This window comes from Camelus bactrianus, chromosome 20 (assembly GCF_048773025.1).
Source record: "Camelus bactrianus isolate YW-2024 breed Bactrian camel chromosome 20, ASM4877302v1, whole genome shotgun sequence".
NCBI lineage: Eukaryota > Metazoa > Chordata > Mammalia > Artiodactyla > Camelidae > Camelus > Camelus bactrianus.
In genome coordinates this window covers 31,362,476-31,434,564 of record NC_133558.1, presented here as the reverse complement: position 1 = coordinate 31,434,564, position 72,089 = coordinate 31,362,476, and the positions used below count along the sequence as shown (strand labels likewise).

Genomic DNA, 72,089 nt, shown 5'->3' with positions numbered 1-72,089 from the left:
TGGATGTGCTATGTATGTCTGCATTATATTTTAATCCTCGTTTCACTGATTACCTCTTTGTGGTGGATTGCTTCAGTGTGGGGCTGGATATTTTGCTGCATTTTAAAGAACTCAAGTGTGCGTAGTAATTCACTCCAGCTGTGACTGTCTCCTCCCTGTCCTGGGAAGTACTCTGCTCATAGTCTCAGATGGGTTTCTTCCTGGAATGGCCTCACCCTTTCTAATTATCCAGATCCTAACCACCCTTTAAAAATCACATCCAATCTTATCTCTCCCTGTGCTTTTCCCTGATGTCTTACTATACTTCACCTCTTACGCAATGAACTCCTATAGCGTTTATTGTGTGTCTAGGTCATTTCTGTCCCTAGCAGCTTCCTGCCACCACTGGCCCTGACCCAGTCCCTTTCAATATAGGTCGTGCTTACTGTTGGGTCTGTTCCCATCCTCTAGACTGCAAGCCTTTTTTAAGAATCGAGACTTATTTGCTGTTTCTCCAGGATCTCCTACAGTGCCTGGCACAGAGGAGATTCTTCACAGAAATTTGTTGATTGGATGGATGAATCAACAGGCTATTTCTTGTGTGTGTTTCCTGTTTTTCGTTTGGATGGTAAGGTCCGTAAGGATGGTAAAGACCTCGTTTTCAATTCCCTTTATGACCCTCATGTTTAGCAAATGGTAGGACCAGGGCAGAAACAAGTCATGGAACTGAACTGGAATTGTCTGTCCTGAGTGATTGGTCACACTGTGGTCTTGCTCTGGGAAGAGGACAGCTCTCTGTGGAAGGGAAGCCGTCCCACGTGAAACCTTACATGGAATGAGAGACATTTTTAATCTCCGAGTGGATTGCACGGCCGGCCCTGTGATGCTGTTTCCATAACTCTGCATGTGGCCGAATGTCCTTGCCTTGACCTGGTGAGAACACGTAAACCATGAGATTCCAGGAGGGATGTGTGTGGGAGAAGGGATCATGTGATGTGGAGCAAACTTTATTTGTAATCCCCTGACTCAGAAGTGACTTCTGGGAAGTGGCAGGAGGTGATTCCACAAAGAGCCTCGCTGGCCTCTTCAAAGACAAGATTTTTCACAGGGATGGCACCTTGCCAGCCCGACAGGAAGTGGGTCATGAAGGGACAGCTGACTCCAGGTCCCATGCTGACCAGGGCCTGCTTGGGTCAGGCTAGTTTGTAGTGTGAAGTGTCTCCTTCAGGATTGGAAAGCTGAGCTAAGGGGATACAGGTGTGTCCTTTGTATGGGAAGACCAAATTCACTTATTTCTGTACATAAAAATTCATTTTTATTTTTATTGAAGTATAGGAGATTTCAATGTTGTGTTATTTTCTGGTGTACAGTAAAATGATTCATATATATATATTATTCCTTTTCATATTCTTTTTCATTGTAGGCAATTACAAACTATTGACTATAGTTCTCTGTGCTGTACGGTAAGACATTGTTGTTTATTATTTTATATATAGCAGTTTGTATCTGCTGATCCCAAACTCCTAATTTATCCCTCCGCTCTCCCTTTCTCCTTTGGTAACCATAAGACTTTCTTCTATGTCAGTGAATCTGTTTCTGTTTTATAAATAAGTTTATCTGTGTCGTTTTCTTTAGATTCCACATGTAAATAATATCATCTGATACTTGTCTTTCTCTGACTTACTTCACTTAGTATGATAATCTCTAGGTCCATCCAGGTGGCTGCAAATGTCATTATTTCATTCTTTTTTTATGGCGGATTAGTATTCTATTGTATATATATACACCACAGCTTCTTTATCCATTCATCCAGTGATGGACATTTAGGTTGCTTCCATATCTTGGCTATTGTAAACAGTGCTATTATGAACATTGGCGTACATGATAACAATTAATTTTTAAAATGCATCAAAGAGCTTGTGATTCAATTACCCCAATGCACACTTCTTCAGCATGAGCTATCTGACCCTCCCTGCCTTTCAAGTTTATCTATTTTGCAAGGATACATGATCAATATTGGGGCTTTTCCAAAGAAATACATATTTATCTTCTAGGAAGAGGGAAAAAGCAGCCAACACGGGGGTTCATTGTGCTGTGGAGAACGTTTCAGCGTTGCTCTCAAAGCAGTCCCCAGACAGCTTCACGATCACCTCAAGGTCACTCTGTGGACAGCGCTGCTTTAAGCCAGAAAAGATGGGGGTTCCTTGGGTTGGAGTTGGGGTTGGGATAGGAGAAATTCTGGGCAGTCACAGATGTAAGAAGTGCTTGTTCCCTCTTAACTCTGTTTGCGTAAGAGGAGAAGAGAAGTCCACATGCCTGTTTGAAGCCTAGTGGGGCTGTTTTCACTCTGAACACATAGAGAAAGCCCATGATTGTTCCCGGAGTGCTGGTCTCACCGTTTATTGTCCTTGGATTTAATGCCTGTTTTGCATTTGGAATAAAGATTCATTCATTCCTGTGCCAAGAAATAAAGGATTCAATTGTTTTCCCAAATTGTTCCAAGACCGTCTTTTTTTTTTTTTCTTTCTGAGGCTGACAAGGCCAGATAGCATCTTTCTTGGCCCCATGATCTGGTCTCCAGAGGAGAGCTTGTGCTCTCTTTTGTCTGAGCTTTTCTGCGACAATGCTGTGACACAGAGCAGACCTGTCCCTGCAGTACCAGGAAACTCGCCCCCTCCACAAGGCTCCTTAACAACGTCTGCCGATTGCCAAGCATACTTACTGTAATTCTCCACCATAAGGACCACTGTGTCACCTGACTAGGAAGAGCCATGATGAGCCCTGGGCAGCTCCTAATTCAATCCACGGGGGGGTGGGGTGGGGAGGAGTGTAGCTGATTTGCATGCTGCGACATGGTCCATCCCAGGATATTCCCTGATTACGCACCAGAATAAAGGCCACTTTAATTAAAACGAACACAAAAGTGTGAAAAGAATAAAGGGCTGAAGAAGTTCCAAGTAAGCTGGTTATCTCTTCGGAGGAAAACCACCCCCAGGGGCTGCAGCCTGAACAGTTTCCAACAGAAGGTTCTGATTCATTTAGAAGGTTTCATTCCAAGCCTCACGACCACGGTCATGTTGTCTCTCCCACATCTGCCCTCCTAAACCTTCCTCACGCCCCTCAGGCCTCCTCTGCCAGTGGGCCTCCTGGCCTCCAGCCTCGGACAGAAGTCAGAGGCACCCCTCGACCCCACACTTGCTCTCTTCCTCCAGTTCCAGATGAAGGCAGCCTCTCTCCCGTCTCCTGCTGTCTCTCCTGCTGTGTTCTTCACCCAGATGTCTCCTCCAGAGCTTGTTCCAAGTCGTGTCTGCTCTGAATTGTCAAGTCCTTTCCTCAGCCAACTCCTCCCATTGCCGCCTCCTATAAAAACCCTCAGGTCTCTCTAATCTTCTGAAAACACCCTCTCTTGACCTGTGTCTCTCTCTCTCTGTCTCCCCTAGAACTTCCCTTTCTCTTCCCTTCCCAGAGAAGATCCTTCAAAGGATACTTTACATTTAATATCTCGACTTCTGTGCACACTCTGTGTGCTACAATTTTCATGAGTATGATTTGTTTTTTAAACCTTCAACCTCCCTGACATCAGCTTTCCCACTCCTGGCCTGCAGTGCCAAGACAATGGTTGGAATAGGACACTGAAGACCTAACTGTCGAAGGCAAAGGGCTCACTTTATCTTCAGCTAGTTTGACTTTTACTCTGGTCTCTATGATTCATCCTTTCTGCTTGAAATTCTACTCCTGGCCCTGGTGAGCCCCCCTGTGGTCTGACACTGGCCTTGGGTTGCTGGTCACTCTCACCAGGGACTTTCTGCAATATCTAAGGGAGATCTGGAGGCAGACAGGCCTGGCCTGGTTGCACACTGGCTCAGGACTCTTTGATCGCAAGTCTCTCCCTCTTTTCAAGCCAGAAGAAGTCTCCAGTCCCCTCTTCTGTCTGTCCCTTTCCTCCTTGAGATGAAGCACCAGGCCCGCATGAAAGAGAGTGGAGAAGCTGGCTGTCTCTCGCAGCACCCTTCCCACTTACCAGAAGTCTAAATGGCAGGTTCTGGCTGGTCCTTGCTGGTTATTTCCTTTGAGACAGCGGCCAGAGGAAGGGTGGGAGTCAAGGCAGGCCGGAAGAGAAATGCTGTTGAACCCTGCCCGGCTCAGCAAATGAAAGCCTGCAGGCCTTTGGCTGAAGATAGCACAGGAAGGGACTAGCAGAGCCCGACTTCAATCACTGCTCCTCCGTGTTTACATCAGCGAGCCCTGGGCACGGCCCTGCTGGCCGTCTGGGTGTTAGTAGCTGTTGGCTCATGGCCCGATTGGAGAGAGATTCCAGCTTTCGGAGGGAGTGGAGGGAAATAGGAACAATGTGTCCTGTTCACCCAGGGGGTGGGGGTGGGGGCTCCAGCTTGGCCAGATGTACAGGCCCCCCAGCTTCAGGGGGCTGTCCCTTCCCACACCCAGAGCCAAACGGGCCAGAAGAACCCCAGATGTGGAGGTGGACAAGCTCTTATGCTAGGATGTGGTTCAGCTCTCTGACATCAGCTAGGGAAAGTGGGATCCTATCCAGTTGATAGATAAAGCAATCACAACCTGGCCATACCTTAGGTCATACAGCTCAGAAATAGACGGAGGGGGAAGGATGGTCAGGTGGGAATGCAGTTGCAGGTCCCCTCTGTCCCCTTTAGGGGACACTCGTAACCTGGCCAGCCTGGACCAGCATGAGCAACCTTGCGGCAATAGTGCCCACCTGTCTGCCCCATACGCACCCCAACCCATCCGCGGGCCACTACCTCCTTTCCAGAAATTGCCAGAGCCTAACAGCCTAGTATCCAAGGCTTAAGTGTGTGGTCTTGGTTATTTGCGGGCAGCCATTCCCGTAGGAGCCGAAGCAGTCAGGGAGAAGCAGCTAGGGGGAAGAGAACTTGATTCAGGCTTTAACGTCTCCATAGGATTTGATGAAATGCAGAAAAGGGAAATGAGCTTCCCAGGAAGCTGACTTTTTCCTTTTTTAAAGCATTTATTATTTTATTATTAATTATTTATAGTCACTAGTGAAGCGCTCTACGTGCATCATCTCGTTTAACCTCCACAACAACCCTATGAGGCAGGCATCAACTATTCTAGGTTAATGGATGAGGCTTGGAGGTTGAGGGGGGCAAATGCTTCATTCGGCCTCATCAGCTGATTCATTGAAATTGGATTCAAACCCAGCACTTGTCCCTCTGTGCCCTTATTCTTAACCCCTGCTCTATCCTGCTTCTCACGGTGGAACGGGAGAGACAAGACAGTGTTCTGAGAAGGAATGGGGAGTGGAGATTGATTGGCAGAGCTGTGCAACTGACGTGCATTTTCTGTGGTCAGACATGGGTTCAGTGCTCGGTACTGTCTTGGGCATCTGCCGACCCAGCACTTAGCCATCATATCAATGCTGTAGAAAACCCTTCTGTAACAGTGTAAATGGCATCCTCCAAATTCTGTTTCACATGATGCAAAGTCAGTTCCTTGGGAAGCTAATGAAATGATCTGGCTGAATGTGCTCCTCAGCAGCCTTATTAGACCCAATTCTTATGATTAGAGATGATGTGGTTTCATTCTTACTGTCCATTTGTTCATGTCCTTTATTAATTTGTGTGATCCCTGAGGATGGAGATTGTTAGTATTTAGCTTAATTAAGTCCCTCAGTAATTGAAGGAACTCTCTCCAATTCCCTTGGTCCTCTCCATTGGCTCTCAAGTCAAATTAATTAAATCAGATTATTTAGTGGTAAACATTTCACAATATATACATATATCAAATCATCCCACTGTACACCTTAAACTTACACAACGCTCTGTGTCAACTATATCTCAATAAAGCTGGGGGGAAAAAGAAAATGCTTATTTTCAGCCATTCCATTTTGAGTAGACTTACAAAGAAGTTAGACTCAGAGCCTCCATTGCCTCCTTCTCAAATGGTTGAACAGTTTTTAAGAATTTACAGCAGCAATTTAAATTTATATTCTAGGACCCAAATAAAACCTCTGAAGTGGCATTTCTTCTAACCAGTAGGTCCAGAAACGTTTATGCATTGTGCATATTGGAGCGGAACTTCATCCTTTGAAATGTCTCAAGACTTCTTGTAAAGTTAGTTTTAAACCATGTACTTAAGGTCTTGTGACTCCTAAATTTGGACCGACAGGCACTAAGGCATGATTTCAAGGTCAGGGGTGAAAAGCTTAGGAACCTAAGGTGGACAAACCTGACTTCCAGAGTCAGCTTCTCCACGGATTGTGTGACCCTGGATGAGCTGGCTAAACTTTCCAAGCCTTGGTTTCATCACTGCACAATGGAATTAAAAATAGAACTCATCAGAGGTGGTTATTGGGAAATTTAATTGAGAAAATACATCCAAAGGCTTTCCTGGCACTAGGAAGTGTTCCCTAAGTGCGAAATTAGAAGGCGAAATAAATTAGTGGCACTGCCTCAGCTATTTTCATCCTAAAGGCTATTTGTGTATCCTGGGAAGGAGGAGGTGGCAAAGGAGGCCGGGAGGGTGGAGGAAGTGTTGTGGAGTGTTTATTGTGGGACAACAGTGTGGAAAACAGCTTCGACAGGTTGCGTGAGTCAGTGGGGAACTGCACAGGTGTTGTTATGCCTGAAGAAACTCACCACCACCATCCTCCCTGCCCCCATAAAGGGACATCCTCACCATTTTCTCTGAGGGGCAGTTCTCCGTTTCTCAGTACAGAAACCTGTTCTGCAAATCATTACACCCCTTTCCCAGAGACCACTCCAGAGAGTCTACCCTCAGCCAAAAGCTTCTTTACTTTTCCTTGGGTTTTCTTTCTTGTGTCTTGTATGGGAGCCAACACCTAAAAGGGTCCTACTGACAAGAAGAACTGATACTGGTACCTCTCAGTGTCGTCCCCATGTCCAAGTGGTCACTCTGGGAAGACACTGCCCTTGGAGACCTCTCGGGATGTTGGGTCGCGGTGAAGAGTGGTGATGCTTCTTGAGTGAGCCTGAAGGGTTAGAGTTCTTGGGGGCAGATGGACGTACTGTAGGGACCTTCTAGCATTGTGTGTGTTGGCATCTACCGACGTTGCTGGAGTCATCTGTGGGATCAGGGTGGCTAAGGGGACCAAAGTGAAGTGCCAGAAACTTTCTGTACCATTGACAAAGGTCAGCATCTTGCTCTATTGATGGCTTCTGTGTAACACCTATACCTCATTGATTTTTATCTATTTCTAGTTGGTTAAATAGATGGGTCTCAACAAGATATTATGACTTTAAAATTTTTAAAGAACATGGTGGAAATCTTGTGGAGCCCTGTAAGGGCAGCATGAAAAATCTAGAACCGTAGACTCTGAGCTAGATAGTCTATGGCTAGTTAGCTAGGTGTGATAGCTAACTTTTATGTGTGAAATCAAATGGGACACAGGGTCCCCAGATATTTGGTCAAACGTTATTCGAGGTGTGCTGGGGAGGGTGTTTTTGGATGGGGTTAATGCTTGAATTGGTGGCTGAACAAAGCAGATTGCCTTCTCTGACGTGATGTGTGGTTCTCCTCCAATCAACTGAAGACCTGAATAGAACAAAAAGGCTGACCTTCCTGTGACCAGAGGGAACGTCAATGCTGCCTGATTGATTGAGACGGGACATCGGTCTCTCCCAGCCTTCAGGCTTGGACTGAAACATCTGCTCTTCTTGGATCCCGAGACTGCCAGCTTTCAGGCCAGAACTGACACTGTTGGTTCTCCTCATTTAGTTCATACAAACTTTACTTGACCTTCGTGAAGCAGTCTCCGTTCGGGGAAGTACACAAGGAGGTGGAAGGCAGGGAGTTTTCACAGGGTAAAGAATAAGGAATAAGGAAGAAGAAAAACTGAAAATATCTGATCAGCTGGGACCGAGTAGTTTACTTTGTTTGGGGTGCGAAAGAACAGGGAAATAAATACAGAGCCCAGAGGTGGCTTGGTGTCTGGGGACTGGCTGACTGGCTAGGCTGTATTTCTGGTCAAGGGAAGCATTTACAGGGACACAAAAGGTCTCCAAGTTTCAGCTTGCTGATGTGACACCCCAGGCAGAAGTGGCTCCATCTTGGGCCCAGAAAGTTATTTCAGTGGGTGTAACTTTTTCTGACAGAAGTGTAAGAACAATTTACATACTCAAGAACAGGGTCACTTCTCCACTGAAACATTTTTCAAGTAATTATTTATATTTGAATGTTATCCATTGTAATTTTTGCCACGAAGAATTCCTGCCCCCTGTTGATGTATTCAAATATCAATTTTTTTTGTCATGGCTGAGTGATGGATTTACATTACAAAGGTTTCGCCATTAAATCAACAAATTAAAGGATGCAATTCTGTTTTCCCCTAGTGTCTTTATAATTTCATATTTTGTTTTTAAATTTTTCATCCAGGTGAAGTTGATTCCGGTGTAAGTCACGAGGGAGGATATGTATTTACACAATCTCTAAGTGGTGAGAGTGGGGGCTTTTGTAGATGATCTGTAGGCTGTGAAACAAGAACTGTAGGAGAATCATTTTTCAATGAACATACTTTTGTCATGTTGAGCTTTGTACCCTGTTCTTGTGAAATCTACCCAAAATTCATGGAAGTAGTAAATTCCTGGCTGTGATGAAAAAAGCAGCAAGAAGATGGACAACCTCCACTTGGCCCCCGGGAAACAGCACCAGGGCAGGACTATGGAAACAGTAGGGTCAGATCTGCCCATTTTTCAAAAGAAGCTGAAATCCGGATTTTCATGTGCAATCCTCTGATGTTTAAATGTTAGCAACTAATTCAGAGTCTTGAGAACATTGCACGGGCCAAGCAACACACATCTGCAAGCCAGATGGGGCCACGGGATGCCAGCTTGAGACCTGTAGTTTAGCCCTTTTTTCCCTCTTACCCTCAAAGATTCGTTTAAGTGCCTCTTCCATGGTCAGCCCTTATCATAGTGGATTTAACTGATGGTTGGTGGTGGAGTCTTCCTATTAAATTTGAGCTTTTCTACTAAGTTATAAAGGAATAAGTATAAATAGAGACTCTCCCCAGGGCCTAGCTCAGTGTCTTGTACCTCGCAGACATTTAGTATGAAGGTTTGTTGAATGACTAAGTAGATGGATGAATGAACTCCACTGCATGTAGAATCCCCGTGCCAAATATCTGGACGAAGTAGCTCCGGTTTTGAGAGGTTACCTGGTTTAAACCACCCCCACCTCCCCAGCTGCCCAAGTCCTGAGTGCACCCTCATGACAATCTGAAGAGTGGGACTGGATGGTAATTTTATAAACACTCAGCCTCTTCCAGGTCGTGAATCTCGGCCACTAGATGTCTCCCTTTGCTTAAAGGACATTCTGAGCTCTGGGGTCAACCTGTGGTTGGCTAAAAGGAAACAATACTTAAGTAAAAAAGAATGCTTTCATCTCAGGCTACATCTGCTACAGAAGTTTGTCCTCTTGAGGAGCTGAGGACAGCCACAAAGTCAAAGAAAAAGTGCCCAGGGTTGGAATCAGATGGTTTTGTTCTGGGAGAGCTTCTCATCCACAGGAACGCATCCGTGCGACACCGAGTGACAGTCTGTCGGGTTTTAGCCTCTAATCCAGCAGATTCAGAACTGTTCTTCTGCAGCCTCGTTTGTGTTATTTTTTTCTGTCCCTTCAGGGCTGGTGGTGAGATGCTTCTTACTGTTAAGGGTTGGGAATCTAGAACCCATGAGTCAAAGCTGAACTTCAGGACGAACTTCTCCACTGAGGCTGCCCGGACCCTATGTGAATTCCTGAGCATCATGAGAACACAGGGGCTATGTTTCGGTGCTGTGGGTGGGCCTTTCCTGTGACCCTACGGGGGTCTGGTGAGCTTGGAGAGGTGGGCTGCTTGGTGCCATATAATTCTCATTTTAAAGACAGGCAGGGTGAGGGTTCATTACTTTTATAGATTGTGGCTTTCTCTTCTCAGTGTTGTCTCTGACTTTCAAATGCAGCACGTTCTGAACTGATTAAAGTCACTGGATGGAAGATCACCTGGCTCTGTTAAATTCACCCTCTGAATTTAGTAACACTTGGAATTTACTTGTTGAGTTGTACGGAAGCTGCGGATTCTATGAGGCTTTGGCGGCTCTCCACTTTATTACAGAAGGGTCAGATGGTGAAAATGCCTGGTCTCGTTGGTACCTGTTCTTTGATTATTTCACAAGGGTTGGACCCTTCTCTTTGTATTTCTCATCTGTCTTTGAGAAACGGTAGAGTACAGGTTCAGAAAACAGAGTCAAGTCAGGCTGTGTTGGTGTCCTGGCCCATCGTTACCTTAACTGCTCTGTGGTTCAATTTCCGCATCTATAATATAATATAATAATATATATAATATAATACACCTGGATGATGGTGTAACTGCATCACGGGTTGCTGAGAGCAGAAAAGCACACAGAAAGTTCTCAGAGCAGTCCTCGGAACGCAGTTAGTGCTCAGCAGTAATGAAAACTGATACTAAATGCTGGTACCTCATCTCTTCCCATATTTGGTGCCCGTGTCTGTAGACTGCCGCTCCTGTCTCCGATATGGTTGGGAAGAGAGTCCCTACAGTTTTGTGAACTCTTCCTTTGTTTATTTGAATGTTCTTTATTTTAATGCTAAATGGCAATACAATTATTATACAATAATTATTATTATACAATTATTGGTATAGTAATTGTATATAATATAATGGTATAATAATTTTCTCATAAATCACACTGACCAATACAGTCCAATGACTCCCACCTACCTCTCTTTAAGTCCCAGTCCTGAGTGTTAAATGACCCCATCCATTTTGATTGTTTGACCATATTTGTAAGACTTACCATATGACTCACCATAATTTCCATTTTACACTCAACTCTTCCCCTCTTTACTCCTCCTTTCAGGTTTTTTCCCTAATTATACCTGATTTTTTTTAAAATTGCATTTAACTCTTTCACAATTATGGAATAAAGCCACCTGAAACAGTTCAGAATCTGTCCCTCCCTTGAATCAATGTATTTTCCAAGGTGGTCCTTTGGGTCTGCAGCCCCTGAATGTGAGCTTCTCAAAGACCAAGCTGGGAGAATGTCCGGTACTTCTGATGCTCGGGCATCCTGGGTGTGGGTTCACGTCTTTCCCAGGTCCACCTGCTGGTATAATTAGCTCTTGTCTCATGCCCACAGCAGTCACTCAGGGAAAGTTTGTTGACATCCTAAGAGTTAGATAACAAGTTCTGATAACAAGACTCTGTTTGCTACTTCCTTTCTCCCAGGCCTCAGTGTGTTGCTGCTTATTCGCAGGACACTGCTCTTTTGCTGGGAAACCAAGCCATCAGACGGCTCAGGCAACCAACGCAAACAAACAGATGGAGGTAGGAGGCTTGGAGCTTTTCCTCAGCCCCGGGTCTTCCTCCTTGTTCTTTGGCACTTCAAGGATGCTGGCCAAGGAAGCTCCGTGGCCAATAACACCAAAGAAAGGAATGTAAAGTAGACCAGATGGACCAAGGCACATTTGTTCAGCTGCCTGCTTACCCTCAGGTGGACCCCTTGTTCCTGCTTCGTAGTTACTGTGTGAGATTTTGTGGCAGAAGGAATGTTGCAGTCACATCAGAGAAGCAGCTCTGCCTTCACAGAAGGTGGCTCTTCTGGAGGTCTTAACAAAGGCATGTCACAACGCCACTCCCATGCTCAAACATGCTTCTTTCTCTTGCTTTCTGTCCTCTGCAGTGACAGGGGAGCCCCATAACCTAACCAGGAAATATAGAAAAATTCAGCATTGCATGCTTTAACAGATTATTAGGAGGAAGCTAGAAGAGATGATTAAATGGCTAATGGGTGAGTCATGGGTAATTAGAAGCACACCCTCCTCATGAAACAACCTCAATATTGGGCATACCATGATCTCCTTCTGTCATATACAGAATTAGCATTAAACACGTTCATTTCTTTATTCCTCAAAAAATTAAAAATAGACTTACCATATGATCCAGCAATCCTACTCCTGGGCACATACCTGGAGGGAACTCTAATTTGAAAGGATACATGCACCCCAATGTTCACAGCAGCACTATTTACAATAGCCAAGACATGAAACAACCTAAGGGTCCACTGACAGATGACTGAATAAAGAAGGTATGGTATACACACACACACACACACACACATATATATGGTATATATATATACATATGTATGGTATATATACACACATATGTATGGTATATATACAATGGAATATTACTCAGCCATAAAAAAGAATAAAAGAATGCCATTTGCAGCAACATGGATGGACCTGGAGATGGTCATTCTAAGTGAAGTAAGCCATAAAGGGAAAGAAAAATGCCATATGATTTCACTTATATATGGAATAAAAAAAATACATAAATGAACTTATTTACAAAACAGAGACAGACTCAAAGACATAGAAAACAAACTTATATTAACAGTGAGGGAAAGGGATGGTAAGGGATAAATTTGGAGTTCAAGATTTGCCGATATTAACTACTATGTGTAAAATAGATAAACAATACATTTATACTGTTTAGCACAAGGAACTATATTTACTATCTTGTAGTAACTTATAATGTAAAAGACTATGAAAAGGAATATATGTGTGTATATGTGTGAATGAAACATTATGCTGTACACCAGAAATTTACACAACATTGTAAATGGACTATACTTCAATTTTTAAACATGGGAAAAAAAAAAAAAAAAGCACGTTCATTTCTTTGGATTCAGAGTTTCACCAAAATCAATGTACTCACGAAATCACTGGTGTCTACTGGTTGCCTAATTTTCTAATACCTGCTAAATGTTCTTGGTCTGGTAAGAAACTGTAGGAATTGCTTTGGTTCTGTGGGCCACACACCAGCCCCTTGGAAGTTGCTGGGTTTCACGACACAATCTGGCTGGAGGTGAATAAAGAGTTTCCATTTCAGTTGCAAGCCCTCACCATGTTGAGCTCCACACTGACTGGCCATTTCTTCCTCCCTTCCACTGCCTCCTTACTCCTCCTCCTCACTGCCCACCCAATTCCATAGCTACTCTCTTCCTAAGTAATTAATAAATTGTATAAACACAGTCCCACTGAGATGTTGGTGGCCGACGTCTGCCTATAAGCACTTGCCTGTTAATACAGACAGCAGGAGAAGAGCATCCTAGAACTGAAAAGACGGCATCTAATCCCAGGACTTTAGACACTGGGTCAACAGAGACAGAGTATATATTTTCAGAAGTCCCAGACCCTTGTCTTGAATGGAAACTTGATCTCCACTAACAACTGGTGGATTCTGAAAATAGGCAGAACCCTTCAGAAAAGGCCCACGAGGAGAATGGAATTAACTTGACTAAACTATGAGATCGACACTAACCCACCCAGGCTGGGGGATGGGGGGGGGGTCACTGGAGCAATGGTTGATGCCCTTGAACAGTTGGGGGTTGTCAGGATGGCCTTGTTCTCTTGACATCTCTTCCACTAGACCAGGTCCAGGCCTGGGCATGACGGGTTAGGAATGTGGACCAAGAGGTCCAGCGGGTGTTGGACACAAGCGGGTCACGTTGAGTTCAGGACTGCTTGGCATGAAAGGACTTCGATGTGAAATTATGGGCTCTAACATTATTGGGAATACTGTTCAGTCTAAAAATACAGATTTCTCTTAGAATTTAGTGCACCAAAGACCATTTTCTTCTCCCTGAGAAAATGTGTGCTCCGTCTTTTCTAGTAACAACAACAAGATACCTGAATAGCTTCCTCTTTTCTTTGATAGGAACTCTGTCCCCAGAATTACATTTTAAATTTACAAAACTGAGTAGCTACCTCAGTTTTTATTTACATTCTCCTCTTAGTTGACTCTCTACTTTGATAGTTCCCCTTTTTTATCATGTGGTTTATATAGAAATGTTTTAGTTCATGTTTCTTTTGAAAAAAAAATTTTTTTTATTTAATGGAAGTACTGGGGATTGAACCCAGGACCTCGTGCGTGCTGAGCATGTGCTCTATCACTGACTTATACCCTCCCCCTAGTTCACGTTTCTTTGTGTCTATTCTAATGTAATTTTATTTTATGCATTTAGTATTGAAAGCCACCTCAAGTCATTTGGAAAAGATGGAGTGACTTAAAGCATAAGTCATCAGAAGTCATTTGTAAATGCGGAATGTTTGTTTTTCAAATCAGATGACTCCTTAGAAAGGAAAGAGACTTTAATGAAAGAAGTTAGTAAGGTTTAGCCCTAGGGTTTCTAAGGACAAAGAATACACTGGAAACATTCACTCTGGGCAGGCACACCCTTGCTCTCTCTTGACTCCCCAGCCCTATTCCGTACTATTCTACCCAGAAGTCAGAAGACTTTGGGAGATTAGCACGTTGATTCTGCAGCCTTGAGTGAGAAAGTTGGAAAAGGAAAAATGGGATCCACCACTCCCCACACACCCCCTGGAATGACCCCCCCACCACGTGAAATTAATGCATGAAGGGCTGCATTCCTTCCATTCTGTGGGGTGTGACCCCCGGTGTCCCGAGGCTGGACGGGAAAGCTGGACAGAGTGGCCTCGTGTAACAGACAAACCTAGGACAGATGTGCTCTGCCTTCTGCTGGAGCATTTTTCTTCCCTTTTCCTCCTGTGATTTCTGTCTGCTGGGCGAATCCTTAGGTCTTAGGCTCTGAACTCCTTCCTCTTACCAGGCCTGATAGGGACTCCAAGTGGGAGGGAGAGTCAACAGAAAGGTATTTCTTCCTTCTTGAAGGGGGTGTGTTCTGGGCTTGTCTGCCTACAGGGCAGCAACGCACAGCAGGAGTTGCTGGTGAAGCAGTGGCCCTGTACGCCTGCCAGCGAGTGACCGGCGGTGGCTCAGATATTCCAATTGTCTTTCCAAACAAAGCAGCAGCAGTACAGCGGAGGAAGGCTCCCCGGGCTGCAATGTGAAGAGAGGACTCTCAGGTGAGCCCCAAAGCTGTGGTTGGATTTGCTGTCATCATTACCACTTGTTAATCTGAGATTCCTTCCCCCTTCCCATGGGGAGAACTCTGATTTCAGTAACCCATTTCCTGGAGAAGATTAACTAAAGGAACAGAGAGTGGAAAAAGCATGAGTAGATACAACAGAGTTCAGTGTCTTGGTAACCATATAAATTGAGGTGATTTGCTGACTCTCACACTTGGCTCAAAGGATACCTTTCTCTCTGTCAGTTACAACCCCATACCCCTCTTCTTGGGGTGGGCCTGGGAGGTCGAGTGACTGGGACTAAAAATACCAGTCTCATGGCTCCCACACATATGTTAGCCCTAGCCATCTCTTGAAATAAAAATACGCTGGAGCACATCAAGTTTATTTTCACTTTAGGATGAATTGATTTAAGCTTTGACCTAATCCGTTCATGTTCCGGAAGTACTTCTCAATTTAATTCCTTCTCTAGACTCTGAAAAATCCAAAAATTGACCCTCCCAATCATTGCCTCTGCTCTCTCCCCCGAATAACTATAAAGCAATGCACTGTATTTTCTGACCGATGGGCCTTGAAAATTAGTCATTTTTTCTTTTCTCTTTTCTTCTTTTTCTTCAAGAATCCATTTATGCAAACCTGATATTCCTTGTAATCCACCCAGGCCAGAGACTAAACGGGGGGAAGTGACTGAAGGAGGGATGGAAAGAGGGTCCGGGTGGGAGAGGTGCGGCGAGGTGACGGCTTTGACATTGCCATGGAGAAATCCATTCACCCAAACCTGGGAATAACAGGCGTGGTCTGGAGATGACAGACAGAAGAGAAGTAACAAAAACAGATAAAACTGCATTCTATAATTTATCAGAGTATTAGCACAAGCCTTTTGTTATGTTCTGTTTTTCTATATAGAACCACTACTAATTATTCAACCATAACCCCAATTTAAAACCGTACCTTATATGGCCACGTACAGTACTTGATTCAAGTATTAACAGCTGGTATAACCTTGAGAAAATTACTTAGCTTTTTTTTTATTCTGGTTTCTTAATTTGGAAAATGGTAGCAAGGAGCATGGAGCGTTAAAATGGGAGTACACGTGTGCTGAGTCTTATAAGCTTGACTTGCAAACACGCCTACTTCGTGCACAACCACGAGCTGATGTAAATTGTTGCTGACATGCCTCGTGGGTGCATATGTCTTGCTTCTCTGAAAAGACAGTGTATGTCTTTATCTTTTTTAAAAGCAGGGACAGGGTTTCCATCACAGTGTTTATCTCTGGCTGTGCTGAGGGTTGGGGGGCACCCTACTTGGGCATCCGTGTGCCCTCTGCTGTCATTCATTCCACTATCAGAGGGACACAGATATCCTCCTAGGAAAAGTACATGAACATATCATTCAAATGAAGGTGTCAGTGACATTTTTTAGCACTTGGGCTGGGAGCAAGTGTAAAATGGAAGAAACAAGAGTGTACTGGGTGTGGAAGGGCCTGAACAGTGGCACGGTGGGTCCTCAGGTGCATGACTCAGAAAGTGGAGGGGTGGCATCTCCAGGACAATGTCACTGAATTCACAGTTTACCTTAAGGCCACACCTTATGAAACCACATTCCACCCAATCTAAACAAATGCCTTTGCAACGTGCAGAATATTTCCGCCACATTCTCTTTCTGAAGTTCTTTGGCAGGGAATACCCGTAGCTATAGAGAAGGGGAAACCCGCTCCCAAACACACAGATGGTGTTGGAGCTGAGAAGCGCTCATGGGATGTCAAGTGTCCACAGTTCTGGACTGAGCACATGGTCCTCATGGCTGTGGAAATAATGTAGACACCTGGAGGGGTGATGCAAGAGATCCCCAGCGCCATCCTCACTCCCTGCACAGCTGGTTGGAGCCTTGCTGAGCTCCGCCACCGCCACCGGGGTCCACAAAGCCAGGCGGGAGGGCCTCCCGCCGCAACTCCTCCCCCACAGACCATCTCACAGGGGCTCTGGTGCAACGGCAGATGGAAACCTGGGCTCTGGCAGGCTGAGAATGAAAAGCCGTAAGAATGAACAAGTGTGAAAGCGCCCTGGCATTGCCTAGAGTTAGAGTAAATTTCGCACGCGCAGTCAGTTGAATAAATAAAATGCAAAGAGTGAACAGCCTTAAAATGTGCACAATATAGTTCGATCCCGTTGAAGATGGCTACCTGGTCCTCACGGTGTCTCTGGGTCCTCAGTGCCATTGTCAGTTTTTAGTCTCCAGACTCCCACAAACTGTGGAAACTCTAGTTTTTGTTTTGTTTTGTCTGAAAGAAAGTGTTTTAAAGTAAAGACTTTAAATAAGGTCTTGAAGATCATTTCCTTATCATTTGCCTCTTTCTCATAAGATAAAATTTTTAAAAATCTGATCATGAGTTCCTTTATTATTTAGGGGTAAGCAGGCATTTACTATAAATTTGTGGTGTTAGGACAGCTTGTCACAGTGGAACAGGGTCACACCTGCAAAGTTTTGGGTAAAGAGACGCTGTATTAAGCAGCTTATATTTTCCAGGAAACCATTCACACTTGTATTTGCACTTTAACCCAGTTTTGCTGGAAGACATCCCTATGTTTCATCTCTTAAGAGAGTCAGGCAAATTTTTCTAAAATTTTGTTTTTATTAAAGTATAGTTGATTTACAATGTTCGTTTCAGGTGTACAGCAAAGCGATTCAGTTATACATATACGTACGTATATGTAGGCTAATTATTTCTAATAAGACACTTAATGACATATTTCTTAGGTAGGTAATACTCTTCTACATTGTTGACCAAGATGCCAATTAAGCAAGTAACGAGCAAAAGAAAAGACACAGATAGCAGCAATATTTAAAAAAATATTTAGGGTAGAATTTCATTATATGACAAGACGCACCTTTAAAATTGATAAAGAAGTCATTAAGGTGGTCTATGAGAAAGAATGGTTTAGTCAAGAAACATAATTGGGATAAAAGGTTACTCATTTGGAAGAAAATGAAAGTAAACCCTTATTTTATACCAAAACCTAAAATAACTCCAGAAGAATTGAAGATTTAAATGTATACAACAAACAAACTCACCTAAAGCAGTGTTAAAAGAAAATATAGGATAGTTTTACAATCTTTTTATAGAAAAAAAATTCTTAGCATGACCCCAAATTTAAAATCCATAATGGAAAAGGTTGACAGATGTGATTCCATGAATGTCTTAAACTCTTGTGCCAAACAGGACAACATAAAAAGTTAAAAGAGCGAAAAGACAAAATGATGAGCAAATGTTTATAACATGAGTGACAAAGAGCTGATACCTATGCAATGTGATGAGCTCCTTGGAGCAGTTCTCAAGAAAAAGGTGAATATTTCAATAGACTTAGGACAATGACTTAGTCAAGCCAGAAAATATATATATATATATGACCAATAAACATCTAAAAAATGCTTAATCATATTAATAATCAAAGGTATAAAATTAAACCAATTAGATAAAAACTTGCCTATCAGTTTGGCAAACATTAAAAAGATGTTGGGGACAGTGTGATGAAATGGCATTTCTACACCTTACCAGGGACTGTAAATGCATACAAATTAGGAGGGCAGTTTGGCCACATCTATCAAAACTCAAAACGCAATAACCTAGAATTAAGGATGCACAAGAAGGAACATTTGGGGGCAGATTGTAGTAGGCTAGACAGCTAATTTGCCAGGATAATGTGTTCGCTTTCATCTGCACATAATCTGAAGCCCGGAAGGTTTTGAGTATGGATTGGCATGATATTTGCAGAATGGGTGGAATGCCAGGCAACTGGTTCTATTTCTCAAAAGAATCATCTGGGGAATATGATTGAAAACCTTGCTTTTACTTACTAGGAAATTATAATGAAAATACTATTAATAGGCTTAGGGAAGCTTAAAAAATGAGTGGGTTGGTTTTTTTTTTTTTTTTGGTAGATTTGAAACAATTAAGGTTTCTCGGTATGAGCACTGAATGAAAGCCATTTGTTTTACTTAAAAATAGATGACGCAAGAAAAGTTTGTAACATCTTTCATCTGACCTTTCTCACGCGAAGACCCCACAGACCTCGTTCTGTGGGTTCGTCCCAGGAGGCCTGATGGATTGCGTTTTCACCCCTAAATAGCTGACTTTCCTTAGACACCGGTGACACGTTGTATATTCTTTTTCCTGGACAAAGAGTCCTTAATTGTCAGGAACTCAGATGGCGATCAAGTTAACAATGATGACTTTATTAAAATCATGGCCTAAGCCAGGCCCAGAGTCCAAGAGAAATATTAGACTCTTTGGGGAGAGAGAGTTAAGGAAATAGTTGATAAATTCTTTTAATCTGGAATTTAGGTTTACCCTTCTCATTTTACACAAGTGGAAGAACAAAATCATTCCCTTAATTGCTGAAATACTTGAATCACTATATACGAAAGCATTCTCCAAATGAGAAAAAACTATTCTTATTTCTTCTTATGTAAGTACCCCCTCCCTTGAGTGCTGTTCAGGTACTCTTTTCAAGCAAGCAATCCCAGAGGAAGCTCACATTCTCTGGGATTTACCAACTGTAAGTCAGCACAGTCGAGTGGGGAAGATGGAAGCTAATGACCTGGGGATTCCGGGAAGGCTGGGTCCCCACTGCTAAGCTGAAGTCTTGGCTGGAAGAAAGCTTGGCACTTCCTCTGGAGTGCCATTAATCATCCTTTAGGGGCTTGGTGGTAACTTCTGCTCTACTGCACCGTGAGTGACAGAAGAAAATCTTCTGTTATAGGGGGTTGGAACAGAGCCAACCCTTGAGTCTGACAGGCAGGCTTTTGATAGACAAACTGAGCTGGACTCGTCTGTGGGAAATGAAGACCCACACCCAAAGAAGTCCCGGGTGATGAGCTAAGAATGACAGATCATCCTGTATCCCTTCTAAGATGCAAAGCAAAGATGAATTAATTTTAAAAACCAGAATCCTTATGAGGAGGGGGCAGACAGCTGTGCTAGGCAGACAGCACCAGCAGCAGGAGAAATGCCAATTCATGGCAAAGGACACAGGGACTTGTAAAAAAATATATCTCTCAATTTTGGGATGGAAAAGGATCAGAAGAAAAGGTAGCATCACAATCTGGACTCTGACGGGAGATCCATTGAATGAAACATCGGAGGGTGTAAACAGGGACCTAGGAACAAAGAGAGCCCAGCAGCCCAGCAGGTGTTTTGGGTCTGATCACAGCTTTTGGAGTTTCTCCAAGTGGATGGAGCTATGATGCGTGAACACGCCCGTGTCATGAACAGCCCGAGCCTGGCACAGTGCCTGGGAACTGGAGGCTCTCGATGCACAGTGATCAGACAAGCTGAAGTTCGGTGGATTGGTAAACTGTCCCAGGGAAGGGACGATGGAGCGAAGGAATTCCTTTTGTCTCCTGCAGCCTTATAACTCCAGAGTTCTTAAAAGTCATACCACTGCTCTCAACCCGAGGACTTAACTCAGCGGGTTCTCAGCCCCTCTCAGAAGATGCTTAAGAATGAAATAACCAGTGGAAGGAGAAAGCAAGACCAGAGTTCAGTAAAGACTGTAATCTCTCCAGGCTCAGATTTGATGACTGACGGACACTGATGAAAAGACCAATTAAATAAATAATCTATGAATTAGAAACCGGGAAATGGGTGTGAAATGATTGAATCTGACACTGGCTCTGAGTGCACCTTATTTTATTGCCTACTGTATACAAGAGGAAATTGAATCCAGACAGTTTTGGGGTTTTTTTAACTTTTACAGATTCTAACAGATAAGGGACCAAACTGAGGTTAGGGTCTAATTCATCTAGGTCTTTTTCCACTTTTATTCGATGTTAACATACTAAAAACATGCTAAAATAGAAAATGTGTGTTAAAAATTTTATTGTGGACACATATTTATATATACATGCACTGATATTTTAAGTAACTTTAAGTTATAATTCTTCTAGAAGAAGTTGGTCTAGCTTGTAAAATTCACCAAACCACCACACATTTTTTCCAGATGTGAAATTGGTTATCTTTTCTGTCCCTACATGTCTTTCCACCTGTCTTCTCTGCCATATCTGCCATATCTGCTTCTCTGCCATGTCATACACAGTGAAACTCTCCTCAAAGGCCAGTGGCCCAAAGATCCCTATACAAAGGCAGATCCCAATGAAAATGTGACCAAAGACATATAAAATAAGAGGTAACATAAAACCAAGGTTTTACAGGTCCTTTGCCTGTTAACCAGTTCTAGCTGAGTCATTTTTTTTTTTCCAGATCCTAGCTGGAGATCTGCTTTTTCTGTGTGGGGGTGTGGGGGATGCATGTGTGCCCATGTGAGTCCAAGACAGAGGAAGGTGACAACTCTTCTGGGAATTCTTCTATTTACAGAGGAAGAAACACAATCCCATAAATGCTGATGCCAGGAAAGCAGCCCAAGAGTTCAGCTCTGCCTAAAATTAGATTGTTGCTAAAAATACTGGAAAAGGTAGATGAGAGCAGTTCCAACTGTTGATAAGGAGACAGCTGTTGACATAAATAAATGATATTTGGAGTCCATAAATACATAACTGGAGAACTGGGGAGACAATGGGCAGCCGTCCCCAGAGGCGTAATAGCAAATTCTAATGATTGTTCTCCAAAGACTGAAGGACAGAGATTATCAGGAATGAATTCACTTGAATGAATTCAAGGAAGTAAGGGGGTTCCCAGCACAGCCAAGCCTTCCCACAGACGCCAGGGCCGACCCACTGTAGGTCAGACATAGCTGGTCCCTAGCTGCGCTGAGTGAGATGTGATATAAACACTTACTCTGATGACAACAGTAGTGACTGTGTGTGACAAGGACACATGGATTCTGAGAATTTTTTAATCATCAGAATCCTTCCAGCTTGGAAGGGGAAGTGCTGAAAATACCATGGAGTTTGCCTCTAGTAAAAGTGAACTTAAGTAGGATTTAAGATTACATCCCCCAACACACACACACACACAGAGTATTTCTTGGCATCCTCATGCTGAAACCCTCCTTTGAGTCTGATAACCGGTTACCGTAAAAATATATCTTTACCACCTCGAAGCTGGGACCCCTCCACTTATGCAGTGTTGGCCGTCAACCCAGGAGCACTTGATAAGTTAACTTGACTGAGAATCGAAGTCAAATTCTGACCCAATCCAACAAGTAACTATAAAGACTGGTGGTGAGGTTGAAATGCTAATATTAGTAGCTATTGATAATTGAGGCTTGCCACCTGCCAGGCGATGTTCTGAGTTCTCCATATGTAACTACTCATTAAATGCTCTGAAGAATCTCTGAATTAGATACTGCTTTCCCCATCTTATAGATGAGTAGACTGAGGCATAGAGAGCCTAAGAAAATGTCAAAGGGCATCCAGATGATTAATGTCAAATCTGAGATCCGAAGCCTGGGCAGTCTAACCACAGAACCTGCACTTCGAGATACCATTTTCCCGCCTTTGACTAGCTGTCAAATACAGGTTGCCCAGTTAAATATGAATTTCCGAAAAACAGCAGTAATTCTGGACGACGAATAGTGTCCCAAATATCGTGTGGCACATGCTTACACTAAAACATTATTATTTATCTGAAAGTCAGTCTTCCAACCTGACCCCAGAGGTAGCTGAGTGCACCGAGGAAGTAAAGAAGAAAACACTTTTTTTTAAAAAAAAAATTGAAGTACATTTGATTTACAATGTGTTAGTTTCTGGTGTACAGCAAAGTGATTCAGCTCTAAAAGGAGAAATTTTGGTTTGAGCTTTGGTCCCAAGCCCACTTGAAAGGAGGCTTCAGATCACAGTATCAGAATTCTTTTTTCCTCTCCCGTAGAATAACAGCTGTCAAAGCTGTCCAGGGGAGCGCCTCGTGTGGGAAGCTTTCATGATGCTCATGGCGGGGCCTGCCCTGAGATTTGGTAGGTTTAGAGTGGGGCGGGGGCACCTGGATTTTCGCGTGAGCTCCCCACTGTCTTCTCTTCTCCTTCCCGAGTCCGTCCTCCTTCTTGCAGTCCATCTTACTCGTGATTGGCCTGTGGACCGATGACTGGGAATCCCTGGTCTGAAACCCTGACCATAAGTGTCAGTTTTACCATTTCTAGCAAGTCCAAGGAGTCAGCCCAGAGCCCACCCGCCAGTGTGGGAAGGAGGGAGAATAAAGAGGCCGAGAGGATGAGAGAGGGTCTCCTCCCAACACGCAGAGCTGTCCCCCAGGACTTCTGGCGTTGGGTTTGCAGCCTCACGCCTGGATGCCCTGTGGGAGAAGGAGATTTTTCAGAGAGAGAGACTGAAAGAGAAACGGAGAGAAAGCGCCACGTGGGGGCCAGGCCCTCCGTTTGGAAGCAGCCTTGGCACAGGAGAGAGAGCACGTCCCCGTGCGCCAGGACAGCGGCCCTATGGGAGCGCCAGCAGTGCAAGGACACGGCCCGCACAGGACCCGGGAATTCACGTTAAACCCTGTCCCCGGAAGTGGAGGAAAGTGGGGAAGGGTCTAGAAGGAGCACGGGCTCCCTCTGCGATGTGGCCGCAGTCCAGGAAGGTCCTGGGAAATCAGTTAGGCAGGTCGTGGCAATTTATCAAAAAAAAAAAAAAAAAAAAAGAAAGAAAGAAAGAAAGAAAGAAAAGAAAACAGAAAATATCCAAGAGCAAAGAGAAAGAATTAAGTTTTGTTTCACAAAACTATTTGGTTATTTTAAGTATATATAAAATTTTCATTATGTTCGAGAGTGTACATACACAATGCATGTTTTATGCAGTATCTGTGTGTGTATATACACATACTCGTGTGATAAAATATGTTTCTTTCTATGGGGTCAAAAACATTTGAAAAACACCACTCCGGAGATGAATATCCAGCCCTTTCGGAAAGCAGAAGGCCCAGGCTAGAGGGCACAAACGTCAGGGCAGCCAGGTTTGGGGAAACAGGATCGGGAAGCTGATCTGGAGGCCGATCTGGAGGCCAGGCTGCTGCCCAGAGAAAGTTAAAGCGGTCGGTTAGGGGCGGTGGGGTTTGCGGGCAGGAAGGTGGAAGCGTGAGAGGACCATCCACGACCGACCGGAGGAGGTGGGTACAAGACGTGAACTTGCCCCACTGGTTATCCTTCATGCTTCCCTAGAAAGAGTCTTGGCTGCCAGGCAGGCCATGTCTGTGGGAGCCACCACCCGTCTCTAGTGCCTTTTCTCTTTTCCTGTAGATCGCAGTGCAGAGCGTGGGGCCGAGCAGTCGGGATGGCGGGGTGTGTGTGAAGTTTAAAGCACACCCAGGAAGCAAGATGAGTGGAGCCCCAACCCTGTGCTCTGTGCTCCTGGCCTCGGCCACTTGCTCTAATGGTGGGTTATTGAGTTTGGGAATCACAGCCTTCCTTCGTTTCCTCTGGAGCTGTGAAGGGGAAGGGAATTTTACGATCATGACTATGGGCTGAATTTTGTCTAAATTATTCGGAGCTAACTGTGAACTTGAGGACAATTTGCCACTTATTACATCAGCTCTGAAGAAGGACATTTGCCGGATTGGTTCATTGTGATTTTTATGCTGATTCTATCCTTACAATAATGGTTCCAGGGTCCTTGGTTATTTGAATGCTTGCCTTTACTGAGATGAAAAGAAAACCTCAGCGAAATAGAAAAGGCTGGCTGTCAAATGCACCCAGTTGCAAAGTTAAACAAGTCATGATTTTAAAGTAGTCTGTGTTGAGTCAAGTTTGAGCCCCTAGAAGAGAGCTCTGGAGAAATTTTCCTAGTAAGTTTGTAAAGTGAGAAAGTCACTACTTCTGCAGCAGGAGTGGAAGTGATGGCGTCTCCGGTGGAAAAATCATCAAACACTCAGGGCTTCCGATGAGCCCAGTTAGACCTCTGTGCATTTTTAAATTTTGGCTTGAATTCTTTGTTTTTGTGCCTCAGCCTTGCACAGTGCACACTCGTCTGGTCACAGACTGCGAACCCAGCTGTTCATGTCCCATCCAGGACCTCATCCAAGACCAGGAAGATGAGGGTTCCGGCGTTCTGGCTTTTCTCTTTCCTCACGGTCACCGAGGGCCGGGTCGGCTTCCTGGGGGTGAGTTGGCGTATGTCCCGTTTTCCTCTCCTCTGTCCTTCTGGCTGGTTGAGCATCCATCACTCCCTAAGCAGCTGAAGTGATGTGATTTAATAGACTTGGAATCAGGACTCAGAGTAGTCCTGGGTTCTTGTCTCAGCGTTACCAACTGTGTGGCCTTGGACGAGTCATTTTGTCTCTTGGAGCTTCAATGATCAAACTGCAAAACCAGGATCTTGGGCTAAGCCATCATGGAGATTTTTTCTAACTCAGCCTGCCCATGCCTTCTTTGGTGAAGAAAAAGCACATAGATCAGTGTTAGCAATCCTTGGCCCCTTCCCTGTTTATACTCGCTTTCTTCATGCTTTCATCTGGGATCACGGTTTTATTGTTCCCTCTATGCCAACGACTCCATCTCAGACCTGTGCCCCGAACTCCACACTCACATGCACACTGCCTACTTGGTGTCTCTGGCCAGGTGCCCATAGGCCCCTCAACTTAATATGTCCAAAGTGAATCTCTTAATTTTTTTTTCTCACCTAAACTGCTCCTCCTTTCCTGTCTCAGCAGGTGGTATCACTGTCTCTCCAGCTGCTTAGGCAAAAAACTTATTTTCATGCTTGACTCTTCTCATAATCCGTATCTAAACCGTTGGGTCTTTTTTCCCCCTGACTGTATCTTTAAAATATATCCAGAATCCAAACACTTCTCATCACCTCCATGGCTGCCATCCTGATCCACACCTTCAGCATCTCTCACCTATGTTATTTCAGTAACTCCTGAAATGCTCTCCTTGCTTCTGTGCTTCCTCCCAATATGGCTGCAAGACTGAGACTTCTAAAAAGTGGAGCGGAGCACATCTTTCCTCTGCTCAGAACTGTCTCATGGGCTCCCACCTCACGCAGGTGAAAACGAAGCTCTTGCCACTGCCCAGAAAGATCTACACGACCTGCATCCCCAGAGATACTCTCTGACCTCACTTCCGGCCTTTCCCCTACTCCGCTTAGCTACTCTGGCCTCCTCGCTCTGCCTTCTCCTGCCAGGCATGTTCTTACCCCAGGGCCTTTGCATGTGCTATTCCCACTGCCTGGAAAGTTCTTTCTCAGGGATCCTCACTTCCCCTACCCGTACAGCTTTGTGCTCAAAAGGTGCCTCAGTGATGTTTTCTCTCCCCTCACAGTCCTGTCTCCACCATCCCTGGCTTGGAGTTTAGATCCATGATTTCAGTTTATCTGGGAAATTCATTAAGGCCTCATGAAATGCAACATTACACAGCCTGGCTGTAATTATATATATATATTTTTTAACAGAGAGATGATGGCATCAGAACAAAAGGAGAACTCACTGTGAATAAGAAAAACCCTCCAGGTGAGATTACTTTAGAGGGCCTGGCACAGTGAACCCCAGTGCCAGGAGAGCAGGGTTCAAACCCCAGGAGTGCTTCTGACAGGTGGCGTAGTCGTTAGCCCATTACTAAACACCTCAGATATGCAAAATGATAACCATCACAGTTCCTACTGGGAGAATGCTTTTGAGGATTGAACAATATACTGAAGGCCTGGTATCCTGCACCACGCCCGGCCAGCAGCCGCCCCTTAGTCCTACTTTCCTTCCTCATCTTGATCCCAACTATGTAATGAATAGCACAGGCCTCAGACTAGGAAAGAATTGTGTTCCGAAATTTAGTTTGTGGGTCTGATGTTTCAAGCATGGAAGGTATTTCCTCATGGAAACAATGATACACACAGATGGTTATAAGATTCCTGGGTCAGTCCACAGAAGCCTTTTCACAGGGCAGTGAATCTACCATCCAGCAGTAAGCCGGAGGGGCCATGGAACTTACTGTGGGGAGGTAAGGCTACAGTTCTTTGGGAGCATGACATCAAAATGTCAACTAGGAAGGCCACGACATGGTAAAAGTACACGTATATATTGAGCCATCACTGCATGCCTGGCACTATTTTAAGTGTGTTAAATCAATCAAAGCCTCACACACACCCTCTCTGGGTTCGGTATAATGGTCATCTTTATTTTACAGACAGTGAAATTAACAGAGCTGGGGGCAGGAGGCGTGTTCACGCCCCTGTCAGTCTGACTCCAGACCAGAGTCATTAACCCCTGACCGTGTGACCAGAGTCACCTTTTCCCCCACCCCCCACCTCTTATCTGCTTGGGCCGTGGCAGTGGACATGCCCTCATCTCCCACCACTTGGGGTGACTCCCAAGGCCTGGAACAAAGATTCTGGCCTGGAGGAGATGGGGAGGTGGGGGGTAAGAGATGGGCTGAGGCTCCGAGGTGTGTGTTGGTGGCAGCTCCGAGAGCCGGGGTCTCCTGTGAATGCCCTGGGATGTACTGCAGTCCCTTGATTTCCTTCGGAGAAGCCTAGGGATTGATCCAGCTGATTTTCCTTCTCTGTAAATCTCCCTTCTGCCTGGCCCCACAGGACCCCTAAGACACGGGACAGTGTCAGAGATGCTCCTCGTCTCCTCTGTCCCTGCAGAAAGCACAGTTGTGTCCTGAGAAATCTGAGGGACTCTGAGAGGTGTCACTGCCCACAGCAATGAAATGAGACCCTGGAGAAAAGGGCGTCAATCTTTTTTGCCTCTTTTTCTCTGAGCTCCTTCACATTCTTAGCTTGGGGTCCACAGATGACCGCTGGAGGATCTTGAAACCCCACGGAAGTTCATACTGAGTTCCCTGTGAGCGTGCCCAAGTGCATTCAGGAGAGGAGCCATCTCTCCCAGCCAAAGCCACCTAGCGGTCTCTCCTTAGGGAAACAAAAGATGCTGCTCAGAAACTTCAGGGTGAAGACAGGGCGCAGGGAGGCCCAAGTCAGGTTTGGTCTGGTTTTGCTTTTTTGCATTTCATATACGTACACAAACTCAGCCAATTCATGGAATATTTATGCAGGAGAAGGAAGGGCTCTTCAGAGAGGAGAGAGGAAACCGGGAGGTCGGTATCAGAGATCCATCCAGGGGAGCAGAGCTGGGGGAGGAGCAGGGAAGGCTGACTGGGACTTCCTCACCTCGTCTCCCTTCGGTCTTGACCCCTGAAACTTGACTCTGGATGTGACCTGAGAAGTGTGTAGAGTCAGGAGGGTGATGCTGGGGTAGGTCCCAGAGGGTGGAGCAGCCGGCTTGGCAGAAGTAAGGGAGACCCAGCTCCGGCACCGCTGGACGTCTGCGCGCTTTGCTCCGGGGTCTCACTGTTAGTCCACGTCTGGATGAGCCAAAGGGAATGCCGGGCAGCGTCCGTGACCCCGGGCTGAGACGGGTGACTGCTCCGAGGTCACTCCCTCTACAATATCCGCCCCCGAGCTTGAGACAGGAGGCCTCCGACTGTCTTTCTCTCTCCAGGCCCAGTCCAGGAGTACGAGCTGCTGCTTCAGGTGGCCTATCGAGATGCCGAGGAGAAAATAAAACTGAAGAAATTTCTGACGGCTTTGAGGCCTCCATTCCCATGGTTACCTGGGCCGATGAGGATCACCAGAGTGAAGGCCACCACGTGTCAGTGTCCCCGGTGACCGGGAGTGGAAACGGGGAAGGTGGTGTATGCGGTGGGAGAGGTTAGATTATGCTGCGGAAACAACCAGCCCCACAAGTGGCTTATAAGAATAAATGCTCAAAAGAAATATTTGGCCAACAGCACCAATGACCACAGCAGTGGGGTTAGGAGACGTTAAATGATCTGTCTAAAGCAGTAGTTCTCAGAGTGTGGTCCCCAGTCTGGCAGTTGCAGCAGCATCAGGAAACATAAAAGAATCATACTGAACCATGAACCTTGAGGTGAGACCCTCCCGACCCCAACCAGGAAAGGCTGATGCATGATGAAGCCTGAGAACCATTTACTGCACACTGTCCCGGCATAATTTCACAATAGTGCCTGGTGACTTTGCCCCATTTTTTGTTTTTGTTTTTGTTTTTGCTTTTAATCTATTAAAAAGGAAAGGTTTTTAGTGGGAGTTTTAGGTCACATAGAAGGGGATAAGCCCACAGGACTGACTGATGGAATTTTTCACCATGACTCTCCAAAAAAGTTCCCTGTGTCTTTGCCGTATTGCTGACGGGGACTACAGGGGAGTGACGCCAGGTGGATGGGAGCCTCCGATAAGACAGTGGACAGATATCCCCTCTAACCCTTCCAGTAACTCACAGGTTCACAGACCCTCTTCTGCTTCCCTCTCCATTCAAGCCATATCTACTTCCGGATGCTAGTCCCAGCCATTTGATTTTTATAAGATTTCCAGTTCCAACCTCAGTATCTCTTGAGTGTGGGCATTCACTTAACCTTAAACATTGCCATCTTGGTTTCATCCTTCGAGCTCTTGGTGGGAAACACTTCTAGCCTTTGGTTCCGATTCTATGTCAGAGCCGAGAGAACTCAGCGGTGGTCCATTTATTCATCAGGCCCCGTGAGACCAAGCTCTGTTCTTCTGCAGACTGTAGTGACCAGAACAGGGCCCTGAGGTGTGCCTGTGAAGACAGCTACTCCTGGTTTCCTCCCTCGTGCCTCGATCCCCAGAAATGCTACCTTCGCATGGCTGGAGCACTCCCGAGCTGCGACTGTCGTGTCCACAACCTCACGCAGAGTGTCTACTTCTGTGAGAGAACAAGTAAGCGTGTGAGGATGCCAAGAAGGGAGCTCTGGGCTGGGGCAAGGGACAGAGAGGGACCTCTACATCATTGCCCCAGTGTTTCCTCTTTGCCTTCCTGGGAAGAGCTAGTGTTTGCAGGGAGATTGAAGGGCAGTGACAACATACCCTGCTGGGCTTGGCTGGACTCAGTGAGAGCTTCGTAAGTGCAGAAAATTCAGAAATGCACATTGGTGTCTGGGCGTCAGTTCAACCTGGAGGAGCGTCTAGCTCACCTCTATAATTCTATGATTCTTTTGAGATTTAAGGGGATTCACTGAAATTCCGAGTAGGGGAATTGCTTGAGTAAATAACATTTTCCTTCCTACCTTCTTTTCACCTGTTTGGCCGACATCAACTTCCAGAAAATAAAAGTTTAGAGGCATGAAAGCAGAGAAGGTTACACAGTGATTATATTGAAAGAAATGCTCTAACTTGCCAACAAATACACATGCTGAATGAATTGCCAAAACGAAACTAAAGTGGAAGAGTCTAGCTTAGGAAATCGGTTGAAGTTGAGGGAGCTACTGTTGACTTAGGTTGACACTCAGTGGGTGATGAGGTCAGCCAATGACGTGGACTCCAAGGGCTGGAAGCACTTTAAGAAATATTCCCCAAAGACTGGTTCAGTTATCCTGCAGCTCCAGATTTTGGTAGAGCTGAGCAAAGTTTGTGAAAGGATCTGAAATAGCCCAGTTTTCCTGGGTCTCCCTGGGTCCTCTTACCAGGACCACAGCAATTCAGATTAAGGTAACGTGTAATTATTAAGCACCATCTTTATACCCAGATCGGGGACAAATTCTGGGAGGGCCCAATGAAGCGTTTCTCTTGCTATGGATAAATTAACAGGCTACCAGGGGAGGCTAGGCTGTTAACACAAGAAAGGAGACAATGTAATCTCTTCAACACGTTTTGACAAAAGTCTACTCTTTGAAAGGTGATCCATGTCTGCTCCATCTTTGGGGGATACAGAGATGGACAGACAGGCATTTTACTCACAAGGGGCTTCCCAAAGTAGAGTGGGGACATATACACATGCGACGTGTTCAGAAAGAGATGTGTAGGTAAAGAGGCTGAAAGGGAGGTATGGATAAAGTACTGTAGGGATTTAGCGGTGGGAAGGACTCTTGCCTCTGGGGCCCAGAGAAGGCCTTGGAAAGGAGGCTCAGTTAACGAGGTTCTGAATGAAAGCTACACAGGATTCATCCATCCAAAGATGGGGAACAGCTGGTCCCAGAGCAGAAAAGCACCAGTAATGGGTAAGCAAGGGGTATGTTGGAGTTAGTAAGTCGTGATGTTTTAAAAATGATTTTAAAAAAACCCTTTAATAGGGACAATGTTAAGCTCAATGCCTAAACTGGGATATATTTCATTGCTAAGTGACTGCCTTTTATAACCACATGGGAGTGGCTACTCGTTTACCTACTTAAAGGTCGTCTTGATTACCAGCCATTCCCATTATGTTCCAAATCCACAACGGAAAATTCTGGTTTTATGTATGCTTCCTATATTACTTTAGGTGAACATTCACCGAAAGAAATTGAAATACTGCCATCAATGAGATGGCCCGAATTAGACTTCTGTAATTTTATGCTATAATATAAACAAGTGAGTAATTTTTATATAATTTTGTAAATTTCTTTTTGTTTTCTATAGAGGTTTGGGGTACTTTCAAAATTAATGAAACATTTACAAAAGACCTTTTGAATTCATCTTCTGCTATTTACTCCAAATATACCACTGGAACTGAAATTCAAGTAAGCACCTCCTACCTATTACATAAGATTTCATTGGCTAAACATAAGTTCCCAATGCAACATAGTTATTTAACACATATTCTTAATGACTCATTTTCAGCGAGTTACTTACATAGCAGTTAATCACCCTGCCCACAAGTGATGTACTTTGAACATTTTCTTTCAAGTAGCATTAAGCCGTTGATGTCTTTCCATTTCTTTTGTGTTCAGTTTGGCTCCTTTGTTAGGGTAATGTTCTTGATTATTTTTCTGTTCTTTGTTTGTCAAAAGAAAGGAACCGTATTCAGTATCTTGTAGTAACCGATGATGAAGAAGAACATGAGAACGAATGTGTGTATGTTACCATGGGACTGGTGCTGTACACCAGAAATTGATACAACATTGTAAACTGACTGTACTTCAATAAAAATATATTTAAAAATATATATATACAACTTTAAGGACTTAAGAAAAAAAGTTTTCATGATCTAAGCTCAATTGTCAATATTTGAGATTTGTTCTTCAAAAATCCTCGTTAGAGGCTAAAATGAGTTCCTAGGAGAAATTCTGGACTTTGTAATGAAGTCACCTAAAAGTACCTCTGCCTAGGATGATGGTTCAGGTGTGGTTCTAACAGAAGACACACACAGACGCTTCCCAGGTAGATTCAGCTTAAGTACTTATTGAAATCAATGGCTTATTTGGGGGAAGGAAAAAATAGATTTGGGGTGAATTTATTATATTATCTGGCACCCCATTCATCCTCTAGTCTAAGCAATTGGTTCTACATTCTTTACAAGCAACCTCAAAAATAAATTACATATGCGTGCACATGCGTGTGTGTGTACGTTGATTTTAATTGTATTTCTGTAACAGGCAGCTACCTCCCGCCATGTCTCCTTCGCTCAGTGCTTCCGTTAGTTTATTTATTGTCTGCGTCCATTTTTTTTTCCTCAAATGGCTTTCCTGTGTGGGGACAAAGATTAACATATCGCCCTTTGCTCTCTTTGTAAAGCTTAAAGAAGCATACAAAGGAATCCAAGGGTTTGAATCAGTTCGTGTCACTCAATTTCGGTAAGTAACACAATGGCCTTAGAAGGGAGCCCCTGGAATTGCGCACCAGTCCTGCAGGGTGCCTGGTACTGTTTCCCAGTCACCCTGACAGAAAACAGGGCAAAACTGGTCTTTGAAGTAGCAGTCTTACCCAGGTTCTAATGAAATCACCACTTCTGCCCTTGGACCCAGTGCACAGGACACTGTATATGCTTCCCAAGAGAGTGAATTTTCTGTTTCCCTCAATACTGTAGGGTTCCTGGAGTTAAGCCCCGCTGGCCTTCAAAACCAGGTATCCTGGGGTCTCCTCCTCCTCCCAGTGCTGGAACCCAGGGCTGGGGAGCCTGACGTGGGGCTCAGAACTCTCACTCCTGTGGGAGGACCTCTGTGGCTTAATTATTCTTCAGCTTGTGGGTCGCCCACCTGGGGGTATGGGGCCTGATTATATGGCGAGCACACCCCTCCTACCTTCCCATTGTGGCTCCCTCTTTATGTTTCCATTTGCAAAAGATCTTTTTTGCTAGGTTCCAGGCTTTTTTTTTCTAATGGTTGTTAAGCAGTCAGTTGTGGTTTCATTGTAGTCACGAGAGGAGGCCAGCTCATGGTCCTACCACTCTGCCATCTTGACTGGAAATCCACCGCTACTTTTAAATAAAGAATATAACCTTTTAATAAAAACTGAAATTCAAACTCTAAAGGGCCCAGTTGCTCTGGCTGCCGGGTGCCGCTAGAACATCATCTCCTACCCATCTCGCTCTTGCTTATTGAGTTTTAGTCACGTTAGTCTGACATTTGTCAGACTCACAGGCATTTTCTTGCCCCCGGCCCTTCTCAGGTGCTGGCGGTGCTATTTTGATGCTCTTTGCATCGCCGGCTGTTTCTTCTCATCCTTCAGGTCTCAGCTTCAGGGACCTTCTGCACAGAGAAGCCTTTCCTGACCAGTCCTATTTAAAGTGGGCCTCACCTCTCCTTGCGGTTCTTGTCACTGAACCTGCCTCTCATAACACTTAACAAAATTTGTAATTATATCTAGTGGGTTTTTTTTTTTTTCCCCTCACATGCATTGCCTTCTCCACTAGCACATAAGCTCCATGAAGGCGAAGACCCAAAGACCAAATCTGTCTGACCTGCTCCTGCGGACCCAGTGCCAGGCACACACGGAGTAAGCCCCGAGTGACTGAATGAACGAATCTCATTTTTCTTTCCCCGTCATTGTAGAGATGGAAGCATCGCTGTGTGGTATGAAGTTGTTGGTTCCAGCAGCACCTCCGAGCTGCTGTCAGGCATTGAACAGGTGGCTGAGGAAGCTAAGGCGGGTCTTCACAAGCTGTTTCCACTGCAAGACGACTCTTTCAGAGTGTTCGGAAAAGGTAACCCTGGGATTCCCGTTCTCCGTAGGGAGGTAGGTTAGGGGAGACCCATTAGGAGACTGCGTTTTGGAGATGCTCCCCAAACAGAACTGTTCCAAGACTGACTTTTAGTGGAAACAAACAGCGCTTTCCCACCCCACCCCCACCATGATGAAGCTCAAGTTCAGCTACTTCAGACCCTTACTAAGCACTGATCGGGTCTCTAACTCCTAATGTGAACGTCGCGCCAGGCTGACTTTACTGCAGGCTGCGATGGAAATGATACAGCAGTCGTTTCCTGGTATGCATGCTGGAAGAGCCCTGGGGCTGACCATACGCCTAACTCATAACCCAAGGACCAACCCAAAAACAAATGCATGTTTTTCCAGGTCTTTAACAAACACACAGACACACAAACACACACAGATGCACATAGACACCCCCCCACTACTTCCTTTCTTCAGATTTTTTTAAAAAGTTTTTACATTCAATACTAAAGCTCTCTTACCAAATGTGTGCCACCGTCAGCATTTACTCAACAACAATTTACTAAGCGTCCAAAGTGTTAGGCACCAAAGGGCACATCAGTGGGGAAAAGAAACAAAAGTCATAGCCTCTGTGGGTCTTCCATTCAAGGCTTCCTCCTTCCGTCCCAATCATGGCAGGAATATCTTACTGAGGACCAGCTGCAAGAGGAGCTAATGGGCTGTCCTGATGTGAGAAGCCTTCAAAGGGGTACAAAGTAGGACATGTCACCCCCAAATGACAGCTGCCTCTCTTTTAAGCATCTCATGCCTGCCTTGTCCCACAGTGTCTTGAAGGTTTTCTGGTTTTCTGGCATCCCCTTAAAGCAGGAAGTTATTTCCTGGGAGTGGTCACCCCCTGACTTATTTTCACCGAATACTTACTATTTGAAAGTCCATTAAAAGTGAGATTGTTGGCACAGATCAGACACCCAGAGAGAGGGGGCCACCCTCAGGGCGGGGAGAGCATCAGGACGGAGGAAAAGATGCTTCTAGGGAAGAGGCTGACCCTCAAAGGGTCCTACTCCCCTGCTCCTGAATTTTGGCTGGGTTTTGCCTCTGAAACTATGACTTCTAAAGCGCTGCTGCATCGTTAACACAGAGTGCCAAGGCATTCAGAGACGTTTCCCCCTTTGTTTCCACTCTTTTCCAGTCCAGTGTAACAGCCTTGTCTTTGGATTTGGGTCCGAGAATGATGAGTATACTCTTCCTTGTAGCAGCGGCCACACTGGAAGCATCACTGCCAGGTGCCAGCCCTCTGGGTGGCACATCCTCAGGGAGACGTGTGTGCTCGCTGAGCTGGAAGAACTGAAGAAGGTAAAAAAAAAAAAAAAAAAAAAAAAGCATTTCCACCTTGCAGACTTGCCCTGGTTTTGAGTTTCACACTGGGCGTCTCCCAGTGAGCATGGCTGGGTGAGGGGGTAAAATGTATCAATTTGTCTCATTGGTCAGAAGTTGAGGATGACATCAGACCCTGGGAAATCCAGGGAGTAGTGAGCATGAGTAGTGAGTCTAGGTGGCATCTGGGAACGTCAGAACATGTCAGATTGGACGGTTTCAGGGGGAGCAGGCGGCAGAGACATGAATCCATGTGGAAGAATCTACCATAAATGGTAGAAGGGCAACCAAGCTAGCCCCAGAAGTCCAGAGAGCCTGGGAATCACAGATCCAGGTGAAGGTGTGAGTCAGCAGCAATAAATCTAGTGCAGGTGTCAGAGACCGGGGCAGGGAGGGGCCAGCCAGAGGTGAACCATACAGAACGACGGAACTTCGGTGGCTCTCAAGGGTCATTCACTTAACCAGCTTCCTTCTGTAGACCAGAAAAGAAAAGACTAAGGGACCAGCAGTCCCCTCTGGTAGCAATAGGGTTGAACTGGAAACGTGGTCACTTGATTTCCACTTCAGTGCTATGACCTCCACATTATGCTCTCTTAGGAAGGTTCAGGAACTTAAGACACGGTAGATAGAAAGATGGAAGCAAAAGGTGAGAATTAGAACTCAGGTCAGAGAAAGGAGGGGCTCCGAGACCAGTTCCCAGACACTGTCCTGCAAGCAGATCTTCAGAGTGAGCAGAACTTCAGTCCCAGCCAGAGACCTTGCTGCTGAAGCAGAGAACGCCAGAGGGACGACAGAAGGATCATTGCTCCCTTTGTGGACCTCAGTTTTCTCATCTGTACACTGGGGAAGGAAACTGGACCAGATGTTTCTGGGGCTTTATCCTTGCTCTTGCCTTCTTTGCCTCAGTTCTAGACGTGGACCAGAGCTGGGACTAGGTCACCCCAGGGTGTGAAGGCAGGCAGAGCTCGGGTGCTCTAGGCAGAGAATGACTCTGTGAGCTGAACAGAGTAAGGAGGAAAACAGGCGAGATCTGAGATCCTGGATTGACTTGTTTTGAATGAAGGGAATATTCCTTCCTGGCTGCCCTCCAAGTTAGCGCAGTGTAGTGGAAGTATTGGGAGCCTCCAAGAGGAAGGAAAACTCCAAATCCCGTGAGGGTGTGGTCCGGCCTCCACGTATGGCCCTCCGTCTCCCCGTCCTGTAAGGATTTCTCAGCAGAGAATAATGAGTATAACATAGGGTTTAGTGCCAAGTAGACTCTACCTTTGCATTTCCTAGCTGAGTGCTATTTGGAAAGTCACTGAATCTCCCTGAACATCAGGTTCTGCATAATTAGGATAATAATTTACATGAAAATGCTTTTTAATGAATCGCTTCAAGTTTCAGTTTCCTTAATTATGAAGTGAAAGTAACCATGGTACCTCCTTCAAAGGGTGGTGTAAGGACTAAATCAGTGAATCCCAGTGAGGCATTTAGCACAGTGCCTGGGAAATAGAAAGTACTGAACGACAGCCATTATATTGTCATTATCCTTGAACGATTATCCTATGTTGTAATGCACCATACAAGTGTTAGTTACACGTGGCCATGAAATCTGATTCAAGTCTGATGGAGCACAAGCATTTCACTCTTTTCTAGAACTTGACCATTTCTCTTCCCAGAATTTCAGCGTGATCGCCAGCAACGCCACCGAGGCAGCCATGTCATCCTTGGTGCAGAATCTTTCAATTGTTCTTCAGCAAAGTCCATCAACCACAGCTGGGAATCTGGCTTCTGTGGTATCCATTCTGAGCGACGTCTTGTCCCTGTCCCTGGAAAACCACCTCAGGGTGACCAGTTTGACAGTGGAGGTGAGATCTGCCTGGGCCTGAAGGGCTCACTTTTTTTTTTCTTTTTCTTTTTAATTGAAGTATAGTCTATTTACAGTGTTGTGTTAGTTTCTGGTGTACAGCAAAATGATTCAGTTTTATATAGATATATATATATATATTCCTTTTCATATTCTTTTTCACTGTAGGCTATTACAAGATATTCAGTATAGTTCCTTATGCTGTATACAGTAGGACCTTGCTGTTATCTATTTTATATATAGTAGTTAGTACATGCAAATCCTGAACTCCCAATTTATCCTTCCCCATCCCCTTTCCCCACCGGTCACCATAAGTTTTTTTCCTATGTCTGCGCATCTGTCTTTGTTTTATAAATAAGTTCCTTTGTCTGAGTTTTTCAGATTCCACATATAAGTGATATCATATGATATTTGTCTCTGTCTGATTTACTTCACTTAGTATGATAATCTCTAGGTCCATCCATGTTGCTACAAATGGCATTTTCATTCTTTTTTATAGCTGAGTAGTATTCCATTGTGTGTATCTGTATGTGTGTGTGTATATACACACACAATGTACACATACATATACATACACGCACACATATATATATATAAACACACACTCTACATCTTCTTTATCCAGTCATCTGTTGATGGGCATTTAGGTTACTTCCATGTCTTAGCTATTGCAAATAGTGCTGCTGTGAACATTGGGGTGCATGTATCTTTTTGAATGAGAGTTTTCTCCATATATTTGCTCATGAGTGGGATTGCTGGATCACATGGTAAGTCTATTTTTAGTTTTTTAAGGAATCTCCATACTATTTTCCATAACAACTGCACCAAACTACATTCCCACCAACAGCGTAGGAGGGTTCCCTTTTCTGTGCACCCTCTCCGGCATTTATCCTTTGTGGACTTTTTAGTGATGGCCATTCTGATGGGTGTGAAGTGATAAATGCTCAATCTTGTAGGAAGAGTGGCAGAAGCCCCAGTTCATGGGGCACTGTTGAAAAAGACCAAAGAGCCACATAACAGTCTTTGTGTGAGCTTCAGCACTTCCTCCTCAATGTACAAGGAACCCCTGGGATCAATTACGTGAGTTCAAAGTAAGAGGGAGCTGCCTTCGGCAGGCTGCCTGGACAGCACCTGGCTGAGGGGAAGGTGTGAGCCTCTGCCCTGCATGACACTGTATGACACAGGTGCCAAGTTTTTAATATTTGATATTGAGTCTACCATTGTTCTTTCCTGGGGCCATAAACTCTGTCAAGTATATTTTAAGAACTCCCTGTTTTTTTTGACTGTGGAATTCATAACTTATTTTGGATATTTAAAAATTAACTTTAAAAATTTTTTTCAAATGAGACATATTCACTATACAAAATGCAAATAAGCAAAAAGAAACATAAGTGATATGTAATCTGGTCACCCTGGAATAGCCACTGCTAACATTTTAGGTATCACCCCAGTGCCTAAAAAATTGACACATGACACATAGCAGGTATAAATATTTGTTAAATAAATTTCCTTCCAAACATTTTGGATGTGTACATTTTATATGTTAGCATGAAATATTTTACAAAATTGGATTATACAATGTTTGCTGTTACATAATCACACAACTGTGCTTAACTATATAAGGTGAACGTAACGTCAGAGATGACATTAAATGTAAATACGTTAAATTCCCTAAATCAAAGATGCTCAGATTTCTTAAAAAAAAAAAAATCTGACCATATGTTGTTTGTAAGTGGCCAACTAAAACACAATGATACAAAAAGGCTAAAAATAAAGTGAAAGGCAGACACAGAGCGGCAAAAACCATCCAGAAGAAGGCAGAGGTTTCCGGGGGCTCTAGAAGCAGCACACTGTGGGATTCAGGCCAGACCTGCAGAGAACTCAGGCAGGGAAAGACTCAGCCAGACTGACAGATGTCCGCAACAGATGCCTGGGAACCAGACCTCTCGGCATGAGCGAGGGTCCTGTGGGAGAAAACGGTGCCTTTCGAGGGCGTGTTTGGAAAAAGAATCTTTTAAGACTGACCCTTCAAACCCACATCAATTCAATGCTTCCTCGTTGCCTGTCCAGTTTTTAAGGATTTTTGCCTTATAGTCCCCTCTATTAAACAAAAGTCATCAGTACATGAGTAGAAACTTGAACGTCCATGATGTGAAATTAGAACTTCTGATGTTAACAGAACAAATACAATATGGGAGAGCAGTTACAAGTAACATCTCCCTCTTAGAGCCTCAGCCTGAGGAGTAATGTGGTCACTCTTGCATCTCAGGAGGAAGAGAAGGGTCCTTCTCCTCCAAGCTGAAACCCTGGTGGGCATACAAATGCCCGGGGATGATCACTCTGGAACGTACATGATTCTGCGGACCCACTGTCTCAACCCAAAGCTTCCACTCTGCAGCACACCTGAGCTGAACTTCATTGCAATTTTAATGTGTTCCTCAGCTGAGCCAGTTCTCTGGGCAATATTCCTGTGCTAAATACTCATGACTCTCCACTCTCAGTCCTCTGACCTGTTTACTCAAAATCCAAACTGACTTTCATTCTTATATTTCAGAATGTCATCAACATAGCTGACCACATCCTTAATTCCACCTCAGTAACCAACTGGACAGTATTACTGCAGGAAGAAAAGAATGCCAGCTCCCGGTTACTACAGACACTGGAAAACATCAGCGTTCTGGTACCTTCGACAGCCCTGCCTCTGAATTTTACTCGAGAATTCATTAATTGGCAAGGGATTCCAGCATCCCCAAGTCAACAAAAGACGGGTTACATCTATGAGACTGAAATGTTCTCCAGAAATAACTCCATTCCCATTAGAGGCCACGTGTTAATTAAGTCAGACCAATTCCAGGGGACCCTTCCAGAAACCATCATCAGCATGGCCTCCTTGACCCTGGGGAACATTCTGCCCATTACCAAAAATGAAAATGTTCAGGTCAATGGGCCCGTGATAGCCACGGTTATCCAAAACTATTCCATAAATGAAATTTTCCTGAATTTTTCCAAGATGGAGTCGAACTTGAGCCAGCCTCATTGTACGTTTTGGGATTTCAGCCACCTGCAGTGGAACAATGCCGGGTGCCACCTAGTGAATGAAACTGCAGACTCGGTGACATGCCGCTGCACTCACCTGACCTCCTTCTCCGTGCTGATGTCACCCTTTGTGCCCCCTTCCATCGTCCCCGCTGTGAAATGGGTCACCTTTGTGGGGCTGGGCGTCTCCATTGGGAGTCTCCTCTTATCCCTGATCACTGAAGCTCTGTTCTGGAAGCAGGTCAGCAAGAGCCAAACCTCACACACCCGCCACATCTGCATGGTGAACATCGCCCTGTGCCTCCTGATTGCCGACGTCTGGTTTATTGTCACTGCCACCGTGGACGCCATGGCAAACCCTCCTGGAGTCTGCGTGGCCGCAGTGTTCTTCACACACTTTTTCTACCTCTCCTTGTTCTTCTGGATGCTTATGCTCGCCTTCCTGCTGGCTTATCGGGTTATCCTCGTGTTCCATCACGTGGCCACGCCTTGGATGGTGGCCGTCGGCTTCTGCCTGGGCTATGGGTGCCCTCTCATTATCTCCATCATCACCATTGCCGTTACTCAGCCCAGCAATGGCTACAAAAGGAAAGATGCCTGCTGGCTTGACTGGTCCGATGGGAGCAAACCCCTCTTGGCCTTCGCCGTTCCTGCGCTGACTGTCGTGGCCGTGAATTTGGTTGTGGTGCTGTTCGTTCTCACAAAGCTCTGGAGGCCCACTGTCGGAGAAAGACTGAGTCAGGACCACAAGGCCACTGTCGTCCGCGTGGGGAGGAGCCTCCTCGTTCTGACTCCTCTGCTGGGGCTCACCTGGGGCTTTGGCATAGGGACGATGGTGGACAGCCAGAATCCGGTGTGGCACATTATTTTTGCATTACTCAATGCATTCCAGGTGAGAGCAAGAAACATAATCTACTCTATCACCAGGTAACTGGAATAATTTGAGAGAATTGAGGATGGAAAGACCACTCTGGAAGCTATCTCATTTCCCTGCCTCCAGTAGGACTATAACCAAAACTGCCTGGCAACAGTGAATAGGAAAGAAAAGATTCATTTTTCCCAACAGTTACTGTCATATTGAATCAGAATATTAGGCATCTTCGGTAATCCATTCCAGGGTTTCAAATCTGTTAGAGTTGACGTAGCTAACGCTAATCTCTCTTGCTGCTGACCCAGTCCTCTCTCTCTTATGTGAATCTCTGCAAAAGCACACAGGGAAAGGGAAATAAGAATACTTGTTGAGTCTGAGTGTGCAAAGGAGGTCCCTAGAGCGCCACAGAGCAGGGGCTGGCACACTGCAGGCAGTGCTGTTTTTGTAAATGAAGTTTTATTGGAACACAGCCACGTCCATTTGTTTACGTAGGGTCTGTGGTGGTTTTCATCACCAAGGCAGAGGCAGCACTTACAAGAGACTAGACGACCTGCAAAACCTGAACTATTTACTATCCGCCTCTTTACAGAAAAAGCGTGTCAACCTCTGCTGCAAAGGATGGGTTTTACATGCCATGATCAGCGTGTTCAGACAGTAGGTGGACAGAGTGATCCTTAGGTTTGGGTGAATCAGAAAAGAAAGTCTTCAGTCCTGGTTCAGGGAAGGTTTTCAGGGTCTCCTCTGGACAATGACTCAGGGAAGTGATGGTTAAACGTTAGAGCTCTGGAGTTAAATAGCTCTGGGCTCAAATATGTCATGTTATCCAACTGTGTGAGCACTAACCAATTATTTAATTTCTTGATTCTTCAATTCTCTCATCTGATAAACAGGGATAATGTTATTACCTGGATCTCGGAGTAAATGTGAGGATTAAATGAGGTCATTCAGCACTTAGGGGAGTGCCTGGCACAGAGTGAGTGCTTTGTAGGTTTTCCTGAGAGCAGCTGGCTCTCCACCTGCTTCGGCAAGCCAGTGTCCCTCTAGGTGGCAGCACAGAAGGCCGCCATGGCGAGCACACACCAAACCGTGACAGGTTAGGGACCTCCAGTCCGGGGCAGGCCCTTGGTGACAGGCTGTCTCAACAGGCAACAACTGGGGGTGCTCTGACAGGGAGGAGGATTTCAAGGTCCAAGAATGACTTCACCAAGGGTCCCCCAAGAGCTGGAGGTGATGGAAAAGATGCTGATCTGGGTCTACTTCCTCCACTTGGCCTTGGGATTGGACCTCAGTGCCAGCTGACACCATACATACTTAGTAAATGGTGGTTTAATGCCCAAAGGAAGAGTAAGACTTAGAGCCAAGTGGAAGCTCTTCGTTTGGGGTTTAGGACGACACAAAGGGGGAAATGAGGCTCCACATGTGTTTAAAACTGTATTCACTCAATCATTTATACATCCAACCACAAAAAAGTGGGTTGAGTGCTTTGTGCTAATCCAGGCATCGCGGAGGCCACACGGTGCCTTTGCCTTCAAGGCACCCACAGCCTAGTAGGGGACAGGCAAGGAACCACTTCAGTGTTGGGGGACATAATAGAATAGTATTACATGTAAATGATTTGTTTTCTGGAAAACAAAACGACAATACATGTGCTTTATTCCTTTTTTTTTTTAAGGGGTTTTTCATCTTATGTTTTGGAATACTCTTGGATAGTAAGGTATGTATATTCATTTCTTTCTTCTTCCCAGGCCTTCCACCCCACCCCTTCAGTCCTGGGGCCCTTATTCATATATAAGAGATTAGCCCAGGGGTACTTTTAAATACAATTCTATAATTTTATCAAAGGCAGGCTTAGTCCAGAGAAAAAAGAATTAAACACTCACTGCTGATAATAAAACTATAAAGAACTAATCACAACATATAATGTGTAATTATTGTGAAAAAGGAAATTGTTTTTACTTTTATTTTTTTCTTAATTAAATTATGATTTGGCAATAATTAAAGAGCAAAAATCCTTTCCTTAGGGGTAAATTCATTTTTGTTCCTTTAAATAATTTATCCATTTACTTAGACTTTGCTGAAAGGTCTACCTACTTCTGTATTTTTAGAATTTTATATATTTTTATATTACATAGTCTCTGATGTTAAAGAAAATTCCTAATGAAGGACAAACAATGAAAGTAAAAAATAACAGAAAAAATACTTTAAATAAATTGGTATCATTATTTTTCCAAACTTTGAGCAATTTTGTTGAGAGAGGTAAAGACAGTAAGCTAATAAATGTAGACTTTGTTTTAATAAGAAGATAAGAATATTCTGCAGTTATCATAATGGTTGCACATGCACAAAACTCCTGTTTACAAAGAAGCAATTTGCTTCTTTTTTGATTAGACTAAATAATTCCGTTGTTGACACCATTCACTTGGTTGGAAAATTCTTCACTTCAAAGATAAACTTCAATTTAGCAATTAGTGCCAATTACTAATGCCTGCCTAGATTCTGAATTATTGTGGCTTTTGGTATTGTTGTTCTTTGTTTAGCTCTAGATTTGTTTACAGGTAAAGAACAGAAATAAGAGAAAAGAAATCCTTTCATCAGATACCCAAGCTTATGATCTATTAAGTACTTCCAGGAAATACTACTACTTAAGTAGCACCTTCCTTCTGCAGTTGTGTTCCTGATTTGTCACAGTGTAGTTGCATATGCGTGGTTCCCAAATATTTCTTTGTTGCCTTCCAGCTGCGACAGCTGCTACTCAACAAGTTGTCTCCTTTAAGCTCTTGGAAGCGAGCAGCAAAGGTAATTATCTCCTGCCGCCACCCAGGCAAGGCACGAAGTTCCAGTCTTGCATTTTTCTCTTGATGCAGTCCCACAGCAAGCCCCCTCTTGTGTAAAACCCCTTGAGTTTCTGTCACTGTTAGATTCCTGGTGTGTGTCACGATGCCCAGCACACGGTCAGTCCTCACTAAAGAGTTGTTGAATGAGTGAGTGAGTGAATGAATGAATTCGAAGGTGCAGAAAGCGTCGAGGATGCTCAGGCATGGGATGTGTGGTTCTCTTGGGCATTTGCTATAATCTGACTTGACTTCCAAGATCTGGAATCAGTAGGGTTCTCTTCTCTGCCTGACTTTCTGGATCTCTTTTCCTGCTCCAGAAAAGGAGATGGGGAGGTCCTGACTAACTTCTAGTTTATAAAACACTCTCTCTCACTCGGTGTAACTGACTTTGTCCCCTGAAATTTTAGCTCTTTCTTCTACAAACTGCTAAGTTTGTATGGAAATGGAGGATTCCTGTTTTCATTCTTTGCACGAAAGTGTAATCCATGTAAGGAGAGCAAAGTTTGAAACAAAAGTACTTGCATCCCTATTTTGTATTTTTGACATTAATTTGAACTTTTGCCTTTCAGCACAACACGGAGGGCCATCCAGAAAGGGTTCTAAAAAGCAGAAAGTTCCGCGTTTGATAAACGTCAACTGACTTAAGGGCATGAAAAACTACATGGATATTTAGAGATTTTTTTACAAGGGATAATATAACCTTCTTAAATAAAAATAAACAGTGAGGGAATTAGCCTCTAGCATTAAAATAATTTCCCTGGGTTTGCATTTCGTAGGAAAGGGCTGTGAATTAGGAAGCAATGACCCATGAGCTGGCAGACCTGCTCCATATTTCTGACCCAGTAAAATTGGCTGTGTGATCTTAGGAAAGTCAGTATCTTTTGGTTTCAGTGTTCTCAAACTGTAAAAAAAAGTGTTGGACTGGTTACTCAAAGCAGTTCTCACATTCTGGGGTTCTGATTTTATATCTTGAAGAACTAAAATCCCTTGAACCAGAAAATGTGAAACAAATGAAACATTCTCTGCTGTTTCGAAAAGGGGGTAGTTAGAGCGTCGGTGACTGCATTCAAGAAAAAGCTTTAATTAGTAAAGCAAGCACAGGATACTCCCCACCCTACAAAGCAGGCAGTGAGAATTTCTCTCATTGGAAAGCCAAAGAGAGAAAAACACTCAAAAGTAAAATAAAACAAAACCCAAAGTGAAGATGCCTGACAGTGTTTTTTCTCCCTGTTTCAAATGTAAAGTGTGGGCACTTTGCAGCAGGCAGCGGCAGTCAGTGAGGGCTCTGTGTTTTCTGGATTTGTGTCCCTTTTGCAATTTCATTTTCAAGTCAGGTGACAAAGGGAGATTTTGTTTTCTGGTGAGGTGGCTCATTTGCTTTAAGATAAATGCACATTCAGCAGAAGAAAAGAGGCGTACTTGTAATCTTTGGAGGGAGTTTGAATGAAAAAGCTGCACCTAGATCAGAGTGATGAGCAGACAGGGAGAAGTAACACTTGGGATGAAGGCTCCTGCCAAGAAACTCACTCGGGAGTGAACAGAGAGCAAGGGTCGTAACCAGGTGTGGATGCAGGACCACAGTGTCAGGGTGGAGCTGAGACACCAGGATGTGAGCAAGTCCACATGCTGGACGGGATGAGCCATCAGAGAGAGTCTGAAGACCAGTGACAGAAGTTTCCTGGGAAAACAGACGGAGTGTCTGTACTGAAGGTGGAGATTAGACACAGGAAGTATCAGGGATGCAGACAGAGCAACAGGTACAGATTGGGGTCATGATGTTGAGAGAATTCAGACCTGGTTACCTTTTTTTTTTTCAAGTAAGATTCAGGGCCATCCACTAAGGGATGGGCAGAGGGATGGTGAAGCAGGGGAAAGGACCAGTGAAATTTGGATTGTTGGCTGAAGGGAGTAGGAGAAGCAGCCGGTGGTGTTCTCAGTAAGGACCGTTCCCCAAGCCGCCATCACACTGTGCGGACCCACATGGGGTTTCTCTCACGCTCCTCTCTCTGCTGTGGGCTCAGGACCCCTTCCTGGCCCTCCCATCCTCCCTGGCCACGTCCTCTGTGACTCCACATCAGAAGTCAAACTCTAGTGGCCTGTACAGATGCCCCCTCCACAAAGAAGGGATTTATTTATTTTTAGTTCCAGTGACTCAGGCTCTCTTGACTAACAGTTTAAACCCCTAGAAACTTATGCATGCGCCTGAAGAAGCTGCTTTTCCCCAGAACACGCAGAGTCTCTGAGCGTGTTGCAACCTTAGATTCTTCTAAGTAGGGCAGGATGCGGTTTTAAATGCAATGATCCTGACCTTAGGATTTTTCTTTAGGATTATAGAATTATGTGTATACGGAGCCCTGAATTCTAGAAAAGCAATTCTTTTGCTTTGCAATTTTCAGACATTTTTCGTTCTTGTCTCCATGATCATTTTTTCCCCCAGAGCTCAGTGTAGGGTAGACACCAATAGTTTATGAAAATCAGGAAACTCACTGGGCTACATACTACATATAACAAACATTTGTTTCTTTTGTTCTGATTTAGCCTCCTCATGACATGGACTGTAGCACGAGGTGGGACTTACTCCTTTCTATTTCCTCTGTGCTCAAAACATTGCCTGACACAGTGACATTCAATAGGAGATGTTAAATTAATGAACAAATCAATTAATGAATGAGACAAGGTTATAATGTACCTTAACACTTGTATCTTTCCCAAGAGGCACGTGTTCTTTATTTTAAATATTTTACTTCAGTCTTTACATTTTTCAACTCTGTGTCGCCTCTGCTCCAGTGACTACAGAATTGAACACAAGCGATTTGAAGTATTGTTTTTCCTCCGTGGGTTCCTGTTCTAGTGATAAATGTGTGAACTGAAGAAATGTGAAGATGGACACAAAAAAAGATAACATCTTCTTTAGAACTGTTTTCTACTTGTTAAAAGTTGTAAGAATACACAGGAATACACAATTCACTTGAAAATAAGTTCTTTGGCATTTAATTTAATTTAATTTAAATTTTTGGCATTTTAAATAGATTAAAGCAGAAGAAAGCATATGGCGGTGAGAACAGTTGACCCTTGAACAGTGTAAGGGTTAAGTACCCGCCCCCTCCACAGGCTGCCAGGCAGTGGAAAATCTGCATCTCACTCAGCCCTTTATATCCACTGTCCTCCATCCATGGATTCAACCAACCACAGATTGTGTCACATTTGTTGTTTGAATAGTACATATTTATTGAAAAAAAACCTGCATGTAAGTGGACCTGTGCAGTTCAAACCCATATTATTCAGGGGTCAACCGTCCTCTAATTTCTTGAAAAGAGAACAGTGCACTAGGTGGATGGAATTTAGGATTGTTCATGGCACTGAGACATCGGGCAATGTAGACCAACACTAAAAGAATACGTTCAATGCCTAAATGATTTGTTTTTCTTTTGTGCAGCAAAACCCATCAGATGTTTCCACCAAACCCAAATTTGAAAAGACTTTCAACCCATTCCGACACAAAGGTGAGTTACAACCAGCCAAAGGTTATAAAGGGTAGGAATAAAGACTATGAACACATCATGTGAGGAAAATTCAATGACAGCTTTTAAAAAGTTCACGTGAGAAGTGTGTGCGTGTTGGCCAGCCGTGTGTCCCGAGTTCGTCCAGACAGCACGGAGGGCTAACAGAATAGGGCTGGGGATCGGACACTTGTGGAGACCAGCAAGGCTCCCTTTCAGCTTCGTGACAAGTCACCACCATTTCCTCAGCTAGACGTGATATGACTTGGTGACACTGAGCTTGGAGGGCACGGGGTGAAGGAAGTGGTTAGACTCACACCAGTTGTGTCCTTACTGGAGAATCTTGCCTCTGGGCCAGCTGCCGGGTACTGGGCCCGGGGCCAGGTGCCTGTGCCCCGAATTTGGACATATCCTCCTCCCTAAAGTGTCCCTGAGGAAGGAGGAGCCACCAGAGCCACCACCTGCCGTGGGTGAGGGGCCACGCCCCCCTCTGCTTACGACATGTATTGTTCCTATGCTTATATGTTGGCTGTTGCTAAAGTCAGTGATATTCAGCTCCCGGAAAAACGTAAAGATATTTAAGCATCACACACAGTCGCTGTTCTCGCGGAGGAGAGGGTTGCATCCTGGGGCTTCAGGAGAAGCTCTTCCATCACACGTTAAACTAAACTGCAGTCACATTCCAAAGGGCGTGAGTCCCACTTCACATTAAATCATGTTGATAGCCTCACTAAGGGTGAGAATGGGCAACTCACTTTAGATTCCAATCAAAATTATTTGAATTTCAGATAAAGTTCGAGTGTCTGAACTTTAAAGACACTTCCCTCCCCAGATGTTTGGGATCCTCATCCCGAAGACTTGGGTCCTGTTATCACTGCCACCAGTCAGACTGAGGGCTTTTTTTAAAAAAATAAATCTCTTTATCTTTTTGGATGTTTGTTCCTCATCAGTAAAATGAAAAGCTAAGAGATCACTAAGGTTCCTCTCAGCTGTAACATTCGGTGATCTCAAATCTTTTATCTCATTTCTCAGCAACATCTGAAAAATACAGTGCTACTCTTCTGAAATGAGAGCTGTCTGACAGGTGTAAGTGTCTGTGGCATTAAGAAAATGCTGTGCCTGGCAGCCAACCACACCCTGTGTCTTTCCCTAACCTCTGCCTAAAGCTGCCCAGAGTTGTAGAGAACCGCATTCATCATGGTCTCATGCTTGACTCCAACACAGTAGCAATAATTATCATTTTTTTCCTCTCTTAGACAATTATGCCCTTTCTCATCCTGGAGAGTCATCCAGTGACGTCATGCTAACGCAGTTTTCATCAATTGAATAAAGCTGGGAACTGTAAAATCCAGGAAAATTTTTTGGAGCATATCAACATAGCTAAACGTCAGTGAAGAAATTATGTTCAATATCAGATGGAGTTTTCTGACTTAGGAGTCTGGGAATAAAGCAAGGAGATTTCAATGGCTTCATGACCACCATCTTTAACGTCAATGAAATGGAGAGATGTATTTACATGTGGTTTGATTCAAAGGAATCACTTCATAAATGTAGAATAAATTTGGTCGGAAATTACATCAGTTGTACTGGCCTCTCACTGCCACAAACCATGGTTTCCTTTTTTCATAAAATAGCATTATGCACGTGGCATTTCCAGTCATCTGAGCTGGAGTAAGGAAATGTTGTGAAATCTCTTTAGATACATTGATGGACCACGTTCGCTTTCTTATTAAAAAAAAAGTCATCGGTGAAAATTTTCTAGAGGAAAGGTGTTTCCCTCTTCCAGATTTTCCAGTTGGATTTTCTGCTTATTTTTACTTTTTAGGTTCAGTCACTTAAATTTGAAAGATAATCAGAAACACAATGGGAAGTGTCCATTTCAGGTAGCTTTGCAGTCCTCACTTAGGAAGTGTCACAATGTGATTTCATGTGTAATGCAGTATTTTTCAGTTCGCAAATCACTTTCCCGTGGTCCCCCATCCAGCGACGTGAGGTGTCCAGGCAGACCTAGCACAGAGGTGAGGACACGGAGGCTTGGACAGCTGAAGTGACTTCCCAAAGACTGTGAAGCCCGTGAAGGAGTACTGGGGGCTTTTAGGACGTAACAGCCTTGAAAATTACCTGCAATCCGAAGCAAGCTTTATGAGGTCAGATGCGAGATTTGTGACTCCCAGAATTCTCTCTAGGTAAGAGGCAAATTGAGGGACAGTTTGGTTGTCAGCTTCCAGAAAGACCTTAAAACACCCTGGTTTTCTTTCATAATACACTGTCGGCACTTTCTGGAAATTATTTGCGGGCATAACTGGTGACGCTTTTGAATGAGCTACAGAGCGTTAGACAAATAAGAGAGGAGGAGACATTTCCCTTCCACACTGCCATCACCTGTGCTCACCTGAGTTTCAGCTCTGACCACAGTGCCCAGAAGAACCAAGCCCTTTGATTCATCCTTGTTTCCAGAGTCTCCTGGAAATCTGCAGTGGTATTTTGTAAAGTAAAGCGTTGATTTCTCCCAATAATAATTGTGGTGGTGATGACGATGGTAAGTCAAAAACAAGAAGCAACCTGTACAGAGTGCTCACTCACAAAGTGTCGGGCACTGTTCTAAATGCTTCGCATCTCTTAACTCATGTAATCTCCACAGTAAGCTTGTGCAGGGGGCCTGTTATTAACCCGTTTTACAGCTGCTGAAACGAAGGCTCAGGGAGGTTAGAGAATGTGAGTAGGGCCACGGGGAGGGCAAATGGCTGTGTCAGGACAGTAGTCATGGAAGTCGAATTACAGTAAGGAGAGGGTTACATTAAGTCAGACTAGCAGGATGGGCATTGTTTATTTCAGTGTAATTAGAATCCTGGACCCCTTGGTCTGTAAGGGCGCTCAGGCGTCATCTAGTCACTATTTCACACGCATCCCTGTTGTCCTAAGTCTCAGCAGCCTATGATTACAGGAGGAGGTCACGCCCACACTTAATGCTGTCTGCAGGAGTATATTAGTCAGCTCAGACTGCCGTGATGGAACACCGCAGACCAGTGGTTAGACAACAGAAATTTACTAGCTTACATTTCTGGAGGCTGGGGAGTCCAAGTGGAAGGTGCTGTCAGCCATGGGGCAGGTCCAGACTGGACCCGCAGGGGCAGTTACTCAACAAGGTGAAAATGATAGGATACTGGATATACTTGAATGTTTTTAATTTAGAAAAAGACTTACATACTTTGAGGTGGCTTGGGGATGAATTTTTGATAAGAACACAGAAATCCAAGCAATTAAAAAAAAGAAAAAGAGAAGGCAGAACAATGAAACATACCACCTGGCTCAGCTGTGAACAGAGCACACCAAGTGTGGATAACGGGAAATGATTTTGATGTAACCAAAATAATAACAATATAACTATATTGGGAAGGTGGAGAATAAGAAGTCCATTTGGGTGGGTGGCAGAAGAGATCTAAGTCTATGTTTTTTGTTTGTGGAAATCAACAAAACTGAGAAACCAAGAAGTAGCATTATAACCATGCTATTTAGAAATATAGAAATATCAGAAGAATCAATTAAGTCCTTTGAAAGAGATTGTCTCTGGTGAGCTGGGAATTACAGAGCTGTTTGACTTTTGAAACCATATCCATATGACTTCGGTTAAATATAAATTGTGTGTGTGTGTGTGTGTGTGTGTGTGTGTGTGTGTGTCATCGGAGACAGCTCAGGACATTCTAAAGTCGGAAGTCACCTTGATTGATTTCCTTGGCCACAAGCTTATGTAGCCTTGGTCAGCTGCTTCAGGTCTTGGAGATGCCTATGAGATGTTCAATTTGAGATGTCCCGTAGACCACGTGGTATACGAATCTATTGCTCAAGGGAAGATCTGGGCTAGAGGTACACTCTTAGGGTCTTCAGCATAGAGACGGTGCTTAAAGCCATGAGACCAGATGAGATCACCTAGCAGATACAGGGAAAGAAGCGGGTAGGTCCAAGCACTGAGCACAGGGGCACCCATCATTTAGAAGTAGGAAGAGGAAAGAGAAGGAGCAGCTCGTGAAGTAGGAGGGAAACCAGGAGAACATGGTGTCCCAGAAGCTAAGGAAAGCATTTCAAGAAGGATTTCCAGGACAACACCTGAGTTAACTACTGAGCGTCAAGAAAGATAAAGACCCCGACCTGCCCATTCCAGTTTGAATGTGAAGATCACTGTTGTATGAATAGAGTAGGCTCCTAGAGGAAGAAAGTCCCCTAGTGGGAAATTTCACATTGAATACACAGGCTAGAATCATGTTTAGACTTTGCCTGGCCTTGCGGTGGATAAGCCCTTCCAGACCTGTAACCAGCTGTTTTAGAAAGACTAATCTTCTCCCTGTTTTACTGATGCTTCCAGCACAAATGAAGGGCTGAGGGAACGGTCATTTTGTAGCACCTAGAATGTTTCCCAGCCTGATGCAGATTTTTGGTAAAAAGCCCCTTATCTATTTCTTTCTAAATGATTCTTACGTGGAAAGACGATTTGCCTTTTGTTAAGAAGGCCGCAGAGCTGTGCTGTACTTACCTTGATCGACCTTCAGGGGGCGGGCTCTGACCAAGAAATAAATCCTGGACAAATTGCTGGAAGCTTAGGTACACCTGAGAGCCACCCTGGAATTTGGGGAGACGAAGGGCGTTTTAAACCAACTACTGGAATTAGGAACAATTTACTGTGTTGCTGCTGTGCTTTTGTCTCGAAAAAGAGATTAGGGAGCTAAGAACATAATAGCTCTGTTTGGGGATGGCAAACAATACCTCTGTTCCCTGGGTTTATGCCCAGGGGTGCTGGTGGACTTTTTAAGCAAAGCAGGAATTAGCCATGGTTGGCCGGGATTTTACCCTGCTGGCAAACCAGTGTTTAATTTAAATTTGGGCCGTCTCAGAGGGATCAACCTTGGGTAACTTGGGCACATTCAGAGTTAATTCAAGCATGTGGCACAAAATAGATGGGGGAGATGCCTAGCTTTGGGGATATATTGCTTACTTTGGGAAGAAAATGGTTTGGCAAACTTTGTACAGTTTTGTTAAACGTAAGCTTCCCTGAGCGAATTATCCAAACCCTTCACAGATTCTATTTTGTACCCAAGGTCGTAGGGGTGGAGGGAACAGATTAAAAGAAACATAAAATAGTGACTTCATTCAGAGCAGGGCTTTACCAGGTCCCCCCAGATTGATCAGGAAAGATCAGGGCTGCTTGCAGTTGACTCCTCAGCCTTCCCCTTGCTGCCAGGGCTTGCCTAGAGCACAGGGTGGATTGAAGAAAAGGGTGGGAGAGGAAACAGAGGTGATCAGATCCTCCAGGATTCCAGTTCCTGTGCTTGATTCAGCACAGATGACCTGCTTTGATCCTCAATCAATTGCATAAGATATTCACCCTTCTATAGATAAGGAAGCCAGGAGATTGGAGAATTTGCGTAACCTGAACAGCAAGGGAGGGGAGTCTGGTGCAGAGAGCTCTACTCTGCCTCACTTCCCTGGTTCCGAAAGCCTCTCGCCTTCACTCCAGGCAAGCAGCAAGCGTTTCTGATATTTTATGACCAGAGATGAATTGCTTTGGAATAAATAATGGACCACGAGGCTGTTTTTAAGAGGATGCTATGCCTAATGCTGTATCATGAAGTGGTTTTTCCAGACACTTGACTCCAGATGCTCCTGATAGCTTGGGCAAGGTCAGGGAAAGGTCAGAACCTGAGAAAAGAACGAAAAGGTTCAGGGATGGGGAAGCGTTCACTGATGAGCACAAACTCTTCTGCACTTGGTGTCCATTTCCCCTGGCTGGATCTTAAACAGAGGTGCCCAGGTGCACTTCCTTGATGGGCTCCCGTGGGGCTAGACGGTGGTCTCTGGGACGGGGTTTGCCTCAGTCATCTCTCTGCGTGTCAATTTCCCATCAGTAGAACCACGGACATGCATTCGTTAGATAAGCTCAGAGATCCCTTCCAGTCCTGACTTTCTCTGATTCTGGGTCTCTTCATAGGTAACACCCTGGGAGAAGAGAAATTTATCACCGAAGTGTACCAAGCGGGTTTGGCGAGAACTTATCTAGCTGGGTAGGACTCACAGATAAAGCAATGCCAATAGCTACATTTTCCCCAACCAGATGGGCGGCAACACCCCTCTGGAATTCTGACCTGACACTTGAAACCGGAGCGGAGGAGCGCCCCAGTGTGATGTGTTGCCAAGGGATACATTGCTTTTGTGGATAAGGTTTCCTGGTTCTCAGATCTCAGCCATGTCCCCCAACAGGGCATGGTGAGGCAGCTGTGAATTCCAGGACACTGCCAAGGACAACTCTTTGTGGCCTGGAAGCTTTGCCTGGGGCTGGTGATAATGAGACTTTGTTTTCCGGAAGTAGGCTGGGTGGGGGAGCCAGCCCCACCTGTCCTCAGTGTCACCTGACTGTGGGAATGTTCATCAGCTTAAAAAGGAATATATCAGAAGTCGCAGTCATGGAATCACTTCCAGAACTTATGTTGACAACTGTTTACGTATTTAAGTCTGCAGCAACACGCATCTCTCCTGCCCTGCTTTCTTTTAGACTAGAGTAGTGATTCTCAAAGCGTGTCCCCAACCAGCAGCATCGGGGTGACCTGGGACTTGTTAGAAATACTAATTCTTACGCCCTACCCGAGGCCTCCTAAATCAGAAACGCTGGAGTGGGGCCCTGGGACCTCTGTTTTAACAAGGCCTCCCAGGGGGACTCTGATGCAGACGCAAATTTGGGAACCATTGACTTCCAGAACTCAGGGAAGGAATGTTCTAGCCCAAAGGCAGCAGATTAGGCGCTGAATAAACCTTGCCCTGTGCAGGATGGTAGGGCGGGGAGTGTTTCCCTTTCTATTGCCAACAGTCCCGTGGGCCTCAGGAATCAGCAAAGTCTTGGTACTTGTGTGAGCAGAGGAGTGTTCAAGTTGGATGGCCGTCTTCTGGACAATGTAACCTGTTAAGAAGGCAAGGGGATGGAGCCCTGGCTCCAACACTTCCTGTCTGGATTAACTTGGTTCTAGCACCAAAGCCTCGCAACTTCATCTGTAAGAAAGGGTGATAACTCCCTGTAAAGTTATTGTTGGTGAGACAGGATGGAAGAGGGCAGGGCACAGCCATTCAAGGAATGACAGTAATTAACACCAAAATGGTGGAAGATTCAACCCCCAGTTGTCCTTGAGGATTGAGACTGTGGGAAGTTTGACTTCTAGTAGACCTTGAGCTCCATTTTACGCCCATTGTAACATATTAGCATGATAAATAACACGCCCACAGGCGGCATGACAGTGCCAAGGCTAACCATAGAAGGTCAGAGAGTGAGCGGTGGCCAAATTCCTGGGAATCCCAGCCCCTTTCTGAGGGTAGCTGGGAAAGTCCTCCCACTTGTAGGAGTGGAGCTACTGAGCCCATGAACACTGGCAACACCATGCCCCGTGGCCGACTCGCTCACTCCCTCCCTCCTCTTCAGAGACGGCCTGCACTCTGTCTATGGAGTGTGTACCTACTTTTACTTTAACCTGAGCACCCAACCCCCACACCTCATGGCCTTTCTCTCACCTTACACTCTATGCAATGTGTATCTTTCTAAATAAATCTCCCTTTACTCAACTGTGGCTCGCTCTTGAATTCTTTCCTGCGCGCAGCCAAGGACCCACACCTGGCGGGGCAAGTCCCAGGGGCTCCACCGAGACCTGGCACACGGCCCTCCTCACACCCCACACTTGTTTTTCCTGCATCATTGGGACTTTGCGAGATAAGCCTGAAGATTCTCAGCGTGCTGTCTGATATTTGGTAAGCCTCCAACAAATACTGGTTGTTACGAATATTAATAGTGCTGATGTTAATAACGCAGCATGAATTCTACACCATATTGTCACTGCCTCAAAGCAGTGCACTTAAAGGAAAGATACAAGCTTCTGGGACCAGAGACAAGGGTTCAAATCTCAGTCCTGCTACTGACCACCTTGCACAGACTGTCCTACCCCTCTTGATTTTAAAAAGTGGGAAAGATGACAATTACACACTGTAAGTAAGTAAGTAATAAGTCAGTAAAGCTGCTTGCTTGATGCCTGAAAGACGATAGATGTTTGCTACATTTTCTTTCTTCCTCCTCTTTTTTCAGTGGGAAAATAAACCCCATTTTCAAGGCTCTGAAGGTCGGTGTCCCAGGGATTTAGTCAAGCAGAGCATGGATTACATTGGAGCATGCTACCAGGTGGCTTAGAAAACACCCATTTAAAGCCAAGGCGGAGGACTAGGGGCCTCTGTGAAGGGAGCAGGATGGGTAGGTATATTTCTTTTTCTCGTTCATTATCCTACAGAAAAGTTTAGTGACCCTTAACAAGTCGAAAGAAAAATAGCCCAGGTGAACGAAGGCTTTTGAAAGGAAGACTCCTAAAGAGAAACAAACTGAAAGAAATTTTGGATTCTCGTTTCTTGTTAAGATAAAACAGGCTTGAAGTATATCAAAGGCATTGCCACAGCTTCTGCTGAGGACCTTTCCAAATATACAGGACTCTCAGATGCCTAAATTACAATCCGTTCCTAGCCCATCTCTCTCTCTGACTTCTGTATTTTTTTTACCTTCAGGAATACCGGCCTCCAGCCAAGGATGTCTTTTTCTGGCCTCTCTTCCTTTCTGCCTCCCCAGCACCAGTGTGGATACACTTTCCTCATCCTGGGGTTGCAGGTGCTGGGGCGGGGGTAGGGGGATGTGGGACAGTCCTAGACGTTTGTTTGAGGGTTTACATGAACCAGAGTGAACCTTCCAAGCACAACGTGTAAGATGTATAGGAGGTGTGATGAGGAGGTAGTGAGGTCATTTGCTTCCCAAAAAGGAATTTTAACTTTTACTTATTAATTCATTTGAGGAAGCTGAGTCCGATGACCAGAAGTATGAACTCTGGACTCCGCGTTTGCAGGATGGCTCTCACACTCAGCCTGTGTCCTCCAGGGGTGGGAAGGGGTGCAATGTAGTCCCTCCAAGGCCCCCATTTGCTCACTGATAAAATCCAGGCAGTGATGGTACCTCCCTACGGGTTTGTTATGGGATTTAAATGAAGCAAGTCCTGGAATATAGTATGTGCTCAATTTGTTAGCTACAATTACTTTTAGCGTTAATTTTCTTATAAATATAAAAAAATATATAAAAGAGAATGTAAAAATTCCTCTCCTTATTTTATGTTTGCCTCCCCAGTACCTCTCCAGCCCCCCTTCTCAAGAAATAATTGTTATTTTTGTTTTGTTTTTATTTGGGTTTTTTAAAAGTATTTATTTTTTATTTTATTGCATTTTAATTTTTTGTTGGAGGGGTATTACATTTATTTATGTACTTATTTTTTAATGGAGGTACTAGGGTTTGAACTCAGGACCTCACGTGTGCTAAGCATGCGCTCTACCACTGACCTATACCCACCCTCCTGGTTTTTGGAATGTATCTTTCGAGACTTTATCCTTCCACGCAAATGGGATCTACTTTCTACATGTATGTATTCTCCTTTGTAAGCTTCTGTCTAGTGTTTATTTCAAAAATTCACAGAAGAAATTTGGAAAATTTCTGTGAGGCAGAACTAGGTATAAAATACAGAGGCAATAGATCTCAAAACTTCAGAGCTTTGGAGTTATATCTAATTTTCAATAAAAACTACCTTGGCTACTTATGCCCACAAAACGTGGGTCTGGATGAATTTTATTTTCTCAGAAAATTCACACCCCTCTCAAAGCTGCTGATACGGTCATCACAGCAGATAGTTAGAGGATTCCGATGCTGCTGGGAAGGTAACTCCAAGGGAAGTCTTAACTCTGCACACACACACCCCCTTCCTCCCCCATCTCCCTGCCAGCCCTGCAGTGCTGTAAAGTCCCAAATCAGAGTATTAACTCGGACTCCCCCTCCAGCATAGCCGATAAATCCATGGTCGTGTGCAAAAACACATAGCAGACACAGAAATGGGCAACGAGCAACTTCGTTCAAGATCTGACCTTATCTGCACCTTGGCAGGGACCGGCCGCTTCTATTGCCAAGAGGTGAGCCTTCACTACTGAAGTCCAGCTCTTCCTTTAAACGACAGTACATTGTAGCATACGGTGCCTACACGTGCTCACTTCTCTTACAACATTCCCAGGAGGAGGAGTGAGAGCAAGCAGTCCAGGAGTTAGGGCCTGTATGTCTCACTTTAAGACACGGCTGTGGCTCCTGGTTGAACATTTGCCCAGATCCAGGTGCATCTTTCTTGCACCATCATCACTGAGTGATGCTCATGTTTGTCATCTCCACCTTGTCCAGAAAGAGTCCACTCCAACCACATCTTATTGACAATCAATGCCTTTTAGACTCCACAAGCCTTCTATTACACATCTTCTGTGTTCTAGGTACGTGTCTCAATACCAGGTTCTTTACATAGGAAATGTCACTTAATTATAAAATTACCCTCTTGGTTCTACAGATGAGGAAACAGAAACCAAATTCACCTAGAAAGTGTCAAAAGTGAGGTTAAATCCAGAGACTCTCTTACCCCAAAGTCCATGTTGTTTCTGCTGCAAAAACTATTCAGGACCCCAGAATCACTGAAAGGCTGGTGAGCAGGGATCACCTAGATGGCTCCCGGTATTTATCCCATTCATCTACTTTGGTTAATGGCTTCCTAACAACCTTTTATAATTTAGTCCCAGCAAGAAATGTCATCACTCAGCCACTAAAATACTGGCCAGAGAGTTCATGGTTGACAGTTCCACCACTGGGTGTACCTGCATCCTTCACAGGCTGTGCAGCCATTTCAGGCATCAAACCTCCAATTCTTGCTTCTCCAGCCTTACCCCCTCACAATCGATGGATGGACAAGAAGGTCAAGAAGTTTGAATAACCTCTTAGGAGCGTGAGGACACACTCAGGAAGCCAGGCTTTTGGGCTGAATTTCTTGAGTGGTAAGATAACTATTGTTCTTTCTCCCACAGTGGAGAAGTCAAAAGCCAGCACTTAAGAAGCGCCTAGGAAATCCTCCGTTTTCATTCTCAGCTCATCTCCAAGGGAGACGGGGACAGAGGAGAGCTGTCCAACAACAAACAAGTATGTAAAAAAAACCCCAAAAAATCCTTTACTGGATGTTGGAAAGCATGAGGGGAAGGAAAAAAGTAAAAACAAGGAGAAAAAGAAACCAATTCTATTCTTACTGCTACTGAGAGCATGTTGTGGAGAAATTACAAAGGGTTGTACATTCCTGGAAGGAAAACAAAGTTGCAGACGCTGGGAGAATCTCTTGAATTTCTTCTATTTGTCAGGATTAAAAACTCAAGGTGGAAAGGAGTGGAAAGGACCATTTTCAGGAAAAACTGAAAATCACAGTTAGTTCTAGTAGGATAAGGAATAAAACATGGTTTCCTTTTAATTTTCATCTTATGAAATGACCTCTCAACACACTCCGTATTTTCTTAGTGGGAGCATTTCTTCTTTCTAAATACATCCTACAAATCTTGGGACAGATCCTTTCTTTGTATTTAGTAGAAACTAAATCAGAAGATTTGACTAGATTTGGAGCCATTACGCACGATAAACTACCACACAGTCACAATCCTCGGAATGCACACATGAGATCGGCAAAAGTGATAACTGGCTTGTTTACAAAGGGCTGAACGCTCGTGTGACCTTTATTAACATTGGTAGTCCTGCAAACGTTGAAGTGAGCAATCAAACTTCAAGCTTCTAGCCCTGGGCAGGGGGCGGATGTGCTGAGAAGGACATTTACCCTCACAGACTTTGAAGGGAAGAGAACATTCCTTGAGTTGGGCCAGCTTTACTTCCAATGGGGAAATGGGCTTGTATATTTACCAAACACCACTGGAGACCAACTCATTCTGGAAAACAAACACGGCACTAGCTCTGCAGGTCTGCAGTGGTTCTGCTTGGAAGAGTATGAGCGCCGGTCTTTGAGTCTTTCCAAGATCCTTTCATCCATTCAACAAAAATCTATGGCGGGCCAGGCGCTATTCTAGGGACTAGGGCTTCAGTGGGGAGCAGGATGAACAGGCAGGTGAGGTTCCTGCCCATGTGGAACCTGTGTGTCTCTCCCCATCAGACATCCACGTGGGTAGAAACCCATCACAAGTCTACAACTTTTCAGCTTGCCTGGTCAGTCTCTCCTAACCTCTGCTACTTGTCAAGGGGTTACTATTACTATTACTACTACTACTACTACTACTATTATTATTATTAATTTTTTTTTTTTTTACTGATTTGGAGTCCTGAGGCCCTGTCAATAAAGAACCTGGATTCATCTACTTTTACGCTCTAGTTCCAAAGGAAAATCTCACCACTCCCTGTATTGTTTCACGCATCTAGAAAGCCCACCCACTCTCCCTTCCACCTTTGCAAATCTCCTTGGCGCTTCAAGATCCACGTGGTACCCGACGTCCTACGTGAAGACATTCCTGCCGGCTCCCACCGCCACTGACTCTCCTCTCTTTTGAACCTTGGAGAACTCAAGTAGCCACCGGCATGTATTACAAGGGAAACTTGATTGCTCTTTTTTCTACCATTTGCTGCTTCTCATCTCCATTAACCTTGTTTCACCTGCTAGGTTATACAGTCCTAGCCAGCAAGGACTGAGCTTTATCCTTTGATGGTAGCTAGCTCATTGGTGTTAGACTTGAATAGTAGTTGCATACATTTGAAATACACCTTTTCATTTGCTCATTAAAAATGCTTTTAATAATTGAGTTATGTTCTGAGTCATTCATATATATATATATATACACACATATATGTATATACACACACACACATATATATATATGTATATTTATTTATTAAACTTATTCTGAATTCCTATTATGTCCAAAATGATGTGGTGCTGTAGGGGATGGAAAGAAAGTTGAACATTCAATATATGCCCTTAAAGAGTTCACACTTTCCTAAATGAGCCAAGAGAGGCCAAGAAAAGATTCAACAAGTTTGAAATGAAAAATAAACCCATGTTGTAATTCTTGGTTTCCTTTAGTGGATACTGTTTGTGTGTGTGGTTGTGCGTGTGCATGCATGAGTGTGTGTGGTGTGTAATACATTTGGTTTATAAGAGGAAAGGTCAGTTCTGCCCTGTTTTAGAGAACTTTTTATATTACATGAAAATTTTCTACAAGAAAGCTAGGTGATTGGATAAAAGCTAAAAAAGATTTCATTGATCATCCAGATGTGGAGAATATAGAGAAGGAACCACCAGAAGATTGACCGATTGACTTGTATTTTCTCAACACGATCCTAAATGATCAGTTATTTACAGATATTTCCCTCTTCATGCAATTTGAAAAATGGGCTTCACTCTGGTCAAGACAATTTTGCCTTCTGTATTATTCGTTTGTCAGTCTGGAGTAAGAAGGAAGTAGCTCTGGACGCGGTAGAGAAAATATGGTCGGAGGAGATGAGGAAAGAAAGGCTCACTCATTCCATGTGACTGTATCTCCACAACACACCTCGGTCCAGAGCCTCTCACATCTCCCCGTGTTTCTTTTAAATACACAAATGAGCACTTCAAGCCACTTTTTGCTATTTTCCCATCTCAGTTCTCTCCATTGTTTGCCAAGCTCTTCTGGACAAGCCAAAATGAAATGTATTTCCTTCTTGGTGACTGTTCGGTCTGCGGACCTGTGTGTGCGTGTGCTGGGGTGTGCACTGCCCGGCTCGTAGGTAGACAGATTTCCCTGACACCCTTGGGCTTGGAATAGAGCAGAAAGGTGGAGATTGTTTAACTCGGTAATAACAATGCTGACTTACGAAAATACCTAAGGCTGCATCAGAAACAGCAGACTTCGATGTGCTGCATCATGCTGTGATGGTCATTAGAAACGGGCCAGTGCTGGTTTTTATGGGTCCTCGGACCAAATAATATCGGGGGGAGTGTTGAGGCAGATGCTGTGTGTGAGGAAGTGGGGAAGGGTATCTCATTTCCCTAAGTAGGATATGCCAGTGTTGTTTCTGTATTCCTACAGTCTTTTTTTCTGATGTTAAGGTACTTTCTGTTTTGTATGTATACGTGTGTACCTGCGTATGTCAAGAATATTTATAACTTATTCTTTCATTCAATTAACCTTTATTTTGATGGAAATAAACTCATGTGTTCTATTTTATTTTGTAATTGTTTTGTTTTGTTGGTTTTGCTCTACAACAAAACCCAGAAGTGGAGCCGGGTAAATGACTGTGAAATCAGTGAAGACTGGGTGTGGGACCCTTCAAATCCCTGGAGGCACTTTCTTGAGATGTCTGTCCTTCTATCTTAATGTCTTTTTTTTTCTTTTAATAGACTTTATTCTTTTAGAGCAGTTTCAGGTTCCCTAATGTCTTGAAGAGCAATGTCATGTGCGTTTTGAGTATGAGGGTTGGGAGGGGAGCAAGTGGTCAAACTCCAAAGTAAATAGAAAACAAGAAAGATAATTGGGGTCCAGATGCCTGAGTCTCCATCCTAATATGACCTCAGGGGACCAGTCTGTGGCCTGGGAGGATAGTCTGTGGAGGAAGGAGAGGTCTACTGTGGGCGCCAAGCTTCTGCGGCTCCAGCTAGAGTAACCTCTCATTGATTTTGTCAGTTTCTAGATTGGAACATGCTGGGGCACTTTAGGTTTTCATGGGGTGACAAGTCACCTTCGTCATATACGGTAGCTTCTTCTGTCACCAGATTCCCAGCGCTTTGAGTGTGAGACCACGTGGCTCACGCATCTGTATAGCCCCAGCCTTGCACACATTCTATAAGGTTTGTTCAATGAAAGAAGGAATGAAAAATTACGCTAACAGGCAGAGAAATGGAGAGAACACTTACTAGAAATTCTCTTCTCTCTCTGACTTTCCAAAGTGAATTTCCATTATTTAAGTTAACCCATTGTTATCAGGCCTGGTTTGGGGCTAAAGGTGATAGAAAAGAAATGGCAGCCTCTGTTATTCTGTAAGAAAACGCAGAACTTGAATTGGGGAATGAAAAATACATTTCATAGAAACTGAATGTGGACAATTGAAAAAATCGTTAAAGCAGAAGAATGCAAATATATCGCTGGTTAGCCGACAGACATCACACACACACACACACAATTGAAAAGATACACAAAGACTATGCTCTACAAACTTCCCCAGGTCATAAGTAAGCTGCAAAACAGATTTTTTAGTGAGCTACATGCTTTCCATCACGTTGCTGTACTATCTTATTTTAACCGATCTCTCATCTGGGAGGCTCTGTAGTGAAGAATTAATCTTACCCAAAGAGAGGTCTGGCCTGTGTCTTGGGCTACTGGAGGTATTCTCTTGGCCTTTGGAATGCCCTGCCTGATAAGAGTGTCTTTTTTACCTTGAGGTCTTGTGCCCAGCTGGACCATCTAACGGTGTGATTTATAATGGGGCCTTTAGGTCACACAGCCTCTGCTCCACCTGCAGAGGGGCTGCGGACTAAGTAGCGACACAGTGACATAGGCAGTCACTCGGGTCTATGCGATGGAGCCCAGGAAACATTCTGGATGCCCAAGAATCAGGTGGCCCTCTCTGACTGGCAATGCTGTGGGCAGATTGTCACACACTGTTGCGAGGGGACTTCAGGCTGTCTGGGACTCTCCTGGGAGAGGCCAAATGGAAGCTCCACCTTTGGAATTTTCTGGGACTCCGCCCTGAGCACCTCTGCCCTTGGCTGATTTCTCTCTTTTCCTCGGCTGATGGTGCATAGTTGAAATCAGTTTAACTTTAATCATTAAATGTGTTATGAATACCCATCTGGCTAGGCTCAGGGCACAAGAGGTGGTGCAGGTGGATTCCCAGGGGTAGGAGACTTTCCACAGCCTGAGTGGGAGGGTTGAACTTGCTCCTTATTTCCAGATTCTATGCTGATGTCTTCCGCCATCACATCCTATGGAGGGAGTCTTTGGTGGTGAGTGCAGGTGTCCATGACTCTTTCTGATCTCAAACACCAAACTGGATCCCCCTCTTATATTCCCTGTGTCGGGAAATGTCCCCAGTAGTGATCTCCTTGGTCCCTCTAGCCACCTTGGGCATCATCTTCCACTCATTTCAAATTCTCCCCACTTTGTCTATCAACCACCTGACCAGCAAACCCTTTTTGTGCCTCCTAAATATTTCTCCTCTCTGCCCGCTCCTCTTTATCCCCACTGCATCCACCAGTTCAGAGAAGGACCTTGGAGACGGATGTGCAAAGCCCGGCGTGGTTCAAGCCCCAGTCTCTCCAAGCCAGGTCCGGGGATTATCGGTAGTCCCCGCAGTGGTCAAGGACTGAAGAGCAGTTCAAGGTTATAATGTTCTCACTTTGTTCCACTGCCCTTTACAGGTGTGTTATACTGTTGTTTCTGCAAATATTTTGTATTATGTCAGAACTTGGTGTGATGAAGTCATGGGTAAATCCCGCAAGATAATAATTGACTGTAGACATGTAAGATTTTTTCACTTTATATTTAAAAGTATATACACCATGCTGTTTGAAAGCCCCCTTCCCTCAAATCGAGTGTTTATGTAAGAAAAAAGAGCTTTCCTTTCCAAAATTTTACAAAGTCCTCAAATGGACCCCTGAATCTCTTCTTTTATAACTCATCTTTCTAAGGTTGATATGTATGTGAAAAATCAATTTTGCACTGGTCGCAGCCGTATTTCCTGATGGCTTTTGTAAATATTTACGTTAATGTTTCAGAGGGATAAGAGCAAAGTGTTGAAGTAAACGTATCCTTTGCCTTCAGCGTGAATTGCCCTAGTAAATCTCCAAATGTTTGCTTTCTGGAGGGAGGGCTTTCTTAGTTTCGTCAGGTGACCCACATCTTATCAGGAATTGTCTGTACTTTTGGGTCAAATAAGAACACGGGAGAAAATAGCCACGTTGGTGAAATAAAAATGATATTGATGAGGAATGAATTAATTAGCCTCCATTAATAACGTGTCATATTTATGGCTTTGCAAAAAGATTAGCTTTAGGGAAAGAGATTACTTCTGCTTTTCCCAGGCTCAAGTTTTGCTCTTTCCTTTCTTCTTCGAGAGGACAGAATGTCCCTCAGCATGGAAACAAGCAGACCAGGTATAGCCAAAATGTCTCAGAATATTCTCATTTAAACAAACAGGAACAAACATGCTTGGAGAGAGAGTCTCTCTTGTTTGATGTTATGGTTCCGGTTGAGATTTTTCAAACAGAAGTTTTGAAAACAAATGTGTTCCACGGCCTCCCACCTCTGAAAAGCAGCGTTCATTCCTTTTTCTACAGGTGTTTTCAGTCCCATGAAAACACATCTTTTTCCACATCAGCAGTTTCATTGCTTTACCCTTGTGTGTGTTCTCAGGAGTCACTGTCTCCCCAGATTAGCTATAAAATCTAAGTTATTAGTGGCATCAGGCATAAAAGTGCGTGTGAACATAGTTGTGAAACTGACGGAGACGTGGGGCTTCTCCATCCATCTGAAATTCTGGATTCTAGTCCAGTTCCTGTCCTCAGGGACCAATGTGCCTTAAAGTCAATCACTCTAACTTTCTGAGGTGCAGTTCCCCCCCTTATAAAACCAGAGTTGAACTAGATTAGACTCATCAGACATACCTCAGGCACGCTGTCCCTTCTCGTCCTGTATCTTGGGCAGTTACTGCTAATCCAGCCCTGATCTCTTGCCATCTAGCCTTGACTTTGTATTACAATCCTTCTCCCTTAAATGCTCCAGGCAGCTTCTACCAATTGAGTAACTGAGTAGACTGCCTGCTTACGATATAACCCACTTATTAATGCAAGACTAGGTATTATCTAAGGGTCTTTCTAGTCCAGGATCCCATTTTGTGTGTGTGTGTGTGTGTGTGTTAGAATGAATCTTTGGAAAATTTTTAGTATATTCTATGGAATTTTTAGCATATTCCTTAAATTGAAGGAAGAGTACACAGAGTGCAGGCAATCCAGAAATGCTTGTTCTGTGGATGGATGGACGGATGGAATTCTCACTTCCTAATCTATTTTGCCCTCTGAAAATTAGCTTAACAATGCCTGGCTTGATTAACTTGCAGATGCGCTGAGCGTCATACACATATGGAAATACTCTGGGAGCTGTGAAATGAGATAGACTTCTAAGGTATTACTGTAATCTTGCCAGTGCCCTCAGGTTTGGAGGACTAAGGAAGCTTATTAGGTTAAATCAGTATTTTTTTTTCTTTTCGTTTTTTGTAATGCTGGCAGAAAGACAACTCCAGGTCATTTCTGCTTTCTGATTCTGCCCTACCCTGACAACTGCCCTTATATATTAGGCTGAAAAGAGTTTGTCCACAGATCTGGAATTTGAATCATTGCTCATACAGTGAGGAGCTGTGAAGAGAAATTGCCCTCAATTCCTCAGAGGAAGTTCTATTAGAACCACACATGTCTAGATGTTCAAGACAAAGGAAAATATTTAATGGAAAATTCAACCCGAATACGTATTCAGATTGGCTCATTTGGAACAGAAGGCTTCCGTAAATCCCTGTTGAACTTAATTCAGCAAATTTTTAGTGATACTGGCTGTGTCTGTGGGATTATGTTAGGGATACCGGGGAGATAAAGACTAGACCAAGACTTTGACTACAGGAAGCTCACAGTTTATAAGCAGAATAAGAGAAGCAATCAGACAACACAAAGCAAGGATGTTCTTCCCAGAGGACAGTAGGAGATTCAAAGAGAGAGGTAGCCTCTGGGTGGGAGGATTAACTGAAGCTTCGCGAAAGATGAAGCAACTGAGATGGATTTTGAAGGATGTTAGGGTATCCACAAACCAAAATCAGGCTGAGATTGTGGAGAATGAATGTGTACCAGGGGGTGGATTGACATGAGCAGTGGAGAGCCTGGGAGAAGGGCATCCAGCGGAGAAACCTATTTAAAAGCCTAGACATGAGTAGTGATGGCTCACACTAGGGTAGTGTTATTAGAGACGATAAAGGGAGGCCAGGTAGGAGAGATGGTGCTGGGGCAAGACTGTCAGGGCTGGGCAACTGGCAGTCATCACGGGGTGAAGGAGAGGACTGAGTCCAGCCCAGAGGACTAAAGAAATGGCCAGGCTATTATCAGAAGGGACAAACTCGGAGGAAGAGTCTTCATGAACAAATTTGAAATAGGCTGAAATTCCACTAGAGCAGGCAAAATCATTTTAAAGGAGAATATTTGGTTTTTGCAAACAAATCAAACTATCCCTGGAAAAGCTTATAACTTTTGCCTTAGTCCTTCTTGATCATTTGAGTGGAATGATGAAATGGCCTTGTCTTCCAAACGTATTTTTTCACAGATGTAAATATTAGACTGGATCCTAAAGCACCCAATTCTTTTTTACTTTTTAAGATTCACAGGCCCCTTTGTATGAAGGTTTTTAGGTATTTTAACAAAACAAATATGCCTTCTAACTAAATAATCGGTTTTCATTCTCAGTTCAAATACAGAGTATTTTAATGCTACTGGTGCAAGGTTTATAATACATATTCAGGATCAGTTTTGGTCAATGAAGGTATTTGTGACTAGAAATGCTTAGGCTCGCAATAAAAGGAACAAAAATGATACACACACACACACACACAAAATAGCAATTATTAGAACTGAAAAAAAAAGGCTGAAAAGTGGAAAACTATTCACAGTATTTAATCACTGAAATAGACCATTGGGGATTGGGTGATATTATTAAAAGAATAATATTGTGTCCAATATTTATCCAAGCATAAAGTTGTTTTTTGTGGCAATAACAGAACAATATTTACAGAAAATAATGGAAAGTTTCTAGGTTAAGCAGAAACGATTGCAAAATTTGATGCTAAAATGGCCAAATGCAGATGAAAAACACAGATAAAAAAATAATGAAACAAATGATCAGTATCTAGAATGGAAAATTTTAATAGAGGTTGTTAATCAACAGTAATAAAATAAGACTGATGCATCAAATTTTTAAGTACACGTATCTCAGGTCAACTGGATTATGTTAATAATAAAAGTCTTCTTGTATGCCTACATTTATCAGACAAATTATTAAAAATTACTAAGTGAAGAAATAAAGATGCAAACATTTACAGATGTTTCATTGGTTTGCTGAGAACTGTGCTCAGGTGAAGAAAAAACACATAAGCCAGAAGACTGAATATAGTTTGAATTTATTATCAAAAGACAAGAGGTCAGCTTGTGAATAACAATGGCGTTCTACGGAACAATTTAAAGATGATATACGTTATTGTTTGTTTCTGCCAAAAGGGGGGAAACAGAAGAAACCAGTATCAAATTTAGCCATGCAACCATCCTCAAATACATCACGGCAGTGCTGACTGACTGCAGCTAAAGCACTGTGATTTAATTTAGACAAGATGTCAGGTATATAAGAGAGTTAAATCCAACAGCAAAAAAGCTTCAAATAAACAGCCAGCTGTGGTCTTCAGCAGAAAATTAAATTAATTTTGAACATGAGCTTCCCACGTTATTTCAGTATTCGGAATGAACTTTGTTTATTTGGTTTGTACATTTAAGGGAAATCTTATTTTTTAAAAAAAAGATCAGAGTTTGGCCATTTCACTTTAAAAGGGTTACAATTTTTTTTAAAGAAAAAATGCTTTTATAAATCAAAAGAAACTGCATGTAACTGGATAGCAAAGTGACATTCCAATAAAATATAATTAGAACAAGGAAACAAAAATGTATACGTGGATATAAAGAAAATTCATGTACAAATAACTCCAAAACAAATTTCTAAGGATGATTTCCTCACTTTTACAGACCAAGGTTTGCTCCCTATTAAAGAGAGACTTGGTCAAATGCAACAACATAGTACTATTTTCAGTTTTATTTATACAAATCCCAGCTTTGAAAAACTTGAAAGAAAAGGAAATTTTAGAAGTATCAGATGAGTCTAATTTTTGCTTTAAGAGACGGTTAAAATCACAATATATGACAGCGATTTATATGATAAAATGTCTGAGAGCATTTTCTGTAATAATGCTGTTTATCGTATGTGATTCTATTATAATATTTAACAAAATATACTAAATTCCTAATTACGTCTCAATCTAAATATTTCTTTAAGACCCTTATTGACAATTCTAGTTGCCACTTCCCCTATAGAGCAAAATTTTCCTAATTTAAATCAATTTCTAAAACGACCTGGAAACTATTATTCAAGGAAGGTTGTCTAAGGCAACATTACATCAATAGAACAAAATCTTGATTATCACAATGAAATCGGTGATTTTGTTGAAATTAAGGCAAGAAAAATAGATTTTATGAAATGAATATATAATTTTCAAATTGCATGTGTCTTTATTTTGTTAATCACCCAAACTTCAGAGACTGAACAAGAGAACATCCGGAAATGGGTTTACTCTCTTAACAACTTTTATATATACCATACTATGCTATACCAATGTTAATTATATTCATCATGTTGTACATGACATCCCTCCTACTTATTTATCTTATAACTGGAAGTTTGTACCTTTTGACCACCCTCATCCAATTCCTTCTCTCCCCAGCCCAGCCCCTGACTCTGGTAACCACAAATAAAATCTTTTCCTATGAGTCTGTTTGTTGACCTACAACCCTGGGCTAGTTCCTGTTACATAACATAGTGATTCGGTATTTCCATACATTTCAAAATGATCACCATGGCAATTTTAGTTACTACGGGACATAGGGTCCTTGCCAGACCTCTGAGCACTCCCCCAGCTCTGTGCTCTTCATCATGTTTTGAACTTGATGGATTTGGGCTTGCCCTCCATATCTGCCCTCACAATTCCTGTTTATTATCAACCAGTGCGTCTGTCCTTGGTCCCAACCAGCACTGCGCCTCCAGCTTCTGAGGCTAGATTGTTCTCGGGCTCCCTGAGAGCCTTGTGGTGAAGGGATTGCAAAAAGAGTCCAGGTCAGATAAGGGTATTCAGTAATGGAAATAAATTAACATTTCCTCAGACTCCATGTGTACCTAAAGCACCATCAGTCCAACTTTTTTTTTAATTTTATTTTTTATTGAAGTCTAGTTGATTTACAATGTTAGTTTCAGGTGTACAGCAAAGTGATTCAGTTATACATATACACACATACATATATATATACACACACACACACACACACACATATATATATTATTTAGATTCTTTTCCATCATATGGTATTACAAGAAATTAAACATAGTTCCCTGTGCTATACAGTAGATCCTTGTTGGTTATTTTATATATGGTAGTGTGTATCTGTTAATCCCAAACTCCTAGTTTATCCCTCCCCTGCCCTTTCCCCTTTGGTAACCATAGTTTTTTTCTATGTCTGTGAGTCTATTTTTGGTTTGGAAATAAAATTTGTATCTTTTTTTTAGATTCCACATGTAAGTGATATCATATGATATTTGTCTTTCTCTGTCTGACTTACTTCACTTAATATGAGAATCTCTAGATCTATCCATGTTGCTGCAAATGGCATTATTTCATTCTTTTTTATGGCTGAATAATATTCCATTCCATATATATGTATATACGTACACCACATCTTCTTTATCCAGTCATCTATCAATGGACATTTAGGCTGCTTCCATGTCTTGGCTATTGTAAATAGTGCTGCTGTGAACATTGAGGTGCATGTATCTTTTTGAATTATAGTTTTCTCCAGACATATGCCCAGGAGTGGGATTGCTGGATCATATGGTAAGTCTATTTCTAGTTTTTAAGGAACCTCCATACTGTTTTCCATAGCGGCTGCACCAAATTACATTTCCACCAGCAGTGGGGGGATTCCCTTTTCTGCACACCCTCTCCAGTATTTATTATTCGTAGACTTCTTAATGATGGCCATTCTGATTGGAGGGAGATCATCAGTCAAAGAAATTTTTATTTCAACAATGAATGAGTTTATTTTTCTAAGCTTATTATATTTTGAGCCATAGCAATAATGTTCACCAACTATAACATTACTGAAATTTGTATATTCTTAAAATGAAAGACCAATAAAGATCAGTATCTACGAACATTTCAGTGTCCTTAGTGGATGTAGAGCTTTGGGGGAAGGGGGACACCTGGGATTTTTGTTCCCATCAGGATTTGATCCTGAGCCTCTAACAATAATGACAAAGGCTCATAAGATACAAAATGTGGAAGAGTCCCTGCCCTTGGATTTCTGCCACCTGTAATGAGGGACGTTTCATTTTGCTCCATGCCACAGCTAAAAGAAAGTCTGTCATGATGATAAAAAATAAAAGTAGTGAAGAGAAATACTAATCTCAAAGAAAAGTGGGGCCAAAAGTTTTCGAGTATAATTCAGTGACTAGAATTGCCTCCCGACAGTGTTCACCACCCCCGTCTATTTAGACCCATTTCTCTCAAACATCAGCCTTTAATGTTATAATTTTTTATCCAACATGATTAATTTTCTGCATAGTCTTATTACTAAGATGGTAGGGTTTTTTGTGTGCTGCTTTTTCTCTGCATGTGGACAATTATATAGGCAGTGTGGATTATTTCAGGAAGCCACTGGTTCCTTTCTTTCTTTCCTTCTTTCTTTTAATTCAGTAGTTACTATGGGAGCCAAAACATAGCTCTATATTGAAAGCACAGCTGAGTGACCATGAGGAGATTACACAACCTCTCTGAGCTCTGGCTGCCTAGCAAAGATGGAAGGCCTCATACCCACCTTTCAGAGGGGTTATCAGACTTGAATGAAATATGCTTCAACCTAGTAGAGTATCTGGTACATGATAAGTACTCAGTAAATGCTAGCAATTGCTGTTGTTCTTATTTTAGAAATTTTGTTTTTGTTAAAAATACACCCCGCATCCCCAGATACATCACTATGTTTGAAATAGAAAAAAATTTTTTTGACTTCTTAACTGTCTTATCCTCACTTTAATCCTATTTCCATTCCCAGATATGGGAATATGGGGGTGGAGAGGGCACCAGTTGAATTACTAGTAGATAGTAATTTTTTCCAAATTATACCTAAATTGTACTCAAACTCTCAGTGAGGTTAACTTTCTGAGGTTGAAGTGTTTCTAAGCTTAAACAGTTATGAGATTACTTAATTGCTTGGATGGTGAGCTCCTTGGGTCTCTAGTGTTGGAGACACCACCTGGCCGGGAGGCTGGAATGGGACATCTATGTTGGTGTGGGCAGGGTTTCTCCCTAAGGGAGCTGAGGATGATTAGGGACAACGCATGTTAAATGAAAAAGATTCCTTGTGACTCTCAGAGGGGAATTCTGTAAATTCCATGATTTTATAAATTCCAGTTGATTTGAAGAATTAAGAGCTGGGAACTCTGCTGTTTCTGTGAGAAGAAATGACAGCTTATTGAAGTGAAGAGAATGGAAGTCTTCCCCTGGGGACAAACTGAAACATTAGCTTTGGGGCCTTTTCAACAATGATAAACCAGAGGAAGTGGTTCCAACCCGGGGCTGCCCACGCCCTGGAGGGAGGGTTCAGTCCAGGGAGACCTTGGCGACAACTTAGTTTTCCTACATTTTTCATTCCAGAAAAAAAAAAAAAAAAAAAAAAAAAGGCGGGGGTTGGGGGAGGCTTGGGGGAGAATGCCTCATGCCATTTCCTGAGATGTTCAGTGTTTACAGAATATATTTTGTAACCTTGGCTCCAGGAAGAAGCAATGCATTCTGGAAATGTACAGAACTTTCAGGATCTTACTGATTTCCAATTCTGTGTACTTTTCTGTTTCCCAACTTTGGGTCATCTGCATCTTTTAAGTTTTCCAATATCTGAAATATGTGCCCTTTGCTGCTTATCAAGGTCTCCTTGCCTCGAGGCTACTACTTTCAACGAGCCCAGGCATCTGCACTCTTCTCCCTTCCTGGTAAACGCGCGTCGGGTTATGGTTCCTAACGTCCCACCTTGGGCTTTGCTGATGCTTCTGCCCTTCCCGAGACTCTGCACCCTCCAAATTGCTCATCTGAGGCAGTTTCATCACTCACTTTGATAATCAACATCCTTCATTCATTCTCCATTTTTACGTTACATACTCAGGGCGCACACAAAATTAAGCAAAATATT

At 43.7% G+C, this 72,089-nt stretch overlaps 1 protein-coding gene across 2 annotated transcripts; it reads left to right on the top strand.

Moving 5' to 3' along the window:
* Window positions 1-14,729: 14,729 nt before the first annotated feature.
* ADGRF1 (adhesion G protein-coupled receptor F1) lies at window positions 14,730-48,732 on the top strand. Of its 2 annotated transcripts, XM_045509339.2 has the most exons (15): window positions 14,730-14,886; window positions 24,781-24,934; window positions 26,224-26,281; window positions 28,271-28,420; window positions 29,353-29,526; window positions 31,201-31,301; window positions 32,296-32,354; window positions 33,552-33,703; window positions 34,859-35,022; window positions 36,705-36,893; window positions 39,447-40,820; window positions 42,472-42,513; window positions 43,536-43,595; window positions 47,070-47,136; window positions 48,390-48,732. In XM_045509339.2, exons 2-15 carry the CDS (start codon window positions 24,866-24,868, stop codon window positions 48,461-48,463), a joined length of 2,733 nt encoding a protein of 910 aa, XP_045365295.2. In that variant the 5' UTR covers window positions 14,730-14,886; window positions 24,781-24,865; the 3' UTR covers window positions 48,464-48,732. The 2 variants fall into 2 exon arrangements, with proteins under 2 accessions (XP_045365295.2, XP_074204967.1); XM_074348866.1 differs by lacking the exons at window positions 14,730-14,886; window positions 26,224-26,281 and having other exon boundaries at window positions 24,802-24,934.
* Window positions 48,733-72,089: the final 23,357 nt, after the last annotated feature.

Bases quoted from the DNA above. Each gene is read 5' to 3' on its own strand.
- ADGRF1 (XM_045509339.2), top strand. From the start codon at position 24,866: ATGAGGGTTCCGGCGTTCTGGCTTTTCTCTTTCCTCACGGTCACCGAG. The intron at 40,821-42,471 runs GTGAGAGCAAGA...TTTTTTTTTAAG, and splicing joins CATTACTCAATGCATTCCAG to GGGTTTTTCATCTTATGTTT. The intron at 42,514-43,535 runs GTATGTATATTC...GTTGCCTTCCAG, and splicing joins GAATACTCTTGGATAGTAAG to CTGCGACAGCTGCTACTCAA.